Raw genomic sequence first — 61225 nt, 5'->3', positions numbered from 1 at the left:
CTTCTGGGACTTTCTGCTAAAACTGTCAGCAGATTAAGGGCCCTACCAGAGAGGAGAACACTTCAGATCACTGTTACACAACTATCAAAAGACAGATAAGTTTGGGAAAGGAGGAAGCTTTGAGGAGTGGGGACAAAGGACGATGTAACAGGTTTAGTAAGGCTGTGAAAGATGCTAATTTTCCAGCAGTTTTTCATTTATTCAGCCCCAGGTCACCAACTCCTCCTCCCCCACCTCATCAGGAGTCTGGGCGTTTCCTACCTCTGAGAACCCCTTCCCCCCTTCTGCATCCTGGAGAGGGAAATCAACAGGTTCTTCAAGAGGCAGAATACCCCTCAAAGCAGCCGGAACAGACTCTGTGCCCCCCCCCCCCCCCCCCCACAACCCACCCCCACCTCCACCAAGTACTGTGCTGATCAGCTGTCCTCAGTGTTCACAGAAATTTGTAACACTACGCTGGAGAAATGCCACATACCAGCCTGCTTCAAATCCTTCACCATCATCCCTGTCCCCCAAAAAAGGGCCCCACAGAACTCAAAGACTACAGACCAGTCGCCTTGACCTCTGTGGTCATGAAGCCCTTTAAGCGCCTTGTCCTGTCCCACCAAAAATCCATCAGGGACCCACTTCTGGGCCTTGTGGAGTTCGCCAATAGCAGCAGCACAAATGACCAGTATCTACGGACAAAAAGTCTGAAAACCCCAAACCTGAAAATAGGTATTTAGGCAGTATTTGTTTGACTTGTGTGTGTGTGTGTGTGTTTGCACTGAAGGGACAGGGTTGGTAACCATGGAGCTATACAGGGAGGGGTTGTTTGTTGATGAACAACATTCCAGCTAGTGTGTGTGTGTGTGAGAGAGTGTGTTTGTGCGTGCGTGCATGTGTGATAACCCTGTTCAGCACAGGTAAACATCATGCGTCTATTTAAAGATGATGATTCTCCTCTGGCCAGCTGATAGCCAAAATTTTTGAGCTGTGTTGCCTGCAGTGTTCGAGAAAAACTCTGAGAGGCCTCAGTATTATTCTGCCTGGTTACTACACATAAAGCCCCAGAAGACATTCTTTATAAAACTATGTTGTGTTCCACACAGTACTAACAAGAGGAAGGTTCTTCTGTTCCTGTTATTTTCTTCAAAATGCAGTTTTTGTTATTCATCAGCTGTTGTTTCATTGTGTAAATGATTCATGTCTAAGTTCATTTTTCACACTTACAAGTGAGCAGCCCATGTTCAGCAATAATTCACATCAAGCAGCTACCTCTCTTACATCTGTCGAGCTGCATGCAAATCCCATTTGTTGCTTACATCCATTCCCCAGGACCCTACTGTGAACAATGTCATTTGCAAGATCAGGTCAGACTTGTGACAAACAAATATTAGCATTGCAAATAACGTAATCATGCACATCTACACTGACTGGGTGTGCCTTGTTTTTCAGTTTTTTGTGTGAAACCAAAATAACAATCTAGAGAGGGGGAGGTTTGTCTATAGGATCAGGCCTTTGTCATCGCCCAGAGGATATGATCAGATAGTTGATTGTATTGGGTTCTGGCACCATTGGAGCATGTTTCTAAACACAATTAGTTCAATTTCATCTCGTCCCACAACACTGCTTTGTATTCAGGGTCACGGTCGATTGTGACGTGGCTAACCCTCTCCTGAACATTAAAACACTATTACATCTAGCGTGCCCCACAGATCAGTAACGTTTTCTTCAGCTATATGTGTTTGCATTAGCAGTGGTGTTAACTCTCCAGGTTCATGGGCTGACAAACCTGCTTAACTGACTCTGCTCAGCACCAGCGGATTCTTACGTGACACGTTGTCGAAAGATTGATGAAGAGGTCAAGGAAAATTCCTTGAGCTTTGGCTTGATGAAACTTTTTGAAAATTATAAATACTGAGTTATCTCGCTAAAAAAAACTAAATAGTTTCATCTCATTTCAGTATCACAACAACTTTTGCATTAAACTTACCAATTAAATATTAAGAATTACAGCCATTCAAGAAATCCTGCACTGGTGGGTCATAGCAGATGGGTGGAGGGGTGAAGCAGCATATAATGCAATACAATGATGTAAAAGGAGGACCTCCCTGATTCGTTCATTTTGGCCAATGAGTTCAACAACTAAGAGGGGAAAACTGGTGTGACGAAGATGTTAAATGAGTTTTATTTCTTAGAACTTTCTTGGACTAAACCTGTGTGATTGAGCTAACTTAAAGCCATTCCTCTGCTCTAAATCTTAACATACTTAACATACAGTCATCATGTAGAAGGAAAAGAGAGAACAAAGTCATGTTAAAGAAAGATAGCGAGATAGATAGGTGTTAAAATGTTGCACTCCTGCTAGGTTACACCTTGACCGATTTGAATATAACACAAGTTAATGAGATTAGTGACACTTGCTGATTCACACGGTAAACGTTTCACCAGTTGTTGCTCAGAGAACGGCTCAGCAGCAGTTGAGCCAGTATGTCATAAATTTGCACATGGCAGCAAAAATCAGGCTGTAAATAAAATAGACAAGTAAATAGAATATGTGGCGTCTGATAGGCATCTGAAACCCTAAACAAAAACTTTAATTCGGTCCCTAGCCTCTTAAAAAGCCTACAACAATGTGAATGTGGCGGATCCCATAATACACTGGTCCATTCATGGTCATATTAATCCTAAGTAAAATATCTTGACAAGATGTAGGTACATTTCCATGAAATATGATAGAAACATTCACAGCCTCAACGGATGAATCCTAATGGATTAAGTATGTTTTGTTCAGGCAACCAATATTTCCAATAGTCTCTCAGGAATAAGACATTTCAGTGGTAGCACGGTGGCTTTACAGTATGTTTTGTATGCTACAATACTGAATAAAAACAAAAAGAGAGAATAAAGTAATACATTTTTAAAGTGTGTGGTGCATTGCCACGTGGCCCAGTCAAAAACTGTGCACAATTTCCTTCTCATCCAACACTTTAATTTAAAATGCCTCAATTTTCGAATAACCAAATCCCAGTCGCATGAAACTATAGCACTGAACTCACAGAAAAGGCCACAGCTAAGGCTAATGAAAGTGTAGAAATAAATATGAATCGCGCCCTAAAAGACCGAACACATAAATCCATACGATTTAGACAAAAAAAAGTTAAACAAAACTTATTTGCAAGAAAGCACCATTTAGTTTTGTCCTTCCTTCACTAAAAATGACTCAACATTGTTATCAACAACCATGATAAAATAATAAAAAGATGAATTCCAAAGGCTGCTGTCTGGTGACTGGTGACTTTGTGACTACACAGTAAAAAGGTCACACTGATACAGTTCCTGCAGCAGCTGTATGATAAGTTTTCTTGAGCCACAGTGACTATAATGGAAATATCACCCGTTCAACTTGGACATGCTGGTGACATGTAGACGCAATGTACCGTCTGCAATCCATCTGCACTCAAATACGATTGGGGAATAAATCAAGTTGCAAGTCTTCAGGCGAGACCGCTGTGTATTATAACAGCATAGACTAAACACATAAATCCCTCCAAAAACTCACTACTTCCTTTCACTGCACAATTTGTGAAGTGCAGAAACAGGTTTATGAAGGTCCAATGTTTCTTTTAGAAGATCAGGACACAACATGCCACAATAAACCATATATTTATTATGTTCTGTAATATATGCATGAGTAGTCAGTGAGGCTGTAGCCTCCTAAAGGAGTTGGAGACAATGGGTGCTCACAACTCATGCAATGCAGGGGGGCAGTGGGCGTTAACACATGTACAAGCTTTCTTTCTCTTTATTCCAACACACATACAATGACAACTATTCTCTGGAGTTATGATTTTAATGTATTCAAAAAGTTGAGAGAAGCACACATTGTTTTGCATGGATGAGTGGCTGTGTTTGTGTCTTCCTCTTGTTGGTTTTCTCTAGATGATATGAGAAAGGTGGCATGTTTTGTGGTGTATATGTTAAGAAACTGACTGAGAAACCAGCGATGAAAGCAAAAGAAAATATTTGAGAGCATGTGCGTCGTTGTTGCCATGTGCTGGAGTAAAAAAGGGGGTGTGGCACAGCTGCATGCCCACTGGCCACTCTCTCTTCTCTTTCCCTCTCTTTGATGGAGTGGTTACATAACATATAGCCACTAGGTAGCCAAACTCCGATTCAATCATCTCGCTGAATTGTCGTGCACGTGCATATGTTACGTGGGGGGTGTGTACGTCTCTCTCTCAGTCTCTCCACGCCCCCCATCCTTCATCCCAGTCCTCCCATAGGTTCAATGCAAAGGTAACAGAAAGACCGAGGGCTCTATAAAGACCCACTTTGTGCATTCGTCCTCTCTGCTCGTCTACATTTCTTCGCTCTTTCTTATTCCCATCAACGCACATCAAAATGCCCAGCAAGAGGAAGAAGAACAAGCGCCGCATGAGGAGGGTGGTAAGTGGTGGCAGGCGCACTTTTATCCGCTAGATTTGTTATTCTCATCGGGATCATATCCAGTGTCTAAGTTTTTAATTGCGTTTTAAATAGCGCGTTATTCTCCTTGTCGAGGAAAATAACCCTTTAACACTGTAGCGGCTGTTTTAACTCTGTTTCTATTTTTCCAAAAGACAAAACCATGTTTTTGTTTTCTTTATCCATAGTGATTGCTTAGAAGTACGTAAAAACAAGTGTTGTGTATATATGATCAAATTAAGCATCCACACGAGCAGAGTTGGATTGAAATATTAATAGAAAAGTGAAAACACGGAAAAAAGGACATTGATGGTGCGTTCTTTGAGGCGCCCAAGTACGAGGAGCGCTCCAACCCCCCGTGCGTCTGTCTCCAAGACCAGTTTACCAAAATTGCACCAAAATAGAATCTAATGAAATAATACGTTTCAATTTAAACATTTCCACTTCAGGTGCTTCCTGGCTCTGCCATGAGGTCGGGGACGGGAACATTTTTCACGTAACTGGCCTAACTCCCGTGCGCCACGTGCGCTATCATCACACTGGATGGTTCTGTGGTTCATGTCATTAAACATAAGATGGCCCTAATTACAAAATTCATTTAAACGTATTTTTTGCAAAGCTGCGAGTAGCCCCTCATAGGTACACAATGTACATTATTCACTGCCTGTACTTATAATGCCAGATTCACCCAAGCACATCTGTGGTGTAGCCATCGTCAAGGGAAGATGAACAAGCTAAAGGTGGCATTTAATGACGCTCTTAGAATTTTGTCACAGTACCCAAGATGGGAAAGTGTAAATAAGATGTTTGGAAACTGTAATATTTCCACTTTTCAAGCATTACTTTGGAATTTGATGTATAAATGTATGTGCAGGCTGAGTGAGTCTAGGAATAGTATAATCCTGGTAATCATGATACACAGCTATACTTAGTTATCCAATAATAATAATAATTATAGTAATTTGTCGAAGAAGCAGGCAAATTGAATGATATGACTTATCTGAATTTAAACCCCCCTTCCAACTCCTCTTAGGTAACTGCAAGAAATTTGACTTCTGAACATTCAGTGCCCAAAGAGAAGTGGGTGTGGCAAAGGGGGGAGGTGTGTGTAAAGAGTGAGAAAGTAACATGGTGGCTCCAGCTTCTAGAAAGGGCAAAGGTTTCTCCACCAAACACTCTACTCTTTCTTTTCCAATCGCAATAACTAGTTGTTTCATTCAATTTAAACAGCGATTATTTGCTTCAGCAATTGACGCACAGTCCTCCGGCACAGGCAAGGAAAACTTCTAGGTATGATGTTTGTGACATTCTTCCACGCCCCCCCTCCCCTCCTTAAGCCTCTCTCTGGCTAGTCCCTGACTCTCAGCACCACACCACTGTATTTGGTAGTGTGTTGACTGGAGGATGTCTTGCATCATTGCCAGATTGGAGTCTGCACAATCTCCAATCTTCTCAGAGAGATGCCAGGAACACTTGGGTAGAAATGGCCCCAGAAGTCACTTATAGCCAGTTTCCTCTGAGATATCAGTTTACAGGCAGGGGAGGAGCTGCTTGAAGATGTAAAGCTGAATGTTCCTCACACATAACTTTGCATGTAAGATCCCCCACTTCTACTATCAAGTAGCCGGCCCTCCTTAATACAGCCATGGGATGCAATTAACAACTTTAATAGTTTTAATGTATATATTACTCTGTGGTTGTGAGGTTAGGTGATAGCGATTTGTGGGCAAAGTTAAGGGAGGGGTTGTTTTGACCGTGGCTAGCTAGACAGGCAAAGGCATTATGTACGAACTGGCTGCCGGCCTAACAAAAGCATTTTCGGCCAGTGATTGTAACCTGATTATAACCTGATTATAATGTGATTAGGTCCTCTGTCTGGCCTGCGGTGCACCCATCAGTGCTGCTGACTCGCATGGTTTCCATTCCCGCTTCACCAGACCTGTCAGGATGGCTTTGATTCAACTAATTAGCTCCCATTATCTAACAAGCTTTACTGGGCCCACTCCCAGTTACCCAGCCCCTCCCTCCACTGGTCTGCACTCCTAAAATCTCCATTAAAGCCTGAGGGGTTTTTGTCCGGAGCTGAAAAAACATGTTGAATGGCATTCCTGGTATTCCTGTAGACTGAAATGTGCTAGAATTGACTGCAGACAGACAACATCAGTTTCTGAATACTAGACCACAGACACCAACATTTCCACTCTTTTCACCTCTTTTTCTTCCCCTTTTTGAAGTCATGGAAAAAGTGTAACTTAAGTGCCATAGTATATCACACTCCACACTCTTTTCCGAATTCAAAAAATATAAATTCACATCCAATTGTACCAATTAAAATTCAAAATACAATTGTCCGCAAGAGAATGAGTCATAGTTGCAACACGAAAATGAAAATAAACTTTGATAGTGGTTCCCACTGTAATGACAACAATCGTTCACCCAGATGTTTTTGTGTCACTCCTTGCAGCAGGCCCAGAGGCGAGCCCTTGAAGAGCAATATGCAGCCAACCCCCCAGCCAAAGCGGGTCCAGGGATTGCAGCGAGTGCCCCACCTGCAGCAACCCCAAAGAAAGTGGCTAAAGCTCCAGCACCAGCTCCAGCAAAGATCCGAAAGGCCATTCCCATTGCTGTCCCCATTGTGGAACCCCAAGTTGTAGAGGCCCCCGTTGTAGAGGCCCCGGTTGCGGAGGCCCCGGTTGCGGAGGCCCCGGTTGTGGAGGCCCCCGTTGTGGAGACCCCCGTTGTGGAGACCCCCGTTGTGGAGACCCCCGTTGTGGAGACCCCCGTTGTGGAGACCCCAGTAGAAGAACCAGAACCAGTTTTGCAAGAACCTGTCGCAGAAAACGTCCCAGTTGAGGTAGCAGCACCAGAGCCTGAGGCTGTGGTGTTGGAACAGACTCCAGCAGAAGTTGAGATTGAAGTCCCAGCCCCAGTCCCTGAAGAAGCACCAGTCACTGAGACTCCATCAGAGGAGCCCTCCACAGTTGAAGCAGCGATAGTACAGGAGGCCGAACCTATCATTCCTGAAACAGAACCAGAAACCGAGGTAAGAACTGCCTTGTTTCATACACATGCAGACATTTGACTGCAGAATAAAAACGTGCTAGTTCTTCCATAATGAACCAGTAAAGCCTTATAGCAGTAACACTTCTAAAGTTAATCAATAAGCTCCTGAAGCCCTATCATTAGACTGGATCCCTTTTAGAAAACCAACTTCAGGTGTATGCTGAGGTTCAGGGGCTATTCGTGAGTGATTATCAGAGGAATGTTTTGAGTTTCCGGCTGTCATTTATTGCATGGGTGTATATTTTTAAATAAGTTGAGATTCTCTTCTTTTCATGGGATGTTTATGTATATAGTATGTCAGTGTACGTTTGAGTTATGTGGACGGCCATTTTAGACGCTGTTTGCTCAAATAGTATGCACGCTGTGACTAGGTTCTTATGGGAGAAGGGAGGTGGAGTTGGTGGGGGGTGGTAGGCAGATGGAACAACATGTTCCATTTAGCAAAGAGGTGGAAAGTCAGAGAGGGATTTTAGGCTACATCACTAGGAGATGGAGCAGAGCCATTTCAGCAGTCATTTTACATTACAACCTACATAAAAACATGCCTGTGTTTCTGAGCACGTGGCATTCTTTGGATGTGTCTTTTTGACTGCTGATTGGATAAGACTGATGGGGAATTTGTCCTATCAATATGTGTAATATATTTTATACTTGTGCTGCAACAAAAGGTGGTCCAAAATTGATATGCTATTTTGGATAATGCACCTTTTTTGCTACCTGCTATCAGTATAGTTGGTTTTGAGTCAATAAAGTTAGTGAGTAAGATGGAAAAGATTACTGTCTGTCTGGTTGTATTTAAAGAAATGTGTAGTGTTTAAGCACAAAGTTGTGTTTTTTTGCAGTTTTAAAAAAAACATTTTTACACAGAGCTTTGTACTAAAAATCAATGTTTTTTTACCCACCAAATCTATACATTTTAATTTCATTTTAATTTCTTTGTGGCTTCATACAGCCAACATGCATACATTTTGGGAACAGAATGTTCTGTTTCCGCCAGTAGACTCCAGGCTATGTGCTCATGCACGCTTCACAATGTACATACATGTGCGTAACCACACACACACACCCACATACACACACACACACACACACACACACACCCACACACACACACACACACACGCTTAAAATCATGTTTCAGTTTCTGAGCCATTGTCACATATGGTGCACATGCATGTGCTGATGTGTGTTAGCGTGCACAATGCCGCGCAGGACGGGAGTAAGAGGAGACAGGACATTTTTTTCAGTGTATCAGCATTTGCTAATACTTCATCCCTTTCAGTTTACGTTTAGTTTGAGGTTTGGATTTTTACCTTTAAGCACCACGTGTTATGCTCTCCACACTATATCGGAGCTATATGGGACCAATAAAGATGTTTCTGTTGGAGATGGACTGCCCCTCATTGTATAGTTGTGAAGCTGTGGCAGTATCCACCCCCTCTCCCTCCTTTGTCCCTCCCTCTCACCACACCACCCATCTCTCCTTTGCCTCCCCTGCCTTGCTTCTTCTCTGCGCCTTCACTGCTTGCAGATGTGCCAGATTCAGTTCAGATGCTCACAAACACACGCAGACGCTCATGCACTAAACAGAACTGAAAACTAGTCCGTGCTGGCTTTAAATGCAAACACATACAGTAGCAGGTTAGATGCATGGTGCAGGTAATGATTTGCTTGCTTTGTATTATGAACTTTTCTTAATCTTGACTTTGGAAAAATTTGCTCACAGACTCCATTAAACACTTGTGGTCATAGTCCTTAAACCTGTGGTACCCTGTGTCAGGCTAGAGTTGGCTGCCACATGGTCAGCTGGTCAATAGACAATAGAATCAGAGCAGGCATAAATGGGGCTTGTATTCAGCTGGCTTTGGAACCAGAGAGAGGCAGACAGTCCGCTCTTGGTTGTCACTACGGAGACCCAGGTGAGTTTAAACCTACCACCCAAAATATAGACCTGTTGAGTGTGTTACATTTTTCAGTGGCCTGAGGCGATGGGTGCGGCTCCCACTGAACATTTTGTACCAGTTTGCTCCCTCTGTACTGCTGCAGCCCTCCACCCCCCACCTCCCCTCGGTCCCTCACCCCTCTTTCCCTTGTAAATCCACCCTCCCTCATCACCCTTCCTTCCCTCCCACCACTTGTTCCTCTCTGTCTCTCCTTCCTCCTCCTCTGCCCTCCCTCTTTCACTTCTCCCTCCCCCCCTCTGTTATGGGGCCTCTGGGGCCCTTAGTGGTTTAGCTTGTCTTCTCAGCACATGCACTCGTTCAGCCATGTGTTCCCCTTTTACCATTGGGTGTTTGCTGGAAATATTGGGAGGAGCCAGGAGAGTGAAAGGTGGGGTATTGAGTTCTATGTTGGGGGTATGTGTATAGTTGTGTAGTTTAGCCTTTGGTATTTAGTGTGTTGAACAGGAGCTTTCAGACAGCTGTCACAACCTTTTTAAAGTCTGTGACAAATGTCTAGTGAAGGGTGACTCGGTGTACATTCAGTTTTCCTTACAATTAAAATGCCAATTAGAGCATGCTAACAAATGACTGGTGTTTTCTCCTGTCACATCTGACATTGCCAGAGAGAGAATGTAATGGGTGACAAATATGTGCAAAGTAATACATTTAACATTTTCAGACTTTGTTGGAAAAATGATCACCTTTTGGAAAAACACGCAGGGACCCCTCACCCTCCTCCACCCAGTGTCCAGCCTTCCTCCACACACATGTACACACCTCCCAACATTTCCTGGCAGCTTTTATGGGTTTGTTTTCAATGGAGCTTTGTGTACACTTTTGCACAGAGAAAAGTTTGGTTTAAAGTTTTGTTTTGCATCTGACAACTCTCCTCTTATAAGAATGATTTAACAAAGCACTTACCCCTTTTACTTCTAGTCCAGGTTTAAGTTCAAGTTACTTTATTAGTCACCGGAGGTAGATTTTGTTTGCAGTCATAATCTTATAGAGAGATAGTGTGTGTGTGTGTGTGTGTGTGTGTGTGTGTCAGATTGAGAGTATAGAAGTGGAACACATATTGCATTGCAGGTACACTGTGTCCTTTATGGGCTAAACTGGTCTGTAAAATATGACTGTTTCTAGATCAACTTTGGTTTCTGCTGGATTTGTCTCTTATTAGGAGAGAGGAGCCAGCATCTGTGTGCAGATCAGTTTGGTACAAAGTGTTCTGATGCTGTTGCAGACTGAAAGGGGGTGTGTACAGTATAGTGTGTGTGTGTGTGTGTGTGTGTGTGTATGTGTGTTTTCCTGTCAAGCAAAGGAAGGCCTATAGTGCACCCACCCCCCACTTTCCTTCCCTCCTCCTTTCTCTCCCCTATACCGTCCCTCCATGGCTATAGCTGGAGTATATATTTACCCTTCTCAACTATATGTGTATTTTTGCCCATGTGGCTTTTGTTCAGAAGTTGTTAAAATCCTGAAGAACAGGATTCCTCACCTCACAGTAGCACAGCCCAGAGAAAGAGGTGTGGATGGTCGAGTACCTCGAGCGTAACTCACAGAGACTACTGTAGATAGATGGACGTAATGAATTTGGCCGAAAAACGGCTTCTTATTGAATGCTAGCAGTCTGCATTTACCAGACTTGTCCTACATCGAAGACTGGCTGGTACAAGGCCATGTAAATAATTTACTGTCAGGCTAGGAAGATTTTCATTATTTATGTGCTACTCCCTCTTACTGCCACTATGGCTCAACACACTTGAATGCACAGTGGGTGCTGCCAGTGGCCATTTAGGTTATTGCCAACTGTTCCAGAAAATCGGGGCCAAGGCACTAAGTCGCACTGGCAAAAAAATGGAAAATATAAGTGATTTCTGTCATTATTTGGGCATGTGTCCAAAAGTGATACTAATATTATTATGAGACAAAAGCGGTCAGCTTTTTGACTGAAATTGCTTTGAGGGTCAGCTACAGAAAATTGCCTCATGTTCTGGTAAAGATTCAGTATCTTGCTCCAGGACATTGTAGCAGAGAAAATGCTGGAATTTTTCATTCCATCGGCATCTAGTGACATTCTCTAAAGAAAAAAAGTTAAAAAATGATGTTTGAGTTTTGAAGTTGTGTGGAATTTGGGAGTAAAGGCCTGAATGATGCTACTTGTGATGTGAAATTGGTGAATAATTATCTACAGGGAGGTTATAGATGAGGGGGTGGGGTATGAGCGTAACAGCTTCCCATTATGCAGTTAGTTGTAACATTCCTATAGGATGTTTAATGTTCCTCCCCCTCTCCTGAATGGCAGCTACACACACACACACACACATACACCCAAAGTATACTCTAAGAAAAGTGTGTGCATTGTGGCGTAGACCATCTATGCAAATTTATGATCTGAAAGCCCTCAACTTTTTGTAAACTTGTGAAGACAGGATTTTCCTCTGTTAAATGCCTCAAGACTATTGCAATTTGGCTGACAAACAGTTGTGTCGAAGGTCATTTGGCTCTAGGCACATTTTTTAGAACCGGTGTGTGAGCTGCTTACAGCGTGACCTTTAACTGTTGAGAAATAAGTCTCAAAAACAACAAGATCATGTTGCAGCTTAACACAAGGCAAATACTTTGAATTGTCTGTAAATGCTTGTTAATGTGATGCATTTTTAAATTAGATGTTCTTTCTGCCACCTTATGACTCTTTTGCTGACTTGTGAATAAACTCTCACTTTTTCCATCATAGGTCATACTCCTAACTGAGGCTCCAGTGGCAGCCCCTGTTGAGAGTGAGGTAAGAACAAACAAGCATTTCATTCCCTCTCTAACACATGAGACTTCTTTTGAACAGTGTTTTACTGAAACATAACTTTATATGTCATGTAGGGCCCATGTAGTTTTCCTGGACTTTTTAGTTTAATTGATTGGTTTCTAAGTGCACTGCCCCTATATGAAGCATAATACAGAACATTCATTGAGCACACAAAACACAACTGCCTTCAGTGTAACACTTTTCAGTTCACACCAACAGTGTGCAAAAGAGGCCGCACATAAAACCAGAGGAACTCAGAGTTTCCACTTATGTTTTATATGTTTCTAGCAGCAGTTACTGAACAAGAGAAAGTCAGTGAATGTTTCTGTGACTTAAGCTCCACACCTTATGAATAACAACAACACTTTGCCCCTTATATAAGACAGCACTCAGATCACTATCTAGCTCACCTACTCCAAATGTTTTCAGGGGGAAAACACAGGTTCATGTTCAAATTCACTTTCATGGATTTTAAAGGACATATTTGTTTAAGGCCCGTTCTGATGTCCATTACTGAAGAACCTGCAGTTAAAAGGGTTTTGGTGTGAAAGGTGCAATCAGGGATAAACAGAGGACACTACGTACATTGATGGTTGTAGGATTACTTTAGGCTGTAAGTTTTATTCGGTGCAGAAAATGTCCAAGAGTCGATTGTTTGCTGCTAAGTCTGATTTGTGGCTCTTCTTTTCATCTGCCCATCCATTGGTTGATCCTCGTGCCCATTTGCTTACGAGTGTCTTAATTTCTCATTCTCCAGATTCAGACAGAGGAGACTATAATTGTTACCACAGAGACTGAACAGGTAGGACTGATTTTCTTATAATTATACACTCTGTAGTTGATCATGCACGGTTACCGGTAGTCATTATTATTTTGTCTAGATTATATGCATGCCCAGGAAGAAAACCATTGTTCAATGACTCACATGGACCAAGTGTTGCCCAGTTGTTCCTCTGTTGCATGTTGCATGGTTGGTTAATGTGTGCCGTGTTGACTTTGCATGTGCAGACGCTTGATGTCTGCGAGACAGTGACTGAAGTGAAGGCCGAGGCCTTGGCAGAGGAAGAAGCATGCGTTGAGACTGAAGTGGAAGTCACCATAACAGAGGCCGTAACCGAAGCTGCTGAAGAACCCGCAGCTGAAGAATCAGCGGTAGAAGAACCAGCAGCTGAAGAACCAGCGGTTGAAGTACCAGCGGTAGAAGAACCAGCAGCTGAAGAACCAGCGGTAGAAGAACCAGCAGCTGAAGAACCAGCGGTAGAAGAACCAGTGGTAGAAGTACTTAAAAGCGACCAAGTTACTGCTGAAGCAGAAGTCTCAGAACCGGTGGCAGAGGAGGTGGTTTCAGAAACAGTGGTGGCATCAGTGGAGGTGGCAGTCGCAGAGATCCCTGAGCCAGAACAGGTGACTGAAGCTGTTGTCAGTCCTGCAGCCCCGGCTGAGGGTGAAGACAGCGAAGCTGAAATAGAAGTGTTGGCTGAAGAAGATGCACCTGAAGTCCCGGCTGAGCCTGTTACAATCACAGAGGTGCCACATTGATAATACTTCAAAATACTCTTCTCCTTTTCTTTTCTTTCTTTTCTTCCCTTTATATCCTCCCCAGAGAAGACAAATCAATACAGAAGTACATTTGTGACCTTTATGTAGTCTTATTTTGTGATTGTGTGTTGCCTGTGTTCAGCATGTGGTTCGAACAGTTTTTGTTATTGTGGAAGTTCCCACCATTCATTTTCAGTATCGCTGTAAACGCTTTCCTGGATATTAAACAAAAGAATTAGACTAGTGTCAATTGGTCATAAGTAGAACTTCCTCAATGACTATATTTGTTTTCTAGCATTCTAGCTCTTCATTTACATAATTTCTTTTTAAATGTAACTTACCGGGAAAGGTTAATGACATTCTTTTGTACACATTAGGATGCTCCTGTCCAACCTGTGGAAATCCCAGTGGTGAGTGTTATTTCCTTTTTCCAATCAAGAGACACATTGTATTTACTTATTAGCTCCCTTAGAGGGACTCTTTGTTTTGCAGCTTTGAATACTTAAGAAGTAGAAATTGAATTTAGCCATATTTACGAGTGTTGCACTTAATATTGACACGGCGGTATCTGTTGTCTCACCAGTTGCCAGAGACCGTCCCTGAGGCTCCTGTAGAAGAGCCTGACATCTCCGTAACTGCAGTCGAAGAGGTAAAACCTAAACCTTTTAATCTGCCTGTTATGTGACCATTTCATATCACAGAATTTAGATACATCATGCAACATCTCTACCTTAAATATGTGCATTGATGCAAATACACACTCTGATTTTAAGCCATTTAAAATAATGATCTAGCTCAGTGGCTTCAGTTGACATTTTCTCATGGCACGCTTGCTAATAAATTCCCATCATTAGTCTATTTCTTTTGTATGTGCAGTTATGTGGAAAACCTAAAAAATGTTCTTATCTTATTCTTAATGTCTTTCCAGACTTCTGCCACCCAGGACATTGCTGACAGCCTGGTTGATGACTTTGTTGTCACAGAGTCTGTATCAGCAGTGGAGGTCGCCATTGCTGCTGCTATCCAGCCGGTGAGAACTAAAGAGGAATTTATCATTTTTAATCAGTTGTTCCAATTATAAAGCAAGAAGGCCCATACAAATTGCCATTTCTTTGTCATTTAATTTCTGTCATTCTTTGACTCATCTTCAAGACTTTTAGATTCAAAGATCAGGACAATGCTTTTGCCATGTTTTTTTGCACATAATCCATTTGTGCAAATTTCATGTACAGCTTTTTAAACAGGCACTTCTCTCTGCTTGCTATATTTAGGAAATTGTGGAAGTGAGTGACACCCTCAACATCCAATCAGAATCTATGGATGTGACGCCCGTTGAGCCTGAGCCTGCCCCAGCTGCTGTCCCTGCCCCTGCAGAGGAAATGATCATTGTAAGTTTTATCCCTTTATACTGACAAAATAATATACAGACATTTGAATACAATTTGTCACATGTGCGTTACTGAAACGTGTTATTGAAAAGACATTTAGTATTAAACCATCACTTCCCTCATTAATTCTGCTTATCCATAGAGTATATGGGGCTTTCTTTTCTGTGGCTCTCCTAACCGTCTCTCTCTGCCCTCCTTTTGTTTCCAGGATGCTGCTGAGCAGACATGTATGGGAATGCTGTCAGAAGAGCCTAAGGCAGAAATGTGTGATATGCCATGTCAGATGCAACTTGTTGTCGAGTCTGTGCAGCTCAGCTCAATGGTGAGAAGCACAGTTTAAAACAAAGTATATTATTACTTAAATGTATCAGATGCTTGTTGTCAGTGTTGGGGATTTACAGTGCACTCACCAGGTGTCTTATTGTCTGCTCAGGAGGTGTCAGTGGAGCCATCGCTGAATGGACACATCATTCAAGAGGTCTCCATTGAGAGCTAGATACCCATCAAAAAACTTGGAAGACCTTTTTTGTGTTTGTAAGTTTCTTACAATATTGAATCAGTCCACGATCACATAAGTTGAATCTCATTTCTTAGTTTTTCTTTACTCTCTGACCGTGTTGTTAACCTGTCAACACCACTTCCAGCAGCCACTATAAACTATCCTATTCTTTGTGTCTTTCAGATTCCCCTTTGGCCATTTGAAGGACTCAAAGTTTTACAGCCGGCCATGTTCATTTTTTAGGGCTTACGCCAGGAAATCGAAGCAACATCCACACTTTGAAGTGCCTTTCCGGCCCTGGTTCCTGTCAAAACACCAAACCAGATGCCAATACGCCAAACCCTCTGCATTCAAGGCAGAAGAAAAAGACTGTTATCATAAGTTTGCAGAAATGAAAACAGACATATTGTGGCTCCTTTTTATTCTGTATTTCTCCCCGAAAACACGTGCAGTGAATTTGCATTAACAGTTGAAGCAGAAGTGCTTGAGAGATGGAGATTTGTCAATCAAGATAAATGGCAGTGCCTGATATTTCTTAGCATGTCCATGTCTCCAGCACATCTGCTTCCACACTGCATAAACTCAATGCATGTGAAAACTGTAGCGCTGATGGATGTGGCTATAGTTGTACTTGGGCCTATGTTTATATGGGTTGGTGGGGCAACTAGTTCTGTTTTTGTTTGTTTGTTTCATATTTCAAAGGCTCTTTTTACCCTCAAAGAGACACATCTACAAATTTCTCCCTAGCCTCCCTTTCTGTCCCCTTCCCTGTCCTCCAGCTTTCCCTCTCTTTACCAATGCTGAGGATAGTGTGGCACTAAAAACACACCCTAAAGCTAGTATTAGCAGCAGAAAATGAGATGAACAATTGAGGGGGACGAGATCAGAGGTCATTTTCTGTTTGTTTTTGTTTCTTCACTTTTTTAAATTCATTTTGTATAGACCATATGATGTGCTACAGTTTTGTGTTCAAAGTCTGCATCTGGAGGGGAAATGTAATGTTAACTGGTGATGAGGATCACTGTTGATGAGCTGACTTGGTCCACCTTTGAAATAAAGCTGTATCTCATTGTGATTTATGAGTACTTGTTTTACTTTCTATACACCATTTCACTCACATAAAATACACGCGAAAACATGAATCAATTTTGGAGTGGGGCTAAAGGAAAACTTAAATATGAAGAATACTAATATATATATATATATATATATATATATATATATATATATATATATATATATATATATATATATATATATATATATATATAGATATAGGCTTAAATTCCCAGGTCAGTTCCGTACTGGCAATAAAGATGCAACCTCTGTAAAAGACACCTTCTCCTTCTCAAACATCAATTCAAGGACTCCCAGGCCAAATCCCCTCAAATTAAAAGGACCCTACGCTGCATAGTTTGACAAAGATCTAGGTTAATTACTGTTACAAAACTGATATCATTTATGATAAGAACTAGCAGGTTGTATACAGTAGAAGCTTGAACATGTAAAAACGTCTCATTTGTGCTGCATTACAGTGACAGCAGACTGTGTTGTCTTGCCTTCTCTAACACAGCACAGAAAAACAATATATTATTTGGAGGAGATCTATCTGGGATATAGCTTATTTATTAGGTAAAAACATATGTCAAAAGAACTCCCAATTTCTTGTTGCATGTTCAATGACTCGGGTCTATTCATGCCTACTTTCAAAAGGATTTCAAGCACTTCTGTCTTCTGATCAGAGAATGATGAGTAAAACACATTTTTGATCACTATATTTGAGGCTTGGGGCGGGGGCAGAGAATACAAAGCCCCAAGTGATTGAAAAAGTAGCAGATGGATCAAAATAACTTCTACAGTTTTTAAAATACACTCCTATAATAAACTTTGTCTAATTTATCGTAGATTGTGAACATGAAGCCCCTGAGAATCTTCAAAGTAAAGATAAAGGCAAGACAAAAGACAACTCCAAAATATTTGCTTCAAATCAAAAGATTTTTTTAATTATTTGCTTTTGCATTGAAATCTACATTCATATTAGTATGATGTAATTTGGTACAGTGAACACTGCCGATGTATGGTTTTGCAATCCTCCCTCTTTATACTATGATGGTACTGTCAAAGAGAATTTTAAGCATCAGTTCTTTTTTTTCTTACTTAGGTTACTGGCCCCTCGTATATCAATTTTTTGACAAATGTCAAAATGCAAAACAGAAGCAAAGAGGAAAAAAAGGAAACAAAAAGGTAACAACAAAAAGACAGACGTAAGACAAATGATAAACACATACGGCTTAACAACAGAGAGGATATACATTTGTAAAAGCACATTCATATTAACAATAGATGCTTTGGAATGAAAACAGCTCAATGTGATCAACCAACTGTCTCACTTGCACATTCTACTTATATATTATCTGAAAAAAATTCACTTGTGCCATCAATATGCATGAATACATGTCATTATTACCCCCAACCCTCACACACAAAAAAAACATAATAATAAATAAGAAAACAGGTGATTTGATTGGTCCATGAGGTAAAATGTAAAATAAAAAATAAAAGGGGGAAAAAAGAGCAAGCAAAAGTTGGAAAGATATTTGAAAAGACAGACATCCACAAAAACAAGCGTGGGAGAGGCTGAAAAAATAATTAAGATAAGAAAAAAAAAAGATTGTGGTTTTAAGGTTTCATTAGGTCCCCCGCCCTGGAGAAAAAGACACACATACATACATACTGACTTCCACACACGCAACCACACATCCATTCACACAGTCAAGCATGAAGCTCAACAACACATCGGGCTGTAATCTTGACAAAGCCACTTGATGGATGATAATATGTTTGTATTTACACTGAAGTGATGATTAACTGACAAAAGCTCAAAGCTCAGAATGAGCCCAAATAACACAAGAGTAAAAATCAAGAGCAACCAGATTAAATCACCATATTCTCTTTACTTCACTTTTTGATCTCCTCCTATGCACCGCCAAGAAAAAAAAATGGCTACTGAACTAGGCGCTGGAGGTGGGTGGGGCTTACATATACAACAGAAAGGGGTTAAGAATGACGGTGACGATGGAATGAGCAGTGTGAGTGCTGGGAAGGCATGTAGTAGGGCACTCAGCGTTAATCAGACAGGTTGACTCTTCTCTGTTTCTGCTACTACAAAAAGAGCACTTCAATGAAAGAACCGCCGCCTTTTTGGACTACCCTGGTTCAAAAGCAAACGCACCTACCTCCTGTTGTTTAGAAGGTTTGGTGTGGGACCGCATGCAGATAGCTACACAGTAGAGCCACACAGTATAGCCTGAGTAGTTGGAATTAAAAGAGCACTTCAAAAAAAAGAATGCCCACTTAGGTTTATACGGGGCTCCAAAACAAGTTCATCTCCTCTGTCAGAAGTTTAGGATGCAGGTTTGAGCATCAATCTGAGGAGTGTGTGTGTGTGTGTAGCAGTAAAAGTAATGGTAGAAGCAGCACTAGTTGTGTTCAGCAGGCAATAGTCTCATCTTTCTGGGGAGAAAATGACTCAACAACAAACGGATGACCCCAACATGTGCAGCAGGAGCACCTGAATGGGTAAAGAGATCTATCCAGAGGAGATTTTAAACCTGCGTCTGCATTAGAGGCAGGATAGAAGGTTTTTTTTGTCCATTTGCTGCCGCTGGTTTGTTCCAAGATTCATTAGCATCAATGTTCGCTATTTTCTGAGGCAACTAAGCTTAAAAAACACTTCCATATTAGCTGGCATGCTGAAAATTTCACAGCCATGTTTAGTTTTTATTTTATTTACCAGTCAGCAAAATGACTGGTTGTTTGCAAAAGTGCCAGGCACAAATGACAAACATACCAGCTACAGCGACAATTTAACAGCGTTTTATTAAAGTGTGGAGGTCATTAAATGTTTTCATCTGTATACCACCATCACGTTAATCAGCTTGCTTGTTAATCAGCTTGCAAGATTAATTTTGTCTTCTTCGTGTGATTGTCACCCATTCTTCCCTCCAGATGTTTGCAGCACCACTCAGGCAGTGGTACAGGTAGGCAGTGAGCTCAAGAACTATCACAATGTTTATTTTATCAGCTGTTTATGAGTCAAAAAGGATTTTCCCCCTACAGCCGGACAGCAAAAGGTCTTTTTCCATGGCTGTAGAAATAGAAGAACGTAAAGAAGGAAGTAGGGAGTGAAGGGAATGGTAGAGAGGACACCTCTCAGAGGCTCTGCGCCACCTAAGGCCCAATGTGGGCTCAGTCCTGTCCAATCTGGCCCAGTCTAACCGCCATTGGTTAGGCCAAATCCAGTCCAGTCTGGTCTGGTCTGGTCTGGTCTAGCTGGGATCCAGACCAGGCTTTTAGAAGAGTGCTTTGGATCCCTGGTTCTCAAACTCTGACCAGGCATCATTCAGTTCCATGAAGATCATCCTAGCGTAGTCCTCATAAGGCTGGCCTGTTGCCTGCAGAGAGAGAGCATACATTTGGCAATTAATAAAGAATGAAGAGAGTTAAAATATTTGTAAATTATGAGAATTAAGAATTAATATTTTTAAGGCTAAATGCATGAGCAGCATGTTAAACCGTACCTTATCTGGATGGACAATCAGCACAGCCTTCCTGTAGTACTTTTTCACCTGGTCAGGTGTCACCAGGTCAGCCATGCCCACAGGCCTCCAGCGGGTTTCACCCTCCCACAGTACAGTGTTTAGAGTTGACAGCAGCGCTCGTATGTTTCGCTCCTTCCCCTCAATCCAGTCCAAGATCTGCATCATGACAGTAAAATAAACTTTTAGTACTTTTACCATAAAAAAGGCACAAACCCTCATCTGCACTTGGAGACTGCTTTGTGATGTGAAGAGTTACCAAGAGTTGCCATGTTGGTCTATCCATTTTGCGAGCTAACAGAAAGGACAGATTGGGTGACTCGGAATTCCATTTTGTTCTAGTAAAATGATCTGGTGCATAAACAGGTGGATGAAGGTGATTTACTCAGTAAGCAAAACTTAAAGTTTGCATATTATAATAATTTTCTGGTTCATACTAGTATTCTGGGTTACTAATAGAACATGTGCACATGAATTAATGTAAAAAGAAACAAACTAAACATTACTTTTCTCATATTCTTTGTCTGAATATACCTGTATTCCCCCTAAAATGCTCAGCTTTAGCGCATGTCGCTTTAAGCCCCCTCATGAATGAGAACAGTCTGCTCTGATTGGTCAGCATATACAGGTCTTCAGCATATGTGGGATCGTCTCTGTACCGTCATTGCAGCTGGGGAATAATGTTTATAAGGTACTGTAGCAGCACTTTCTACCTATATATCTTATTGTTGTGACATCGCAACCATACGGAAGCCTTGTTGGCTCACTTAAGGGTTTCTGATTACAGACTGTGTGTATTTCTCTGTGGATTCAACATTTTGATACTTTCACGGTTTTTATAAAGCACCTCGACCCGCTTGATAAAATTAATAAAATACATTTTAAATATGGGACCTTTAAATCACACTATTTAACCTTTGTCTATCTAAGAATGTTTTTCCTAGGAAAAAGCGGCCCAGTACAACCACTGAGAGTGTTACATGTCCTTTGCATATGTATTTTGTTTGTTACCTGTAATTTAAGTGGATCAATGTCTTTTGTGATCTCCTGTCTTCTCATTTCAGCAATAGTCCTTGGCCCCTTTCTATCAGGCCTAGAGGCGAAACCTTGGGTTGACAGGAGGTCCTCAAAATCATCCTCCTTTACCTTCGGCTTGGGGCCTGCATTACAACACAGCACAGAGAAATTAAGGCCTGGCATGGAAACTCCAAGCTCACTTTGGCATAAAAATGAAGCCTTTATGGAGAGATGATTCTAGTAGGGTTGCAGTGATATACCAGTTTCAGTGTATACTGTGATATAAAAATAAATACATATTATGTACATTTGCTTATTTACAGTATTGAAATATATAGTTGGTTTGATTTATTTTAAAAAGGCATTAAGCCAGAATAAAATGTAACTTATGTAACATATCATAATGTAATTGATACATTTTTTACATTTTTGTCACACGCACGCGCATGCACACACACACCGCACACGCTATATTCTTCGAGGTATCTATATTCTTAAGTTATCATATCATGAAAATCTTATAACCTTGCAACCAGATTCTCAAGAAAAGTTGGCGTCACATTACAGATAATCAACACAATACTTTACATAAATATTACACATTTCTAGTAACTTATTCATTTTCAACTTTCATCTCGCTGGTGAATTCAGAGCTAACTACTAATGCCATTCATTAATTTCTATAGCTGGGGAAAACGATTTTTGAATGATATTTGAGTGCTAAAATCAAACATAAAAATGATCCTTAACTCCTGTAACATATCCTTTCCCCTCTACCCAATGTCTCTTACCAAATCCAGGCCCACGGACTCCTCTGTCCTCTCTCCCACCAATGACACTGGAGAAGTTGAGGTTGTAGTTAGGTTTGGTCGACTGTGTGCTTGCAGGCTGAGAGGCAGAGGACGCTTTGGGTGCGGGCCCAGGTCCTGATCCGGACATCCAAGGTTTGCTCTGGGCTGAGGCGGGTCTTCCGGGCTGCCAGGGCTGGGCTTGAGGCTTAGTAGAGGAGGATGGAGCCTTTGCACTCTTTACAGAGGGTCCGGAAAAATGAGTGCTGGAGGAACCTGCGAGAAATGTGGAGGTTAGTTACTTGAGATGAATTCATAAGTTCACAGGTTGTAAGTTTTAAGCACATTTCTCGCAGTATCACCATTACAGAACTGGATATCTGACCAGACCTCTTACCTGGTAAATTGGCGCCAAGGTTTCCTAGGTCGGCAAAAGGATCAAAGGTCTGAGACTTGGCCTTCGACATGGATGCCACACCAGAAGCTACAGAAACAGTAACAATATGAGAGAGATTTTTTTTTGGCTTTATCATTTTCAAGATTGCCTACATAGAGTCCATTTTCAGTCTGCTACAAACCCCTACATAAAGTTTCTTCACCCACCTGTGTTGGTGTAACTGGGCTTGCTGGCGGGGGTGCTCATGCTGGTGGTGGTGCCAGCTGCCCAGCTGTCCCACCCACCCAGCAGGTCTGGTTGGCTGGCTGATGATGTCATCTTAGGGGCATCGTTCACTAGCTTATCTGTTTAGACAAAAACATCCAAAGTCTCACCAATTAAGTTTCTTTTGCATGTTGCCATCAGCCAGTGCTTGCAGGAAATGTAGATAGAGGGAGGAATGTGACACATTCGTGTTTGTAGAAGAGAGGAAAATGGTCTGTCCAACAAAACATACATACAAAACATTTTAACATACTGTCAGGAGGTTTGTTGCCGCTGAGTCGGGGTAACTAAGGTGTGTTTAATCAATCATCATATCACCTCAAGCAGAGAGAGATATGATGAGGCAGCAGAGGAATATTTAGGACATAAATACAGTCGCTGATGTGGTGGCCTAAAGATTAGAGAAGCAGGAGGGTCGCCAGTGAAAAAGCAGCACTTGCCCTTCCCTCATTACCACCACTGAAGTGCCCTTGAGCAAGGCCCATAACCCCCCCAAACCGCTCCAGTGGAGCTGCTCAGTGGCCAGCAGAGCAGACTGCGGTTGTACTGGGCAGCTTCCAGGTGTGAATGTGTGAATGTGATGAGGGCGTCCCTGAAAAAGAGGGCATTGCTCTAAGCGTTCTCTCCCTGAATAAATAAAGGTTAAAAAACATGTACTTACTGAGGTTTAAGAGGCTTGTGTTGGAAGCAGGAGTGGGGTTACTGTGAGATGAACCTTCAGAACCCAGCAAGTCTCCAAACAGGCTCGGTCCAGAGGCCTGCCGAGAGGAACCCACAGTGGAGCCCACACCAGAGCCAGACCCCATCCCAAACGGATCAAACAGGTCGCCCATGGCTGCAGCAAGGGAGAAAAAATGCATTAAGGATAGCTGGAAGGTTTCTTATAACAATGCTGTCAGCATGTTAAGCCTCAACCCTTACATTTTTTATCTGGTGTGGACCCACTGAAGAATAAGTCTTCCTCCACCACTCCTGTCTGACCAGCAGGGGGTGCAAACAGGTCATTGAGGAGGTCGCTGTTGCTGGATGCAGCTTTCAGTCCTCCCCGAACTCCTGGAGGAGGAGCAGAGGAGGAGGTCGAGGACATCGAAGGGTCGGCGTTCAATCCCAAGAGGTCAGCTGTGTCACCTACAGGAGATTCCTGGACTGCAGGAGGGGTGCTCTGGGAGGAGAAGGGGACACAAAGAATAAAGAAAGGCTGATGGTGGAATGATGGGGGAGGAAAATAAAGCATTTTGGCTCTACTTCATAACACTGTCAGGGTGCCAGATAAAATAAGTCATCCTGTATTGATATTTATGTAAAAAGCCATTCAAGACTTTCCCCACCTGGAAGTCAGCATCAAACAGCGGTTCGCTGGGGTCACGTGACAGCGGCTCCCCACCAGGGGCAGAATAAGAGTAGGACTCTCCTTCTGATTGATCACTCAGGTCCTCCTGGTCATGGATGGATCCCCCTCCTTGACTGTCTGAGGCATCCTGATGGCCACTGACTTCTACAAATACAAGAAGCTAGTCAGAGGAAATTTTAAAGCACTTGATGTTATCAGTTAATCAAGATGTCAGATTATTTTAAGGTTTGAATCCTGCCTGCTATTCAGCCAGGAAACAAAATGAGTAGCACACTCCCCCTCTTTAGAATGGATCGCAATAACCAGAGGACTAAGACTGGTTCTGCAAATTTTGAAAAAGCCAAATATTACCCAGCAAACACAAGTACAGTACCTTCCCAATCCAGTGTCTGGAAGAAGTTGTTGGCGTTGCTATCTGTGCTCACAGGAGATTCTGGTTCTGTTGCATCGGAGCCTTCTGGGGTCTGAGCTGGAAGTGGCTGGGGTGATTCTGAGTCATAAAATGCTGAGGAACCTGGCTGACGAGGCAGCTCTGGCTTACCTGTAGTGATTAAATTAAATGTTTAGTTCATATGTACAAGTGAATTAGAAACAACAACATGCTTCCGATTGGTGTGAGGGCAGAAAAGAAAGATGTGAACCGAAACCAAATCCCAAACCCCACCTAGCTTTTGTAAGTAATGTTACCTACCAAATTTGCTTAGGATTTCCTGCTGTTCATCACGAGAGGAGAAAAGGATTTTGGGGTTGAGGCCCTTGGTTTGAAAGCTCTCCCAAGGAGGGGTCTTGGTGCTGGGTCTGTCTCTGGATTCGACCTCAATGTCCAAGTTGACCTGGAACAAGTCTGGGTATTTCTCCTGGATGTCACAGGCATCCAAGTCATACCTGACAGGAGGACAGAAAGATTAGAAACAGGAAGTTATGAAGAAAGCACATTTCAGGGGTTAATTAGAAAATAAGAGTAGTTGATATTATTGTTCAGGAAATAAGAAATGTAGACCTTTGTTAAAAGTTAAAAAATATTTAATTTCTCTCAAAATTGTGTACATACTTGTTAAACTTGACAGTGGTTGCATTTCTGGGGACAAAGCCTGTGTGGAACTGGATCTGAAACATCTTCATGGATGCCATCTAGAACACAACATTAAAGAGTTTAAAATGAACATTTTTGTCCAGAATGTGTCAACAGTTGATGGGTGTTGTCCTTAAGCTTATGGGTGTGTCTACCTTGGCCTGTAGACGTCCTCCCAGTGTAGATCTTGCATGGTAAATCACCACCAGAACATCTCCTTGGACTGTCACGTTTAGGGGAATCTCCGCTCTCCCATCCTCCATCTTGAAATCCCTGGAAGGAGCAGAAGAGAGAGAGTGAGAAAGAGTGTGCATAACTGAAATAGCAACATTTTAAAAAATCCTTTCCTAGGGAAATCTGAACAGCATTCCTGAGTGTGTGTGTGTGTGTGTGTGTGTGTGTGCGTGTGCGTGTGCGTGTGCGTGAACTTACTTCATCTTGTCGTACTCCTGTGAAGTGGTGAGGACTCTCTCGTCTCCAACATAAACTTCGCAGAACGGCCTGCACCCATTACGCTGCTTGTTGAACAGCGGTACGGGTGTCATGATGATGGAGCTAATTATTATGGGCTTGCTGTGGGGGACGATGGGCTCCTCTGCCATCATGTCGCACATATACTCTATATACCTGCAACGATCCAAAGCAAGATCAGGATCATGAGGTCATAGCATTTGAGAAAATGTGTAACCTGAATCTATTCCATGACAACCGGTGTGTTTTGCTACCTCTTGTGTGAGGGCGCTATGCCAGGCGGGCAGCGTTTCATCGAGAACATGTAGACAGCAGCCTCAGCTGTGGTGAAAAGGCGACAGAAACACAGGAAGGAGCAAACTGCCACGGCTGATGCTGCCCGGCCATCCTAAAGAGACAAAAGGACTTACAGTTAAAGATAATGCTGGTATCATCCTCATTTTTTTCGTTATCATCTAATTAAGGGTACAATCACACCGTCCATCCGTACAGTGCCCAAGCACGTTTCACGGCTAAGTCTAGTTCGACTAGTGTGAGTGCAACCGTACTGCGTATGCTTAGGTAGTGTGAGAACAAACAGGCCCCTAAAGCACGGGGCAAGGTACAGATGGACAGTGTGAGTGCGCCCTAAGTCACTACCGCTTCCCATCTGAGTATGCAGGAAGGACTTAGTCATCTAGTAGGTGGTGAGAGATTACTTACCAGACAGTGTACTATACAGATGTTCCTCTGGTCTTGTTTGAGCCATAGATGCATGTTTTTACACACACTGTAGAGATTGCGGAGGTTGGGGGCACGGCGCACTTGCCAGTTACACTCTGAAACCTACACACACACACAGACAAAGACATACCTAAATACAAGAGAAATCTTGTACAGCTGCACACAAGTGAAAGGAAAACCCTATTTTATGTCACACTCTGACATGCTTCCACCCACCGATAAGGTGAATGCACACACATACACACTTCATACCCTGTTGTGGAATCGAGAGGGCCTGTATGATCGTTTGGAGAGGTTGTAGACAGCATAGTGGCCAGCATGACGGGAATCCAGGAACAGACGTACATCTTCAATGTTGTTCTTTATCGCCGACTCCACCCCCTCTGCTGGGAAGGACATGACTACACAAATACACATACAGAAAAAACGGAGGTTTATCCCTTTCTCAAAATGTTTAACAGTATCTAAGATATTATGTCACATTAATTTCACTTTAGACATGGCTGATGCGAATTATCTCTGATGCTATTTTCATCATGTCATATAAGCAGAATTACTACTGGATGACAATTATGCAGTTATCGAGGGTTAAAAAAAAAATCAGTTTTATGGTAGGGCCTTTTCCTACCTGCTATTCTGGAGGTGATGTATGAAATATCTAGGTCCCCCTTGGCATAGCTGTAAGAGAAATTACAAGTGTGCTTATGAAAGTAGTAGTTAAACAACATAGTTGGGAAGAAAAGACAGCTTTGTATTACGATATACTAATATGACTCTGGTTTTGAAACCACAATGTTGCAGGATGGAGAGGTTCCTCATTGATGACTGAATGTGCATCTCTTTTAGGGCTACCACACAATACAGATTGTCAGCCTTTAAATGAAGACTGTCACAGAGTTATGCAAATTAGACTTAAATAATTACTTAATAAGAGTTTATCTTTCCGTAGTCTTTATTGTAGCACAAGCATCCAGCAGATGCTTGATGTTGCATGGGAATACACCCAGAAGGGTCATGCTGCCATTTTTGACAGTTCATTGACGTAGAATGTAGATTACATTGGATTTTAGAACAAAATAAATCATACTGAAACAATGGCCAAGCAAATAAATTAATCCATCTATGCTGATGACAATTGTATCAGCATGGTGTCAAGACGGATGTTGGTTAAGACACAGATATAGCTGAGATGGTGATTTGGTAAGCAGTGGAGTCATACTAAAACATTTTAACTACCATTCATTCATTCATTCCATCAATCATGGGCAAGTGATTCGCAACCAGGAGTACATCTGAAGTTGTTTAGGGGTACATGGAAAGCTCGATTTCCAGCAGCAGCTCAATTTTGGAAAACAAAAATAAATAGAATCTACGATTTGAATAACAAAAGAAAGACAAACACAAACAAAAATAAAATCCACATATTGATACAGCTTTAACACCTGAAGGTCATGTGCTGCAAACCATGAAAGGTTAGCAGGTAAGCACGCAGGGATGTTAAGACAGTTAAAAGTGATGAATACATGGCTGAAACGGACACCTTAACGGATGGATAAACTGATCAAATTGTAAGCTTAAAGTTCTGAAAAAAGTACAGCAAAAACAAAGTAAAAATAGTTAGTTAGTAGCTTAAGTAATAGATGAATGTTCAAATGGCTGAAAGTAATGGATAATTAGTTGAAACAGCTAGAAGTAATGGAATGGTTAAAATGAAAGGAGGTATCGAGGATAGGTGTATTTGAGTTTACAGGACAAGGTGTTACATTTGCAACACTGCCTGATTTTCATGATTTAATGAACATTGTTGAAGGGTGCCTGAGGCCTAATATTTTCATTGCCAACGTCTACTTCCGTTATTGTTTTGCACATGTCAAATAAATAATGATGAAATATAAAATATAATGAAAATGGTTCATGAAGCTTCATTTGAACATCACCTTTAACATCAGACAAAAAAATGGTTGGGAACCATCACTGTAGGCTATGGATGAGGCTGTCTGCTTAACACTTTTGTCGTCAAATTTACATTTTTAACAGACAACTTTAATGCTACGACACCAGCTATTTAATTTGGATTTTGTTATTGACCGGCTCATTCATTTCCTGTACCATGCATTGAGAATAGGTCTCTTGTTTTGCCATTCGCTGATATGATTTTCTAATCACCTGCCCCTTCCATTCACTCAATGATACTCATCTGTGCATTCACATCATCTGTGCATTCACATCACATTCTCCATTTAGTCAGTTTAATCATTGAATGTGTGATGTTAGGATCAGCAAGCTGTGATGGCGGACACGGCACAGCAAAAGGCTTAGTAGGGATTTTTCTTTCTCTAAATTAAACACAAACTACAGGAGCACACAGAGCAACGCACGAGTTGACGCACTTCACTGACCCATATTTACCTTGGGTTGCTAGGTGATGGACACATAGTGGGACCATGGGGAATTGGGACAGAGAAAAGAAACAACAAAAAATAAACACAACGACCAAACAAATGGAACGAAACCGATGACAGAATAACCAAATGAAACATCAAACTTTAACGAATGTGGATAAGAGTGGCTATTAAAGGAACACTTTGCTTATTCTCAACCCTTATACACATCAGTCAGAGTCCACCTGACAATAACATCAAGAATCATAGTCACAGATTGCTGCATACTAGATAACTCCCACCATCCACTGACTTACACTTCTGCTAGAGGTTAGTGAAAGAAATACAAATAGAGATAACTTAAAATAAGGTTTGTCTTTTTCTGGGAGGTTCAGAAACGCAAAGTCTTCCTTCACAATGGAGAAGCATATTTCAGACAGCCAAGCAGCAAAATGTTCCTTTAAAAAAGGTAAATCTGGGGACAGGGTAGGTATGAGTATGAATGCGTCCATTGACAGTTCGCAGGTATACAATCATCTACATTTAATTCAGGTTGATGCAACTGGGATGAAACATGTTGACTGATAACTGAAAAAACTGTATTGTTTAGAAAGCCAAATTCCATCTGGTGGATGCCGAGAAAACAAATTCCAGACCATAAGTGCATAACGAAATCTAAAATCGAAATTATACAGATAGCCGATTTCCCCTGTCATCATATTGCAATAAATGATTACCAAAACAAATATGGTGGTGGAATTGTCTTGGATAAAAGAGTAATAAGTATGTGTGAAGTTACAGTAACCAGTGTAAATATCCAATTGAAAGAAAGTGTGTCCAGTCAACTCCACAGGTTAAAAAAACAAACATCATGTGAATCATGAGATGAATAAAGCACAATGGGTGCAAACTAATGAGTAATGACCATAAAGATCAACTGAAAATAAATAAGACTGAAAAAGGAATATGAATCAATACAACAGTGATAATCATAAGAAGGTTGGAGCCCCTTACCTGGCTACTGATTGGATGACCTTAGAGGAAGTGTCCTTTATGTTGGTCAGGAAGCGCTCTGTTCCTCCCCTTAAGATATCCAAGAGGCCGCTGCCTGACTGATCAGGATCGTATATGCCTATTTGGCACCGTGGGGAAAAAGAGAGAATGGTTTAGCTAGAGACACCAGGTTTCAATTCAATTTTTATCTAATTAATGGACCTACATGCATAAAAAAGATCGGATTCCCAAGCTGCAATAAATTACTTAAATAAATGAAAAGGCATTGAAAAATAACATACATATTAAGACTGTAGATGCGGGGAGATAGTGTGAAAAGGGAACATTCCCTCTTAGGTGCAATGTGCATGACATTCATGATAAACACTATTACACACACTAATTGATATTAAGACGTGATTTATTAAATAGGGTCAAATGGATCGTTGGTTTTACTTTGAGGTAAATGCACCAGATAAAATCTGCTGCTTTCTGCAGTGGTGGAGCTGCCAGATGTTTAGAACCAACAAAAGGTAGATGACTCAACACGATTTCTTGCCCAGGTGTGATAGAAGAAATGGACAGGAGTAACGGCGCCACACCTCAAGAGAAAGAGCAAACGTACTGTATTCTTCCTTTGGACAGATGGTTGACTGGATGTGCAGAAATCCTCTTAATGTACACAGCCTGCACACGAGTGTCTGTGTGTTTGTGTGTGTATGGTTGTTTGTCTCTACAGAAAAGCCTATTATGCTAATTTAGGGCAAAGGTACATATATATAGAAAAAAGAAATATGATAACACAGAGAATGTGATGTTCTTGCTCTTAATCTTAATTCAAAAATCCTAAAAACAGAAGCCATTTCTAGAGTTTGTGTACTTTGCTTCAGTCTGCTTCAAACATACTGCAGGGTGTTAAATCACAAACCATCATTGTGCCAAATGCCAATATGTGGTCTGTGGCTGTAAAGTTTGTTTTCTCTAACACCCATTTTGGCAGATAATAAATCCTGTGACTGCTCCTTTCTATTGTGCTACAGATTAATGCTAAGTAATTAAGTAATTTAGAAACTCAGCCATCATCATCTGTGGCATACACATTAAATATCGCCTTGTGGAATATATTAAATAAGCTACATGTGAGCCTGTTGGACTCAAGTTTAACGTACTGTTAGGTTAGTGGGTTACAGAGTGACTAGAATAAAATGAGGCAGCGGGTAGAATCCTGTTTTATACCTGTTTCTAAATGACTGAAAGTGAAGATATCACATCATGTTGGGACATTTACACCAACTTTATCATGATTTTATAAATCAACACACTCTCAACCTTGTTTCTAACACATATGAGGATCTGACCTCCTGACTGTTAGTCATGACCCTCCTTACTCAGAGGAAGAGGAGACTTTTGAGTTACAGGGGTACTAACCAGATTATGTGTACCAGTGTGTGTATAACAATAAGGGGTAAAAGAAAAGTTCTGGTCTATCGCTATTTCTAAGTATTCAAATGTAGGTTTGTTTTTTTGCCAGTTAGTTAGCGTGAAAAACAAATGTATGGATATTCTAGGGCATCCTTATACGGTTATAAGTTGTCCTTCAAAAAAATCAATGAGCTGTGGAACCAACGTGACATGATTGCTCTGTTTTCAGAGAGGTTTCAATTTCACCCTCGTCACACAAACCTGCAAACCCTCTAACAAACACTGTCCTGAACCCACAGAAAGCATGCTATTGTCATCTAAACAAACTGTTACCTGCATTGTTTTGGACATTGTGGATCTGCATGGGCAGCTGGGCTCCGTTGTTGCCAAAACCTCCGTTCTGCTCGAGCAGCTGCAGACATTCATAGCCGTCAATCACTGGACGCCAACAGTAGTACGTACTCAACATTGTAACAGGTAAGTCAAACAAAATTAAGGTTTTGCCAAAAGTGTTCAAAACCTTATGAATAGGAAAAAAATATTATCTTAAAGAGATTAAACAAAAAAAAAAAAATTACATCCAAGCAAAGACTAGATATAGACTGAGATGGAAAATTATGGTCAGGACCACAAATAAGGGAACAAAAAAAAAAAAAAGCATAAATCAAATCCTGAGTGAAGTGACAGGGCTTGCCACTGTCTCCAAATGTAAAAACCACCAGAATCCCCCAAAATTGGCACAATCATAACACACTGAAAGAATAGCTTGTGTCAGACGTGAAGTATTTTTCGGTTGAAAAGTGTCTGGACAGCCAGACAGCCTGTGCGTCTCGCTTCCCCTCTGGGATGTCTACCGTATATCCCTCTCAGTATTTCACTTCCATCTCTGCTCCCTTCATCACGAGTTTGCTATTCTGTCTAACAGTCTGCCTCTCCATATGTCTGAGCCGAGAAGCAGCAGAGAGAGGAGGTGGTAAAGAAGGAAGATTATAATCTCCTTATGTCCAGCAGGGAAACTCCTTCTTAACCCTAATCAGATCAGCAATCGCCAAATCTGCCTTCACTCTGCACACATTTCCAAGCCTTATAAGGATTTGGTTTGCTAATAAATTGGTTGGGATATAGAAGAACTCAAGTGGTTAATTTTAACAATTTGTAATGGCTTAATCTTAAAATAGGTGGAAGAAGCAAGTGGCTGCATATGTAAAGCATAGACAAAACTGTTTCCTACAGTGGTAACCAGAGCATGACTTCCAAAAAAATAGAAAAAAGAAAAAGGTTCATACTTTTAATTGTGATAGAAATATAATTCAGGATACATACACTGGCTCAACTATATACATATAATGTATATCAGTCATGTGTACATTGCACACCAGAATGTTGTTAAAAGAAAATAGAATCAATTTAAAGCTGGAGACTTTTGACATTGAAATTAGCTTTTCGTACTGGTAAATCACAACTGTGACTGAGGATTTGGTGATAAGTACCAGGATTTGTGTTAAGAATAAGAGGCTGGCACTTCTTAGTTGGTCTTTACCAGCCACCCTGCAGGATAAAATGCTTTACTATTCCAAAACCAAAGCTAAAATCTTAAATCTGATTATGCTGAATTAGCTAATGTGGGTGATAAATTAAAGAAACGGTGGCTTTACAGTCAATCTGCCACCAAAAATACTGCTTTACTGCTAAAGTGTTGGTATCAACTTCATGCTTGTTTTCACCCTTTTCCAACCTCTATGTCTTTCTGTTTCTTTGGACCGTGCCAGCTGGGAAGAGTAGAGTCTGGGAAAGAGAATACAGACTCCTTTGAGTCTGCCACTGTGTGTGTGTGTGATTGTGTGTGTGTGTGTGTGTGTGTGTGTGTGTGTGTGTGTGTGTGTGTGTGTGTGTGTGTGTGTGTGTGTGTGTGTTAGTTCACGTTGGTCTCATGTGAGACCGAGCAAGTGGAACCACAGTAATTTGAGAGCGAACGAGTGTCCGTGCATGTTTACACACACAGCGGAAGAAGCCGTGAGGTCGACCTGTCACTAGCCTCTTCACAGGCTGGCAGACACCGACGATTTGCCCCTGTGTCTCAGCTTGTTCACTCTAAAATGCACTTGGTGAAAGTTGTCACCTACTATAAACTGATACCTGAAGCAGAGGCCACTATAGACAGAGATAAGGATAATGCATTTTCCCTTGTCTGATGGCTAAGAGAACAACCAATCATCATTTTGCTCAAAATCCACTATCTCTTTATTTTCACCTCAGTCAAGGGAACACTGACTTCCACTTCTAGATAAGGGCTTGAAAAATAGCAGCACAAATGGCGAGAGAACAATACTGTTCAGTAAATGACCATGTGCTAAAGATAACTACAGCATAACTACTTGATAAGGCTCTACTGTAGTATCACTTCTTAAGTTTGGTGCCATAGTTTTTTAGCAGTAGTACAATAGCACTCAACACAATCATGCACACACCAACCTCTGTAATGGGAGACTTGGGGTTGACATTGCGTGCTGCTGCTATCTCCTGGAGCTGGTTGACCAACTCTGTTATGGTCAGACGCTCCTCTGGGTTCACCTTCAACATGGAACCTGGACGAGGAGGAGGAGAAGGGTGCAGTGGAAAAAAAAGGAAATATTATGAACTTGAAGAGGAAGATAATGATGAGGATGAAAAAAAAAACATGGGGCTGCATAGAGGAAGCAATTCTTAAACAAGTCAGCAGTGATATCATTTACAAAATAAGGATGTATTAGTATTAATTAGTAAAAATTTGTCATGTATCGCATGCACAGTTGTCAAGGTGAATAATGATCAAAATGATAAAAATGCTTGATATAAATATATATTCTTTTGAAGTAAATTATCATTTTAATATATACATTTGTGCCCTTGTTGGCAGGAAACTGACAAATTTACATTTTCCAGCAGGTGGAGCTGTTAAACCTAATTAGATTAGCTGTAACAAGGTACTGCAAAAACTATTCAACCTGTCATGGCATCTCTTCTGTGTATGAACGTTATGTTAAGAGGTCCAATCCCTATTTCTACAGGGTTTCTACAGCTTACAACAAGTTACATTTTTTTATTTTAATGCTGCTTCCTTGGGATTAAATTTAAGACCAATTTTACAATAACCACATTACAGAGCTCCATAAGCATTGCCTTGTACCGCTTTTAGCCATGCAATTTGTGTGGATGGTTCCTCTGACCAGATCTGCAAGAGGCATTCCGTAAATTATTTAAAAAAAATAGATGTTACCAATTATTGTGACATTTAAAGCAATGATTCATAAAATCCTATTACCCATTTTTAAGACCATTGAAAGATTTATCTAAAACATTTATATAATAATAAAGAGTGAATTTTTGGATTAAATTAATTCAATGCCTTTTAAGACTTTTTTAGGATCCGCAGTAACCCTATTCCTAGCTGGAAAAGGTTACAGTAAAATCGACCTGTGGTGACAATTGTGAGTGGTGGGCAAAAGTGTAGAGGGACATAGAGGGATGGAGGAATAAATGGACGGACGGGCAGAAAGTAGCAGACCAAGAACGAAGGTACATACATATGAGGTTGTGATACACAGTGTACTTGACATCGTTCTGAGGGATGGAGTATTTTCCGTTGACGATTTGCAGCTTGGCTCCCTCCTCGAATGGGTGCTGCTTAAAACACAACAGGTAGAGGATGCATCCTAGGGCCTGCAGGGGAGAGCAGAAATAATAAAGACAACAATAAACTTTTAAGCCACCTTCCTTAATGAATAGAAAATAAAACAAATCATGAAATGGTCACAGTACATTGACACAAATCACTCAGGATCAGGATTTGATTAGCTGTGATATTGGGGTAAAAATGAGAATGGTAGAAGCTCTGACCCAGATGTCCTGCTTCTCATTGATGGGGAAGTTGGAGTAGAGATCGATCATCTCTGGTGTTCTGTACGCTGGAGTGGTGTTCCTTGTGATCTGTACACAGAAAAAGACCAATTAAGCAACACAACTATGGGTTGATAAAAACCAGAGCAGGTATCTAGCTATAGTCAGATGTTGGTAAATCTTCTCTAACTAATGTTCATCTAAATCATCTATTTTTTCTCTGTGGAAGATTTTCCTCTCATCTCTTTTGTGATACAAGGCTGAAAACAGGTGCCAGATAGATATGTGGATTATTACATTTAGAAACCAGGATCTCTGGGCTCCTGCACACTGAGGACATCTGTGACAAGGCTGCTGTGTGTGTGTGTGTGTGTGTGTGTGTGTGTGTGTGTGTGTGTGTGTGTGTGTGTGTGTCTGTGTGTCTGTGTGTCTGTGTGTGTGTGTGTGTGTGTGTGTGTGTGTGTGTGTGTGTGTGTGTGTGTGTGTGTGTGGCTATGGTATAAATATAATTAACCTGATTGATCAGTGCTTCCTGGACATCAAGCTGTAAATTCAATCAAAGGTTTCTGGTTTCTGTCCAACATCATGACGTCAGGATTGTCAATGATCTAATGTAACTTCTGAATGTATTTTTTTCCCCTTTCAACTGAACCATTGACTTCACTAGAGAAATTAGATTATATAAATTTCACTCCAAGAAAGAACAACACTTCAACAAATTCAAAACCATTAGTGCCTCGAAGAAAATGTTTATGTAGTGTGAAATGTGTATGCAGTTACTACACTGCATACACATTGTTGTCTGGCAAGCAGCACACCTCAGAACAGACATCAAACGAGACATCTGGTATAACATAATGTTGTTAAAATCAGGACCATAAAATAGAGAATAGATTCAGTTATCAATCTTGACATTTTCATATTCATATTAATTTAGTCTAATCACAAAAAAACTGTATTATATAGATTATTTCAATATTATTGGAAAGAAGACTCGGTGTATTGTATAAGGAGGGCCCTGACTGATGTTTGCGTTTGTGCGTGTGTACCTCATCCTCCACCATGGACCTCTTCTGTGCTGACCAGCTGTAGTCGGGGTAATGTGACACTGTGGTGGCGCTGCCAAAGTCACACAGCTTGATGGTGCCCTGGTTACTAATCAAGAGGTTCTCAATCTGCAATGTATCAAGTAAGTAGTGAATTAACATGCCAGTCAATACACATTTAATTATTAGTTAGTAAACATTATACCCCTAATTTATAGTATAGTCAACTCTGCTTTCAACTGCAGCATCTTATCCAGATGATACAAAATGTAGTCAAACTGAGGTGTTTAATTTCATTAATTCATTTCGGAGTGGTGTATATTATGGAAACTTCATCATTCACTCGCTGAATACCAAGGAACATCAAACCTTGAGGTCTCTGTGAATGATTGGAGGCTTCTGTTTGTGCATGTGCTGCACGGCGCGGCACGACTGGTAGAAGATTTTCAGCACTGTGTCACATGACAGGAGAGCCCTCTGCTCTACCCTCCTTATAAAGTCCACCAGCTGACCTGAGGCAGAAGAGATAGAAAACTGATAAACAAATGAAAAGTGAAAGTAACACTTGTCACTGGCACTGCTCAGCTTGATTTTTGTAATGATGGTAAGCTGTTTGAGTCATTTAGAAAAATATGAGAACCTGCAGATAAATGTCAATAAAACAGTTAATCAAATAATGAAATTGTGTTTAGCATATATTGAATACATGATTGAATAGTGAAAATACATGTTTTTCAAGGGTAAGTTAGATTGCTTACGAAGCTGAAAAAAACTGCTGAATGAAAACAAAGTCTGTTGTAAGTGAACAGTCGGACTGAACAGAAAGTAAGTCGAGCAGGAAGTAGAAAGGCCGCAGACAGGAAACAGTTTCATCACAAGTGCCTTTCAGTTGGAGTCACTAGGGAATGATTCTGGCAACTCAGATTTACTGCAATTCAATTTGATGAATCACTTAGTACTTGCAAAGATAGCGGTAGATAAACAAAGTGGACGTTAAAATGGCGAGAAAAGGTGTGGTGAAGGAATGTATGTATTTACCTTTACACAACTCAGTGAGGATCAAGAACTCTGCCTGTCCGGTGTCTGACTCCTCCTTACTGATGGAGGCAGCAGAGCAAAACTGAACCATGTTGGGATGACCCGACAGCTTTTTCTACAGAGCAAGCAGGTCAAGGAACATACAGTATAAATGTATAAACACTACTGCGGTGTCAATGTAATGATTCTGTTGGGGGGGGGGGGGGGGGGGGGGGGGACTGTACTGCAACTTGCTGGTTAAACAGTGAAAGCAGGAAGATTGTGATTTGTTGAAGAATTCACCGGTGACTTTAGACTTTTATTTTTCTGCCTCATCATCATATGAAGCATTAAACATTCAAGTCCTAAAAACACAATGTTGCAATGGTATCAGAAATTTACCAAAAGCCTGTGCCTCCACAATGTGCTACGCAGCATGAAACAACTGTTGCCCAACAGTACATGATATGTCCCAGAATTTCTAGCTGCTGGCCAAAAGGTTTGTTAGTTCCTTTCACTGACTGAGTTATCGCACTGATAAAAAAAACTGTAACTTCATAAAATAACATGTCTTCTGAGCCATTGAAATACCATGAATGCTTACACACAAATGTTTCTTGAAATGGTCTTACTCCTCCTGGTAACCATTGAACAACAAATATGTTAATCAAACCCCTTTAGAAGTACTCATATTCTGTCCTTCTTAACAACACTAGAACGCTTTAGGAAAGATCCGCAAATGACAAGCTATTAAGGACGGAATTACATAATGCATAGCATTCTGTTTGTTGTGAAACCACAATGGTATTATAACCTTAAATCACTGTAAATATATATTAGTCCCTGCATTGCACAGTCTGACATTGTGCGGTGTTGCCAGTAAACTACAAGTGACCTAGTGATGACAGAATACTACGCTGGGGATGCACGCCACAATCTTCTGAAGTCATGGGTTAGAGTTTTACTTGTCACATGTTACTCTCTGCTGTAATATTAGAAAAGCTCTAAATGGATCATCATGAAAAACAAAACAAGTGTCTTTTCATCATTCTCTGGAAATAAATGACAACAATAAAGGATACCATGAAGCAGACTTCCTGTATGATTTCCTTGTTCTTCTCCTCCTCATTGGACAGCAGCCTCTGAAACAAAAGCACACACAGACCGTCGGTTTTTCAGTGAAACTTTTGTTTAAGACATTCTTAAGAGCATTGAACTGACACATTCCAACAATAAACAGTCTGTACAGGATTTGCTTTGAACATTAGATATAAACGATTTTGCAAACAGGATAAGAGGTTATCACATCAACTGCTCCTGATCATCATGTTAATATTTAGCACATTAATGATTTTTCTCATCAATGTCTATTCAATAGATGCAACTACTGTGTAGCTGCATGCTTTACCTTTTCCACCTATGTGCATTCATCATAGGTGGAAAAGGTAAAGCATGCGGCTACACAGTAGTTGATGAGACAAATCATTAATGTGCTAAATATTAATTTGTCCTGCATTAAGTGTTGATAGTTAATTGCTTAACTTGTAAACAAAACAACCCACAGCATCTTAACCTACACAGATCAGCAGTATACAGAGAAGATACCACTGAATCTGTTTCCCCAAAGTCTTGATACTAAATTATACAAAAGAAATTTCAGTATCTGCAGTGTTTAATTTAGTTGAGGATTGCATGAGTACAACATGGACAGAATTCTAAAGTATGGAGCAGATGGTCATCACATACTCAAAAATGTGCCATAATTTGATAAGTCCTGTCATTTCCTAAGAAACAACTAGTTTAAGGAATGTTTCCTTAGATAGCAAGAGAAGCGGATGCCTACATTCACATGTTTTAACGATTTCATGATATGTGGTTAGCAAAGCATACTCTATAAATGTATGTGTAGTGTATGCACTGTATGTGGATGTTGAAGTCCAGTTATAAGTCCAGAGTAACACAGTCTATACAGCATCATATGTACTGATTGGTATTTACTGTAGTATTCACTCCATTACAATTATGCACCGTCGAATGCAGATTCGATTTATAGACATTGCCAAGCCTAATAACAAATTAATGAATGAATGAATGTACAATACTTAGTGGTACAACCAAAAGATGAGTGGCCCAACATGTAATGTGAGTGTACCTTTACAGTATCTTACCTTTAGGGCATAGTCTTTACCACTGCTCATGTCCTGGGCTTCATACACAAAGGCAAATCCACCTGAGAGAGCAACCACAATGTCATTTACATTATCTTCTGGTAATAAGTACACAAATAGTATATTTACTCTTAAAATAATACATAATGGTGTGTTTTAATAGGCCTGTGAATATTCTCATTCGTCCAGGTCATCGTTATCCTCAAAGCAATTTCAGTCAAAAACAACTGGACTGGTTGTTTGTCTAGGAAGACGTTTCACCTCTCATCCAAGAGGCTTCATCAGTTCATGTACGCATCTGACCAGGCTGGGAATGGGACTGGTGTGTTTTAATACTGTCTGATGTAGCTACATTCTTCAATTAATGTTAACATTTCTTTGTCTGATTTGTTCTGGTGTGGTTGGCTGCAACTAACGGTTAATTTGATTGTCGATTAATGTGTTTTATATTTTTTTGATTTATTGATTAGTTGTTTGGTAAAAAATGTCAACCAGTGTTTGCCAACAGCCAAGCTGACCTCAACGCTGATCTGTTGGCCACTGAGCAGCCACATTGGAGAGGTTGGAACAGGGAATTTTGGTATTTTTTTAACCTGGACCCCATTTCACCATGTATTTCTATGCAAGTGGCTAATGGCAACTTTTTTTAGAATTGGTCCAGTAACGAGTGCGAGCCCTGCAGCCTGGCCGTTGTGAACCAGGCTGCAGGTTGTTTTTTTTGGCCATTGACAGGCTCATATTGTTATCATAAGAGTCTGACTGTATTATAGAAGGACGGTGAAGTCTTGTGAAATCTTCTGAGATGTTGCCGAAGGACACCGGAGTGGAGTGCATTTCCAAATTGCGACAACAATATGTGAAACTACACTTCACACAGCCTTCATAGACTATCGTTACCTTTGAATGCAGATAGTCTGGTTGTGGCTAGATAATTCTGGATACATCAGTTCTGCAGTTTGACTCGGGGCTCTACTGCCATCCAAAGAGAAGAAATCCTACCAAAGCACATTTTCCAAAAGAAAAATGATGTTCCAAGGGTGGAGAAACAGAGCGAAGGTAGACTACTGCTATTAGCTAAAGTTCCTACAGTATATTGACCTGGCATTAGTAGCTACACATGGAAGCATCGCAACTCTTTTGACAATGTAGTAAAACACTTAATCTGAGCCTGTCTGTGTCCTGTTTGATTACACTGCGGTCAGGCTGCAGCACTTGCGCTCAATACTGACCAATTTCAAAAAAGGTTTGCCATTAGTCACTTACTCATAAATACATGTGTACAAGTAGGATCCATGTTGAAAAATACAGAAATTCACCTATTAGTGCCTTGCTCAAGAACAACAAAACACAAGCAACCTTTCTGCCACAAGATTGGACAAGCTTAAACTTATCTAACCTTTGGGCAACCACTAAGCTCATGCTGTATACACTTCTTCACTGAAGGTGTGGCTGGAACCTGAACAGGTGACACTGTGGGTAATGCTGCAGTAATAATCAGACAGGTATTAGGGTGGAAGGAGAATGTACTATGATGTTCTCTGGTCTTTCACAGAAAAACATACAGCTGGTCCTCAATTGGACATACGTTTTTAGCACTCAAATTACAATCTAACTGATTGAACAAATCCGTGCTACTGAGAGCCCAGTCACTTGAAATGGGATTATAGTCTGTACGCTGCAGCAAAATTTAAATTTTATTACTCACTTTAAATACATAGCTCTCTGGTGACTGGTGGATAAGAACCATAGGTTTCCCAACTTTTTCATCAAGTGTGTGCATGTGTATGTCTGTCTTCAACAAGCCACAGTCCAAACAAGGCCAGGGGGAGGTTACCATAGTGATGGGTAAATCAACTACAAACCTTGCTTTGCTCTGTGAAAACTTAAATGAGGGCACTCAAGAATCAATGGTCACCGACCCTTATGTCTTAAGCATAAAAAGGACAACACTGCATTTTTTAAACCATGGACTACTCCTAATAAATACTTAACTTTCCTACACTTAACATAAAGTGTAACAGCCAGCTATCCAATCAAAATATAATTTATTATCCATTTCAGCAACATTTACGAGCTATGCCAGAGACTTTGCTGTGAGACGCACAGCCGTAACTGTGGGGATCACATGTCTTCCTCTGTCTTGTGCTGGCAAAGGGAGGGTGTGAAACCCAAAATGCTCCATTTCCTTTGCTCCAATTACAAAGCCATTCCAAGAAATTACTGAAAATGGGGGTTAAAGGCCCTATCTTTGTTGTTGTTTTAAATAATTACAGGAAAACAAATTAACTGTCATTAACTGTTCCAAAACACCTGTAGTTATGCACAGGTATTAATCTCTGCCTCACTAACCGGAAGAATACAGAGAAAGTGGTTGTGAAACTGAGCTTAATACTACCATAACAACCACCACTAGACAGCAAAGTTATTTTCTAAATTTACCCAAGAAAATTGTGGCCTATCCAAATAAATTATCTGAAGTGGAACAAACCTTCAATGAGCATTGCCCGTCTGCCCAAGTGGCTTAGTAGACAGACAAACTAGTCATGACTCTAAAAAAAATAGAACCATCTGGTTACAGCCATCAATTGTATTCTCTCACCAAAGCTCTTATTGAGGAAACGCAACAAAGACACCTTTCAGAGCAGGATGGGAGGTTGAAAAGGGAAAATGTTTAGTGTAAAATGATCTGGAATTTGACCATCTGCTTTGATTTTAAAACTCTTGTGTTTCTCCACTAACCTCTCTTGAACCATCATCATATCATATCTGAGGATGTGCAATCCCAACAACATGAGTATACTGCGGATCAGATGGGTGTTCAGGCTGAAACTATTAGTTGATAGTATACCTAAAGAAAGTTAGGCAACAAAAGTTTCAATACTTAGGCAAACAATCAGTTATTTAGCACAACTGTAAACCAGTTACTGGTGGTTCTTAATTGTGAGCATTTCTCTATTAATATCTTTGTAAGTTGAATAATGTGATGCCATGGGCACTGTGCACTTTTTTCTGACATTTGAAATAATTTTTTTTTTGTAGCCTTATTAGTGATTTTTTATTTAAAAAAAAATGCTTTCTAGGTGTTATGTCATATGTAACGCATAACTATATGTTAAAAATTGCCCTCTTTTCGACACATTGATTTATTATGAATTAGGGACAGAATTGTCAGAATGAGTCAGAGTTGCGAGAAATTGACAGAAAAACTGTTTCCTTGCACGTACGGTGATGAAGCAATCCGTCAGAATTAGTCAGCAAGTTCCAACTAAGGTGGACAGAGATGGCTCAATTCTTCAGTATCTATCTGTTTTTTCTTAACAGTATTTCCACCAAATACATTAGCTGAGGGACCAACAGTTAGTGGAATGGACTAATTAAAAAATCAGTGCCAAAATAGCCAATTTTTTCTTAGAGTTTTATTAAAAATCACCAGAGAAAATTAGGATTTAGCTACAGTGGGGCCATGTTTGCTTGCTGAACCACTGAAGTGGCACCATGGAGGAGTTTAACTCTGACCTACTGGTCTGAACATTCTGAAAGCTGGTGACACTGAACAATGACTTACTTATGTTTTTGGCCTAACTGATCTCACTGCATGTGAAACAACAGATCTTAACTATTTGTTGTTGAATGTATGTGCGGTTAAATCTAATTTAATCAGTATTTTTTAATAGACTACACCCAAAATAAGGATCTGCAATAGAAATGTAATGCCAGTGCTACCAGTCTCTATTGCAGCCAAGTCAACATGATTGTAAAGTAAGACTGTCTTGCCAGTGTGCAACAAGGTTTTTTTTAAAACCTGGTCGTATAATCAGTTGTTGATGAAATTGTGTAAAATTTTGCAGAATAGGATGACTTAACACAGCCAAACTGTATTTTTATGATTCATATTACTCTTAGATATCTTCAACGTGCAAGAGAAAATATAATACATCCTTTATAATAATGTATTTTAAAAAATGATCAACAATCCATGTGTCATGTAATGTAGAAATGTAAACATCATGTTTCATCAACACATATCAAAGATTTTGTGGTTTGTGTGTCACTTCTGCTGTTATAGGAAGAAACATATGATGGACAGATCAAAAAGGAGGAGTACTGGCAAACCAGTGTCTCCCTTGATGTCACAAGAAAGAATTGAGCAATGCTCTGCATATGCTTACACTTGTTGGTTTTTGTAATTAACATCAGTAACGACTCCTTAACCTACCCAGTTAATAAACAGCTTTGGTAACAACATTGCCATTACTAATGGCATGGCTTCCTGTTGATAACCCGATAATGATCTTTCTGTCTTGAGTCAAACGTGCCCTGATGCCAAAGGAAGATGATAGGGTTTCAATTCAATTCAATTTTATTTATAGTGCCAAATCATAACATAAGTTAACTCAGGACACTTTACAGACTAGGTATAGACCACACTCTATGACTTATTTATGATTTACATAGACACAACAATTCCCCCGTAGAGTACGATGGCATGTCCCAAAACTATAGGGTTGGGAGTTGGTAGACAAGTAAAAATGCAGCTTTTGCAGGAGCTGCAACTATTATCACGACTTACAGATGCAAACATGAAAGTTAAAGTTGTCTAATGCATCACCTTCACAGATCACAAACTGGAAATGGATTCAGGGCTTGGTAGAAAACACACGAAACCAAATTATCAACTGGTGTTTACTTGGTGACTCACAGCTCTGCAGCTGCAAACGCTATTGTCATTGACTACCAATTGAAGTATGTCACTAATGCTAGCCTGTTAGCTCATTCAGCTAACTAGCATGCCCAGCCGCGCCAGACGTTAATAACATTTCTCGTAGTGGTTACACCAGCTCACCTTCCGCTATGACCCTCTTGATCCTCAGTTTCATGTCGCCGAGCTCAACGACTTGTCCGACAAAATCATTCTGGTCCCGGCTGGCCGCTCCGGACGAGCCGGGCCCGGCTAGGAAATCCAGTGCTGACTGGAACAGGGACATTTTATCCAGCGCCCTGCTTCAGACACACAGAAACCGGCTCCAGCTGTCTAAAGCCCAGCAGACTCAGCAGAAAAACACACCACGGTCGTTTTACTCTGTTATAAAGGCTTAAAATCATGTGATATTATTCTTTCACTGGAAGCAAACATCCTCTTCCTGCTGCTAGGCTGACAAGGGCCGCCACCATTGCTAGTGCTGACTTCCGTGAAGGGATGACGTCAGGACACGTTTAAGTCATGTGACTTAGAGAAAAACTTATGAAACAAAAAAGGATGCCTGGCATTTCATGTGTATAAGTGTAGGCATGTAGCAACGAGTTCAAATCCAAACATGAACTTGTGGCTAAATAGAAGTATAAAATAATAGTGTTTATGTTCGGAATGAAAGTACTTCAAAACACCTAATTCATCAGGTAGCCTATAGAGCAGTCACGACATCTCCAGTAGTCAACATATTATTCAACACGTGTTAAGATATGATACTTTTTCTAAAGTGCAGAAAAGTCCCCTGACAAGGAACAGGGTTACCCAGTAGGGTAGATATAGACACTACAGGCAGTGCACTTGGGCCCGTGGGATGGGGGGCCTGTAGCAAGACTGGACCATCCAACAAACTGTTAGGCAGAGTGCGGGCCATTGTGAGTGGGTAAAATACTCATTAGCAAATAGCAATCTATATTTGATATATTTTATCTATATTGTATGTCTTTTCTGTTTCATTGTGTGCTATAGTCTTCCATGTTTTTATAATATTTATGGCACCAAAAAAGCCTTTTGTTAAAGTCAGTGGTCATTTCAGCACCACAGTGAGATAAACAGCTCCTTTGCTCTCAGGCGTTCAGCACTTTGACCAACGCCATGGTTCTAATAGCTCTCTCTTTGACCTCTCTCCTTTCCCAATACAATAGTCTAACTAACTCATCTGATAGTGGAATCCAGTTTTACCAACAATTGGATTTTTAAATACCATGGTATGTGCCCGTCATAATGTTTGCTGGGGCTCATCATGCTAGTGTGCACCGGGGCCTGTCCTACCTACCTTACGCCACTGGGCGTATACCTTAAAATATATTTAGGATCACAAGATCCAGAACAAATCTTGTATAGGATATGCTTTGGCAATCAAACAGTTCAGAAAAAAGTGTTTCTCAAATTTGTTTCCTCTTGTTGGGTATTGCAGAGCGTTATGGTAGCACCTATGCAGATGTACATTGTCATGACCTTTGTTAAGGCCACATAAACTTGTAGGAAATTATTATTGGTTTTTTTTAAATTATAGATGTTTTGGTTTCAACAAATACTTTGGTGTCAGAACCTATAATATGAAACATTCTGCTAATTACAGAAAAGAGCTGTCATCAGTGTTATTCACAGAAGGACTACAAGCAGACAGAGAGACAGACATAATATTGTATATTAGTGTGCCATCTACTGGACACATCAGCAAAGACATACATGTTTAAGTTCCACCCTGGTCGACAAACCCAAGATGGCACATACCAACTGACATAATATTATAATAAATAATAATCAAATAAATATTTTGTTTTGTTTTGCTGTGTGGTTTCTTGCTTTTTAATTTACATTTTGTATACACCACAATATCTATTATTTAATCTGTTTGTTTAATACGTGCAACTCCATGGCTGTCCCTGTCGCAGTTGTACCCGTGCAGTTATTTTGATCTCAGATCCTTTTTTTTCTGGCTCTTTTTGGTGTCTTAGCCTTGATCTGAGATTCAGAGAAACCAAATATCTGTCTGTAAGTTAGAGTTTGAATCAGTAAGAAATATATGTGTTACTTGTCTTTCATTTGACATACTTACAGTTTTTCTCAATTGCTAAAACACTAAACCCTGTTGTCTGAACCAATTTCTCTGTTGCCTGAACACACTGATTGAATCAATCACTCTTTTGGCAAAACCATGAGCACTTTTCACCTGTTTAGACACAACTTACCAACACATTTTCATTGTAATGTACATGTGCTGCATAATGGTGAGCACAAGCGGTAAAAGTTGGGCACAGATTGAACTGTTTTGAGGTGAAAGTTTGGTTTTGCAAGAAGAGTCTGAGGTTTTGTGAATTTAGCTTGAAAAGTGTGGTTTGTGTTTACAATTTAGAGAAAAGGAGAGAAGCTTTAAAGAAATGTGTCTTAGCAATCGAGAAAAACTGTAACCATGCTGTACTTTAATGTTGCAGCTGATAACGGTGGGGCTAATTGTATTACTTTATATCCTGCCATGTAGCTCAACCTATAACAATATATGTTATTTCATCTGTTAATAATATTTAGTTTTAATAATCTGAATGTTAAAAAGTAACTAGTAACTAAGGTTACCAAATAAATGCAGTGGAGTAAAAAGTCAAATATTTCCTCAGAAATGTAATGCAGTAAAAGTATAAAGTAGCATAAAATGGAGTGACTCAAGTGAAGTTCAAGTTATTCCAAATGGTACTTGTACTTGAGTAAATGTACTTTTTTACATGATAGGATCCAAAGGGCAGTCATTTGGAAGGAATTCCATGATGAAACAAAATGACAGTTCAGTGAATTCTGTCTGGATCACAGGAGATATGAGCTTATGTCGAGGCAGAGCCTGGATGAACAGATAAAACAAACACTTGCTGTGGCGTGATGCTGGGGTCCATTTTAGGTCAATGCCAATCAGAACCAGTCAAATCAGCCACGAAAAGATTTGTCTACATGGCACTAGGATTCACTCATAATAAGCTAGATTTAAAGGAAGGCCAGGGCTTTGTAATCTTTTTAAAGAAGGCATGTCACATAATTTGATGGTCAAGAATAAAATTTTATTAATTTTGGTACAGAAGTCCAAACCAATATTGGCACAAACGCAGTGCTGTCAGATACGCCACTGGTGACAATATAATGTTTGTTTAAAGATTTGTAACAAGAAGGGAGCCCTTGAGCCATACTTTTTTAAAACATTTATTTGAACCATTGAAATATTTCTCATAATGCTTCAGATTCAGCTCAGTTGTATGTTTTATAGCGACAACATAGTAGAAGTAATCACATCCACACCCATTTATCAGTGGTATTATCATACCCTTGCTTCTTTTGGCTAATACCTTTATCGAGGTCTCACCACTACTCCTTTGATAAAGGCATATAGTCACAACATGTGTGGTAAAGAGGATGATATACCATATAACTCAGAAGACACTCTGCTTTCACAGCATGTATCTGACCCACATATTTGCTTGGGTTTCAGAGTCCAGGTATGAGATATGAGGCCTACATTTTCGCAATCTGGACTCAATCCAGGCAGCATTTAAGCACATTGATACCATATTACAAAATATTATACTGCATCTCCCTTTCTTTATAGTGTCAGCGCAAAAAGTTTAATAAAAACAAACAATAAAGCAGGGATACATGGACTGCTGTCTGTTAGGTAAATGTTTAATGTTGATGGATCACATTTCCATTGGGATTGGCATGGTGCCTTAGAGAGAGAGAGAGAGAGAGAGAGAGAGAGAGAGAGAGAGAGAGAGAGAGCGAGAGAGAGCGAGAGAGCGAGAGAGAGAGAGAGAGAGAGAGAGAGAGAGAGAGAGAGAGAGAGAGAAAGATATTGAAAAAGGTTTAGAATACAATTTTTAGGCCTGAAAATAAGTTCCATTCTCAATGAACTGAGAGAGAAAGCACACAGGGCTTTCTACGTAATAAAAAGGCAAATTTGCATCCAAATCCCAATTCTAATTTGGCTTAAACTACTTCAAGCAATTATTCAACCTATTTTACTCTATGGAAGAGAAGTGTGGGGCCCACAAATAAACTCTAATTATGACCAATGTGAAAAACACCCAATTGCATACACTGATTTTTTTAAAAGCTTCCTGCAGGTGCACAGGGCAACGACCAACAAAGCCCTGCTAAGCCAAGAGATGAGCAGGGAGCAGAGCGCCTCACTCAGCTGGTCCTGACACTGAGCTCACACACAGGTTCTACCTCGGTTCTGCTTCAGGACCGGCCTGAGAACACATCAATTAGAGTCGACCAAATTATAACCACTCAAAAACAAAAGTACCTCACCTATTTAAAATACCAAATCACACACACAGAGCATAATGCAATGTTATCTGGCCCTAAACAGACAGTACACTGTGGCACCCTACCTTACCACAGTGACTGCTATTAGATATCGGGTGATGTTCACAAAGTACAGACTGAGCTCACAGTCTCGCAATAGAGACAAGGCCACTCCAGGAGGACATGGCTGACTAGAGAGGAGCGGCTGTGCCAGCAGTGTGGAGGAGCTGCTGTGGAGACAGAAAGACACTTCCAATGCACTGTCCAAAATTTGAACCTGTCCGCCAACGGTTTTTCCCCCAATTAGGCAAAAAACACCCACATTTTTATAACCTATCCGAAAACGAAATTCTAAGAATAGTTATTGGAGGAAAAAAACGAGAGCTGCATCATGGCAGGACCGTTTGTCTTCACCTGCCACAACATGGGAGAGTAAAGTCACCCATCTACACCAGGCCTCAACCCATCACTTTATCCATTTTATTTATTTATCATTATTATTATTATTCATTTACTTTTTTTTATTTTTTAGAACTGCTCTCTATGATTTATTTATTGTCCTTGTTTAATTAAACGTTCTACTTTTGTAGTGTATTTTTGTTATTATTATCTTCTTCTTATCATCTCAATTTAATTTAGCTATATTTCCATGACATATTTGTATTTGATTGTATCAGCATTTGTATGATTTGTAATGTATGAATAAAAGTTGAGATGGTACCACCAGACTTTGAGGAGGGTCGGTTCTTGTCTCTCACTGATTGGGCACACCCCTAAAACGCTCCGATATGCTCGCTCTCTGATTGGCTAAAACTCCTCCTTTGAAACGCTGTAAACCAGTTTGCAATTGATCAAACGACGCGCCAGTCCATCGACGATGATACACCTCCCGCATAGACCGATCAGTCGGCTGATGTGGAACCAGTATGCTGAGGACCAATCAAAACCCTTCATTGTGACAGGCAAGTTTCCCGCGTGCACGCCCATTGCGCGTTACCGTTTGGGGGATGTTCAAGACTTCTCTGGGATGTAACCACGGACTTTGTGTGTGGGTTAAAGAAATCTAAAATCCTATCTAAAGAAGTAAATGCATGTCTGACATTACTGACACATATTCTGAGATGACTAAGTGGATGACTGTTAAAGACTTAGTCCAGGAGCCTGTCATGCCACTAAATTAAAAAAAAATATTGAATAGGACTGACCATAAGTGATGCATCTGGGAATGAGACCAATAAAACAGGAAATAAATGAACTGTAACCTTAACCATAGTCATTGTAAAATAAAAAAATACATTGACAAAAACATTTTTTAGTTTCCCAATACCTCAAATTTCTTTTTAAATTCTCAAATTTTGAATAAAACCTGTTAAGTCATGAAGTTCAAGAAAGATAATATTTTTGACGGGATACAAGGTTCAATGGCCTGGACATATATCTAAAATAGTATTTTACTTTCATTCACGCTTTTGTCTGAGTATCTAATTTATTTCCATATCCTGTATCTTATATTGTTAATTAAACAGTGGAAATGTGTAAATTAACAGAGTTGTATAGTTTTCATTTTATAATGTACGGTATTGGTACGTGCTGGTATTGTTTCCGTGTTCCTGTCTATATAAGTGCTAGTGGGATAGGAACTACGTATATAATGCATTTGCATTCAAATTAATGTAGTGTCCTCTGTGTGTACCAGCCCAGGGACTGAAGATGGAAAATAGCTAATAGCTAAATCTGACATGAACCGTCTCTTACACTTTGAGATGTGTTTTTACACATTCATGGTCATTGTTTAATAAAAAATACTACAATTATAATAGTATTTTAGTGTGATGCAGGCTTTTCTATATAACTGGTCAAACTAATTTGATGACCTATGATATACACTTAATCTTGCAATATATATATATATATATATATAAATATTTTTTGGGGACTTTTCATGCCTTTATTTGATAGTGACAGCTTTTGAGCAGTGACAGGAAACCGGAGAGAGAAAGGGGGTGACATGCAGCAAAGGCCCACAGGTGGGAATCAAACCCGGGCCGCTGCATTGAGGGCTTTAGCCTCTGTATATGGGGTGCCCGCTCTTATCCCATTAGTCTGACAATATTGATATTAGAATTTAAGAAGAAGAAGAAGAATTAAGAATTACTTTATTTTTATCCCACACGGGGAAATTCAATTTTCACTCTTATTATCATACATGTTACACACACAGGCCCGAAATACACACATGCGCAACCAGGACCTATACATGCAATTAAGGAGAGATGTTAGAGCGAGGGGGCTGCCAGTGACCAGCGCCCCGAGCAGTTGGGGGTTCGGTGCCTTGCTCAACAGCACCTCGGCAGTGCCCAGGAGATGAACTGGCACCTCTCCAGCCACCAGTCCACGCTCCATACATGGTCCACACAGGGACTTAAACCAGCGACCCTACGGTTCCCAGCCAAGTTACCTATGGACTGAGCTACTGCCGCCCAAATAAATATAAACAGCCTCTCATTACAGAACCCTATCAGCATGCATATGCTAGAAACCCTCCTGAGGCCTCTTTAAAGAAGACTTTGTCCTCATTTATGGGGCTATTATGAATAAGAATCAGCTTTACTGGTCAAGTAACCACTCAGCAGAATATGTGTGTCGTATACAGCAGAGATCTTCAACAGGGGTACCGGGACCCCAAGTGTGTTCGTTCAAATTGTTTGCTAAAATTTCCAACTTTTTTTTTCCTTCAAAACTATGTCTGAAAATATGCAATTTATTATTAGCAAATATAAATTGGTGAATAAATACATTTACAGAACCTTGACGATAGGCTTGCTGGGCTTATAGGCAAGGTAGCCACTAAGGTAGCCTTGCACAGATCCAACTGAGCTGAAGAATTAATTGTGCAATATAAATGTAGTTTAAAATTAACGTATAAATATATGAATATGTCATTAAAGGTCATTGTAATAGCTTACTTATTGTACGCACATTAAAAAGCTGTGTCTAGGCTTTATTCCCCTTTTCAATAGACCCCTATGAAACAGTGTCGAACACCGTGCGGTCTTGAACCCAGCTCGCCAGCTACATCACGACGGCGGGGCGTGGTCTGTCAGGTCCCTTGGCCGCCCCACGCTTGCCTTTGACACATACAGTGAGGTGAGCTTTGCTAGCTGTCGCGCGCTGTAATTCCCCAACCATTCAATCTAGCCGGCCGGTGAGCTCATTTAACACGAGCCCTCTCACCTCCAGCGACACCGAGCTTCAGCCGACAAAAGGGTCGCGACAAAAAAAAAAAAAAAAAGATGTCTAAAGACACGGAAGGGAAGAGCGAGAAAATTATGGATATGGAGAGCAAGGTTTTGTGGTACCCCGACTCCAAGAGGAACACACAGATGGACAAGTTTAGGATACAGGTCAATGGGGACTACGGACTTAATCTGGGTAAGTAGCGTGAGCAGGGAGAAGGACAGACTGTGACCCAGACACAGAGAGACAGGGGGCACTGAAGGAACGGTGCTTAGCAGAAACGCAGGTAGAAACCATTAAAATGTTTAATATGACATTTACACTCCATTTGCCATCATAATTGGCTGTTTACAACATAGCAGCTCTGCTTGCCCCCGCTCTCCCCCCCTGTTTGAATGAAGCTCCACACTGAAGACGAGACTGTTCCCCTGCAGAGCCTCCAGGCCCATTTCAATTGTCTCTTTGATACATTTAAACCAACAGGGTTCAGGAGAAATGCTGAAAAACCTGATCTCGAGTACTGACTGTATAGAGAGAAAGAGAGAGAGTTATGCAATTATAGATCACAGGAGTGGCGACAGCTTTGGCAGATGTGTGTGTGTGTGGAACCAAAAGGAGATAATCACATATGGCGTTGTTGATTTGCAAATCTGTCTCAACATTTGCTATATGATATTTTAAATCCTTCTCTTCCCTTCAAGAATTGGTTGATCTTATTTACACCGACATTTTGATTTTAAATGCCCAGTATGTATTCTTGGCAGGGAGACCAACCTTTATTTTTAAGTCTGTAGTTTCCAGTCTGGTAGTTGGGATCCCCCAAGGATTGCAATATAAACCTCAGCTTGTTTTGCTTTAGTGTGTAGTTGTACTAGTAATGTCTGATGTTTTATGCATTTAGCCAACTGTAGGAACCTGGCATGTGTGTGAGCTGATAGTCACACGTTTGATCTAATATTTTCCTCATATATATGTAGTAATCACTGATTCTCTGTCCTCTAGTCAACTACAATGACCTGTACCAGTGGTCGGTGGACAGCTATCCAGATTTCTGGGCACAGGTGTGGCGCTTCTGTGGAGTAGTCAGCTCCAAACCATATGAAGAGGTGAGTCCAACCTCTGAAGGAGAATGGCTTTGTTGTAGGCCTAAAATCCAACAGTCACTTTCATTATTAACAAGAATGGAAAATATGACAATATACTATTTTGGAATAGACGAGTGCCAACAAATTGTTATCTTTTTAGAGCCGTAAAGACCATAAAGATTCAATGAATGACCAGCGTTTCACTTTCAACTGCAAGTTTGCTGCTTTCTTAGGGTTCTGCATCAGCCTGCCATACTGTCGTACCTCAAACATACCCCTTAATGTAACACTGTAAAATGGTTCCCTGTGTTGTGAACAGAGATGTGGCCCTAGCATGCAACTATTGGGCCACATTTAAGAAGCACACAGTTTAATATCAAATTTCTTATGGGTAAATTGTGGGACTCAACTTCTCAAAAATGCTTGTATGTGAAAACAGAATTTAGCTCATGAGTATATTGATAAGCACAAGTTCTTATTATTGATTGTGACTGGTCTCAGGCAATTAAAGGGCAAAAAGAGTTTATTGGTCTTTTCATCACATTTCCAAAACCGTTTTATTCAAATGTATTACAAAATTCTATGTTGATGTGATTGATATTTGATGGTGATGTCTGCATGCTGACGACAGCCATGTCTGAATGTGATGTCTCCAGAACTCCTTGAGGGAATTTTTTCAAATATGGCACAAACGTCCACTTGGATTATGAGGATAAGCTGCATTTATTTTTTCTGGTCATTATTCAATGCCATTGGTTGGATACTGAATTGGTGACACTAATCTTGAAACTGAGGTGATTGTATACGTAGATCTCCTGTGCTGCTGTGTCGAAGATATGAGGGAAACAGCCACGTTTCACCCAAAAATACACTGAACTCCTTTATTAATTAAGTCTTCAATTATGTAAGTATGGACAGACATGGTTGTTAACTGCAACTTGACTGGTTGGCGGAGGCGTAATTCTAGTTTTCCATTATTTGCACACATTATTTGCATTTTGAAACATATCTACCTCTGAGCTAAATGGAGAGCTGTTGTTTCCAGTTGCATGAGTACAACACCTCGATAGGTTGGGTATCTACGGCACGCATCCTTCTTGTGTTTTTGTTACGTCCCCTTGTCCTGCTCCAGTGCTTTGCTAGCCAACAAATGTTTTTTGTTTTCTAATTTTTAATCTGATCGCCTCTGTCTTCTCATTCACATGTGTGCAAAGATCTAAGAGAAGAATTGCGTCAATGAGGTCCATTGCAGTGTAAATATTACTAAATAACTTCAGTGTTGTGCTCCGTTTTGGTGAGCAGTGTTCCTTAAGCAATCTGATATGATTCATCTCCATGAGCAGATGCATAGTTAATTCAGTGGCTGCTAGAAAAGGCCAAAGTCGCACCTAAAATCTACACATGGCATATTTCTTTTTGCTGATAGTTTGTGATATTTTCATGTCCTGTCTGAAACTCAAAGACTGTAAGGCTTATAATGACATTTGTAAATTTGTTGACATTAGAATTGCACCATATTTATCGAAGCTACATTAATAGGCCAGTTGGAAAAAGGAGGTTTCATTGGTTAAAAAGTTGTTTCTGTGTTCATTATTTAATTTACTGTTTAGCCTCTTAATGTTGCTTTGATATAGGATCTAGCCACTCAGGTAGGCAGGTGAGGTTATAAATGTCCGAGTTTAAGATGCTGTACCATGTTAACACACCCCATTTGTACACATGGTTAATACCATATTCCACGTCACTCTTTACATATCCTTTTTTTAAGCATGCATTTTCTTACCCAGTTAACCAATTTTTAGGTCTGAAGTCTGAGCAGACATTGGATAGAAGCCAGGGAGACAGTTAACCAGACAATAAAACACTTTGTAACAGTGATGCACAGTGGGCTGACTTTGTTGCCATGGCTTTTATGACATATTGTATTTCTTATTGTTTTTTGTTTTAAGTGTTGCAGAGGCTCGATTAGAATGTAAAGCAATGGCTTTCAAATTTCAGTGCTTTTATCTCACAGTCCCATCTGTGCACTTAATTATGTTCCAGTAAGGGCACCAAAGCTTTAAAGAGCATGATCTTGGTCAACAATAATACTTTGTCCCTCCCATGTGTGTTCTGTGGGTGTGTATACTAGGTGGTGGATGTATCTAAACGGATCTCGGATGTTCCCGAGTGGTTTAAAGGAGCTCGACTCAACTATGCTGAGAACTTGCTCAAACATGCAGACCAGGACAAAGTAGCTCTCTATGCTGCAAGTAAGTAAATAAGTAAATGCTGATTAAAACTATGTAATATACAGTAGGTGACAGTGCTGCACCTTTAATGATGGCTTTATTGATCTCCGGTAGGAGTCTCCTTACCTTGACAGTGTTAATTCCATGCATAGAGCAAAGAAAATCATATAACACCGCACTCATTTTTAGTTTCAAACTCAAATACACCCAAATCCTTCAGGGCAAATTTGGTTTCAAATTTTCTTAATTACTGTTTGTGCAGTGATGTTTTTGTGTTTTTCCCGCGGTGAATTTAACAAGATGTGGCTCCTCCCTCCAAGTTTACCTGTAAGTGTTAAGGATTGGGGTGTTTCCCTCCTTAGTTGTGCAGATTGTTTTTACCTGTTTTTTAAAAATGTAATTTTCACATTTAGTATTTGCAAATGAACTAAGCAGGAAGAGAGTTAGGAAGAAATGAAAGAACAGAGTTGAGGTCGCATGCGAGTACAAAATCGATGATGCGGTGAGCGCTACGCTGCATACGTCACTTAGTTAATTGATTAAGTACTGCTCCCTCCTCTCAGGACTGTCACATACTAATGGAAAGCCACTTCTTTATGGCCCTATCTGTGTGGATATGAGGGAGAGTGGGCTTTCACACACACACATGCACACAACCGTCTGCAGGAGCTGTAATACAATTATGAGAAGGACGATTGGTCACAATGCTGTGAGGCCTCTGTGAACGTCAGTAAACTATTACTTAGAGGGACAAACAGGACTATTCTTGTCTGTGGCTCTGTCCTGCCACACTGTTGTTCTCTATTTATGTTTCTATCTCTGTCCCCCTGTTTTCCTTTTTCTGTGCTTTGGATTGGAATTTTAGGGGTTTTATTGGCATTTATATAAACTCATAAATCAATACAATCTTCACAAAGTGGTACAAAAAACCTGTCTAAACAGATCATGATATATAGATGTGTCCTTAGCTTTCACAATGTTTGTTAACAATCAAAATGTACATATTTATCTCTGTTTCTGTGTGTGTGTGTGTCTCACTTTCTCTTTGTGTTTTACAGCGGAGGCAAATGATGAGATTGTGAAGGTGACATTTGGGGAGCTGAGGCGCGATGTCGCGTTGTTTGCTGCAGCCATGAGGAAGATGGGCGTCCAGACTGGAGACAGGGTCGTAGGTGAGTCTTAGACTTATTGCTCCCTGTCCCACTGGGGGAAAACAAGAGAATATGGAAAACATGTCATCTACCATTATTTGGGAGAGAGATGAATTTCTCTCCTCCTGACTTGTTTATTTTTTCCCTTTGCCTTCCAATCTTCATCATCCTCTCCTTGATTCTTTCTTATTTGAAAGTTGTTGCAGCATGAGTTGAACATGGGCTCTTTTGCTATAGCTCTGTGTGTGTGTTTGTGCTTGCTGGTAAGCAGGGCTGGCTGCCTTGGCACAAGCTGCAGCTCTTTCTGAAAGTCACCATTTAGTTTTTCAAACTTCATATTTGTACAGGGAGGAATGGCTGGGGTTGCATTTTTTTTTCCTTCAATACTGTACAGTCCATTCATGCAGATCTCCACATTTATACCTCCACAACATTGCAGCTTCAATGCATGGCCTGACCATTTTTGCAAACAATTCAAGTGTCAAATGCTTTTAAGAGCTTATCCCTTTAACTTTAGTGTATTGAGCTATTAGAGCTGCTCAGCTGTTTGAGGTTTAGTTACTTTAAGGCTGTCATTTAGTGTGAGCATGTATCCAATCTGATTCACATTGGTAAAGGTTAGATCCCTCCATTCATAAAATACATGTCAATTTTTTCTTTAATATTATTAGATAAGTCATAAAAAATGAAACACAGTGGTGTGGTGGTTATCACTGTCCCCTCACAGCAAGAGGGTTCCTGATTTAAATCCGGGCTTGGGCCCTTCTGTGTGGAGTTTGCATGTTTATCCCTGTGTCTGAGCGGGTTCTCCGGCTTCCTCCCACAGTCCAAAGACATGCACGTGTTAGGTTAATTGATTACTCTAAATGGTGTGAATGTAAGTGTGAATGGTTGTCTGTCTCTGTTTGTCTCTATGTGCCCTGCGATAGACTGGCGTCCTGTCCTCGGTGTACCCCGCCTCATGCCCAGTGTCAGCTGGGATCGGCTCCAGCCCCCTGCGACCCCATTAGGGACAAGCGGTTGATGATGATGATGGATGGAAGTCATTTACAAGAACCAAGTTAATATCATGTAATGACTATATCTCCCATAGAGCTACTTAACAGATCATCTTAGTGACTTGCATCTTTAAAAAAGGGTTAAACTTGATTTTTCCTAAAGCAGTTTGTCACCACCAAGTATTAAAATAGCCTTCTGTAATGGGGGTCGGGGTTTATAAACACAATGCACAGGCACTATGCCTGTGCATTGTGTTTGTTTAAACAGCTCTGAGATACAGCAAAGGTGTATGTGAATGCACATCCTCACTGTACCTGAACCTGAACCTCTGAACCTTTCATTCTTTGAAACAACTTCTGTTTTTCTTAAGTTGGATAAACACATCTTATATTACAGTGAACAGGCACAATAGTTCAGAGGTTACAGAAAATGCTTGTGGATTTAAAAAAATGGTTACAATACTGGGCTTTAGAAAATTGATGGGCAAAAGGACATCTCAGTTGTCATCATCTCAGACTCTGTCCAAACTCAAATGTTAAAGAATATTTTACTACAAGTTTAAGTCAACCTGTGGCAGCTCCCTGGGCTGACTACTTGATCATGAATTTCAATGTTCAGAATAAGGGGTAATTGAAGCCAACTCCGGGACTGTATTCTGGCATAATCAGTGATAAAAAGAATCAAGGAAGCTAAACTCCCTGGCACTCTTTTATCAGCACATTCTTTTATCTTGCATTGTGACTTAAGTCTGTGGTTGCATTTCATGAGCTCATATTGAGCTACGTTGCCCAGGAACAGCCAGGGTGTGTAAAGTTTGTGTGTGTGCTCAGAAATAACATGGATATTGTGGTAGGGGAATCCATTAGCTAAATGACTTAAGCTCGGTGGGAATCTCATTAGAAAGATGGGAGGGAGGGGGGGACAGAAAAGGAGAGGGAGCAAAAGAGATAGAGGGAGAGATATCAGCTACGTGTGTGAGTGTTTTGAATGTGTGTGCTCACTTGTGTGTATTTTAAAGACACAGATGTCCTTGTCCCCAGGTTGTAACTAAAATGTCTTGTCAGTGTCTATACTCCAGGAGATATATAAGCACTTAGCTGATGAAGCGAACCAAGCTTTATAGCAGGAGAGGAGCCGATCCCGCACACACAGCCACACACACAGCCACACACACACACACACACACACACACACACACACACACACACACTCACACATGCACATAAGCACATAGGCACGTATGTGTTCACCCTTTCATGCACTTGGAATGAGATTCAGTGTCCTTTTCTTTGGTCCTATTGTCTTCAACAGCACCCTCCAACCTTTTATAAAGCTTGTATCTAGCCGCCATGTCCACTGTTCTTCCATTGGGGAATTTTCATTTAATTAAGAATCCACACTATACAACCACAGTCTTTTACTGTTGAGTTAGAATAAGCAAGAATGTGGAGTTAACAGTATAAAACAAAAATGTATCAATATTACAACATCAAATAATATATTGCAAACATATGAAAATATACAAATTAAATTATATAGAGAGAGGAATTTCAACACAAGGTGCAGCTTGTACATTTAGATGAGTCTGAATTTGAATCTGAATATGACACATTACACAAAATATACGATACATGCGGCCTGTTTAATATGAGTGTGTGTGATTCCAAATGTGGCCATGCTAGCAGGAAAACAAGGTCATTCAAATAATTGTTGTTTAGTGTTATTAATCAGAGTTGCTTTTAGAACGGTGTCCTTTACTGACATTTAAAAAACAAAACCTCACCTGACTCTTTTCCAGATATAACATAACATTATAATGGAACAGCTCAGTGCTAATCTTGGACTAGGATTAAGACTGAAATACCAATCAGGCTGTTGTGATTTTCAGGGACATTGAAGATTAAAACTTCTATCAAGTAAAGGTTGATGTAAACAATGCATGACTTAATTAAAAAAAAAAAAAGAAAGAAATTATTTAAAAGATGTCCCCAGTTTTGCAAGTCTCAGGTCCTCGTCTTCTTTCTCATCTGATTTCAAACCAGTGGTCCACGGGCCACATTTTTTTTTTCTGTAATAATTGTCGTATTACTGGCAAGTTGATTTTCAATCAGTCATTATCAACAAACCTGAAAAGCGTCATTACAGTATGCATGATTAATCAGAAAGGATCAGCAGTGTATTGCTTTGACATGTAAGCGCTGTTGTTACAGTATAACAAAATAGTGATTCATTATAGTAGCCTCAGGGGCAGTCAAGCAAGGTGTATTATGATCCATGACACTATTTGTTCTGGTCCAGTCTAAGAGGATAATGTATGAGTGTCTGCAGACTAGCAGGAAGGTGATCTGTCAGCCTGAGATGTCATCCAGCCAAGATCAGCATCCTGGTTACGGCAGGAGTCAGCATAGCAACCAATAAAACCCTGATTAGTCATGATTCATAGGAAGTGACAATATGCTCGCCATTTTCCTATGACTAGGCACAGTGCATCTCTGGAACTACTCGCTGTATAATTGGTTTGTCATGTTAGATTAGATACGGGTTATCAACAAAGCATCCCAGTGTTTATAGCATAAGAGCTCCTGTGTTATACCTGGCCTTGTTTTTTTCTCCTCCTGAATTCAATACATTTAGTTTAGTTTGGCTTTTACTACGACTGCAGGGCTGTATTGACTTCAGGCTGTGTATAGTAAGTAAATCCAGGGAAAACTCGAGGCATGATAGCATTGCAGTGAGATGGAAATGCTCTTTATTGGTAGTGGCTGATTATTGTGGCAATGAATGGTTATCAGATAAGGCTAAGAATTTCAATCTTGTGCAACCCTTATAGCTATTCTTCATTTTCAATGGTGCTGTTGTCACTATCTCACTGCAAAAACACTAAAGACTTGTAGTGTCCTTGGGCACCATTTCCTATATTGATCAAGGAGTATATCACACGAAGACAGCAGTTATGATCTCAGCCCTGCTTGTTAAGAATGAAATATTCTCACTGCCCTCTTTGAGATTCATCACTTCTCTCTAACTCTCTCCCTTTCTCTCTCTTTTTAATGTTCTTATTTTCCCTCACCTCCTTTTATCCAGATTATTTTTGGTCAGTATTTGTCTGTCTTTCCCTCTTCCCTGTTCTCTCGTGTGAGTCTTCTTCTGCTGTTCTCTCAGTAAGGTGACCTACTGTGTGGTATTCTGTAGTTATAAGACACAGACTGCATAACAAACGTAATTTTACTTTAATTTTACTACTGCTAAATATCACATACAAAGATGACTTAAAATCCAACAAACAATGGAATCATTCCTGATATTTCTGATTTCCATAATGTACTCAAAGATATGATGTGTGGCCTGGGCAACAACATCCTATAACTGATTTAAAGAAATACAATCAATTCTTTGCTGTTGGGCATTTTGATAATAAAATCATATGTATTTGGCTGTAAATGTACTCCTGAGTAAGATGATGATGCATATGCACATTCTTGATGTGTCATGATGTCAATTTGTTGATTAAATTAAAGCAAATTATATACTTGTGTTTCACAAAAGCCTCATAATACTAGATTTTTAAATCCTACACATATCTATAGCCATTTTTAATTAAAGGAATCCTATGGATTGTTCCTTAAATGTAATGTTTTCTCCTCTTTCCCACTTTAGGCTACCTGCCCAATGGTATCCATGCAGTGGAGGCCATGTTAGCAGCAGCCAGCATCGGAGCCATTTGGAGCTCCACGTCTGTCGACTTTGGAGTCAACGTAAGGATTACACTGTTTGTTTTTCTTTATTGACGTATACTCAAGTTTTTTAATTCTGTTGTATCAACACTTATTTTCCTCATTGTGTTTTTCAAACTAGATTTTATAACAGAAACTGTGTCCCATACAGGGGAATTTGAGAGCCTTAATCTGAAGTTTATTTTCCAAGTACAAATAAACTAATCCAAAACTACTGAATCTGCTAGTTTAGACAAATTTCTTATTTGTCACCTCTAAATCACATATCAGTGTGAGAAAAGTGTATATTCTGAGTACTAGTTTCAGAGGAGCAATCTTTATCTCTCAATCTTGGCAGAACTCATGCCTCCATCTACAGTACTGCTGTACTCTGTCAATTGTCTTTTATCAATTCTGATATTATGGCAAAATAAACTCTCATATGCAAACTAACCTATACATTAAGATGAAAAGAGAATCAGGCCTGTCAGCCAACTGAGTGTG

At 40.3% G+C, this 61225-nt stretch overlaps 3 protein-coding genes across 4 annotated transcripts in view; 2 read left to right on the top strand and 1 right to left on the bottom strand.

Annotated features, from left to right (window-relative positions):
* The first annotated feature begins 4295 nt into the window (after positions 1 to 4295).
* LOC310946484 (uncharacterized protein) lies at positions 4296 to 16756 on the top strand. Of its 2 annotated transcripts, XM_083912958.1 has the most exons (12): positions 4296 to 4431; positions 6914 to 7492; positions 12190 to 12237; positions 13013 to 13057; positions 13264 to 13782; positions 14172 to 14204; positions 14378 to 14443; positions 14723 to 14824; positions 15066 to 15182; positions 15391 to 15504; positions 15616 to 15716; positions 15865 to 16756. In XM_083912958.1, exons 1-11 carry the CDS (start codon positions 4387 to 4389, stop codon positions 15676 to 15678), a joined length of 1731 nt encoding a protein of 576 aa, XP_083769084.1. In that variant the 5' UTR covers positions 4296 to 4386; the 3' UTR covers positions 15679 to 15716; positions 15865 to 16756. The 2 variants fall into 2 exon arrangements, with proteins under 2 accessions (XP_083769084.1, XP_083769085.1); XM_083912959.1 differs by lacking the exon at positions 13264 to 13782.
* A 919-nt stretch (positions 16757 to 17675) lies between these two features.
* Positions 17676 to 44433, bottom strand: gak (cyclin G associated kinase). Its single transcript, XM_083911737.1, has 29 exons — positions 44109 to 44433; positions 39266 to 39327; positions 38180 to 38239; positions 37119 to 37233; positions 36450 to 36592; positions 36084 to 36209; positions 35035 to 35124; positions 34722 to 34857; positions 33631 to 33743; positions 31492 to 31570; positions 29758 to 29875; positions 26991 to 27040; positions 26615 to 26763; positions 26342 to 26464; positions 25894 to 26027; positions 25601 to 25795; positions 25324 to 25441; positions 25148 to 25227; positions 24788 to 24981; positions 24470 to 24637; positions 24074 to 24240; positions 23667 to 23907; positions 23407 to 23580; positions 22688 to 22825; positions 22482 to 22568; positions 22088 to 22360; positions 21291 to 21439; positions 20262 to 20438; positions 17676 to 20135 (listed from the first exon to the last, which is right to left on the bottom strand). The coding sequence occupies exons 1-29, from the start codon at positions 44248 to 44250 to the stop codon at positions 20034 to 20036; spliced, it is 3903 nt and encodes a 1300-aa protein (XP_083767863.1). The 5' UTR covers positions 44251 to 44433; the 3' UTR covers positions 17676 to 20033.
* A 7027-nt stretch (positions 44434 to 51460) lies between these two features.
* Positions 51461 to 61225, top strand: part of aacs (acetoacetyl-CoA synthetase) — a 39782-nt gene continuing 30017 nt past the window's right edge. The window contains exons 1-5 of the mRNA XM_083911987.1: positions 51461 to 51737; positions 52545 to 52648; positions 54759 to 54879; positions 55917 to 56030; positions 60666 to 60763. Of these exons, the coding sequence (XP_083768113.1) occupies positions 51599 to 51737; positions 52545 to 52648; positions 54759 to 54879; positions 55917 to 56030; positions 60666 to 60763 (576 nt within the window). The 5' untranslated portion in view covers positions 51461 to 51598. The remainder of the gene's footprint in view (positions 51738 to 52544; positions 52649 to 54758; positions 54880 to 55916; positions 56031 to 60665; positions 60764 to 61225) is intronic.

This window comes from Echiichthys vipera (genome assembly GCF_963691815.1).
Source record: "Echiichthys vipera genome assembly, chromosome: 4".
Taxonomy (NCBI): domain Eukaryota; kingdom Metazoa; phylum Chordata; class Actinopteri; order Perciformes; family Trachinidae; genus Echiichthys; species Echiichthys vipera.
The sequence above is the reverse complement of the archived record's forward strand: the minus strand, read 5'-3'. Positions and strand labels throughout refer to the sequence as shown.

Bases quoted from the DNA above. Each gene is read 5' to 3' on its own strand.
- LOC310946484 (XM_083912958.1), top strand. From the start codon at position 4,387: ATGCCCAGCAAGAGGAAGAAGAACAAGCGCCGCATGAGGAGGGTG. The intron at 13,058-13,263 runs GTAGGACTGATT...TTGCATGTGCAG, and splicing joins TTACCACAGAGACTGAACAG to ACGCTTGATGTCTGCGAGAC. The intron at 14,205-14,377 runs GTGAGTGTTATT...TTGTCTCACCAG, and splicing joins AACCTGTGGAAATCCCAGTG to TTGCCAGAGACCGTCCCTGA.
- gak (XM_083911737.1), bottom strand. From the start codon at position 44,250: ATGTCCCTGTTCCAGTCAGCACTGGATTTCCTAGCCGGGCCCGGCTCG. The intron at 35,125-36,083 runs GTACACACGCAC...TTCTGTGTACAG, and splicing joins GGTCCATGGTGGAGGATGAG to ATCACAAGGAACACCACTCC. The intron at 26,764-26,990 runs GTAGGAAAAGGC...GTATTTGTGTAG, and splicing joins CATCACCTCCAGAATAGCAG to TCATGTCCTTCCCAGCAGAG.